Raw genomic sequence first — 72,089 nt, 5'->3', positions numbered from 1 at the left:
TGTGGTCCAGTGCCCCACTTCGCAATTTGTTAATGTGTTCAATTTTTTTTATTTCATTTTAAATTTGAGGGATATTTCCATTTTATAGCTATTTTTAACGATGTTGCATAAATGTTTATTGCACTTATTAATATGTTTGCCTCAGTTTGCAACAAAGACTGGCTTTTTATATACGGTAGAATAGGAATTACGAGCGACGATCCATAGCAAGCAATGTTAAGATAACTGCAAAGATGCTATGAAATAATATGCTATTCATCTGCAAATATTAATGTTTTATGATGATAATATGTCATACACAGTAATACTTCAACTTACGAGTGCTCCAACATACGAAAAACTTGAGATACGCGCCAGCTTTTAAGCAAGTGTTAGCACTAACATTTTGACCATGTTTGACCACTTTTGACGACTTTAACATGTTTGAGATACGAGCACGTGAGTCAGTTGTCAAGTATGCCGGAGATGTTTTATGAGAACAGCATCACTCTGTATTTTTCAGCTGCTCAGGTTATACTTTTGTACCGTTTTTTTGTGCACGCTATTCAGTGCAGAATTATGTGAATTAAAAGTACTGTGGGTTCACCGAAAGTTTGCCATTAAAATGAAACATAATGCAAAGAAACAGCGAATGATAACAGTTGATATTAAACGGAAAATTAATAAAAAATATGCGAAATGTGTATGCGTGATTGAGCTAACTCAGCAATCTGATAGAAATACATCCACAAATATCAAACAAGGATTATATTTAGGGCATTTAGTTCGAAAAAGGACGAACCATAGTTTATAAACGTCATAGCGATCTTCACGACTGCTAATGGAGAGACTGCTCAGGGAATGGATGATAAATAAACGATTGGCCGATGACAGCGTACTGAAACGATGCTATGTAAAAAGGCCGGTGCTAGGTGAAATTTACAAACAACAGACTTTGGCATAAATGATGTTTGAACCGCTTTTTGTTAAACCGATAACAGTCATATTTTGAGTTTGTTACTGGTGGCAAGTGATTTAATTACTCTTCATTCCTTTGGTGTTGTGAAATAAAAAGTGACAGAAAGAATAATATAACTGAAATAATGAAAAGTGGTGTTGATTTTTTGTATCAAGTTATACTAAAATGCAATATTGTAAATTAAATGTTTGATCATGTTTACTGATTAATCCACATATTATTATATATTATGTTATCATATGATTGATTATCAGTAGTAACAGTGATGTCAGACTTTTTGCCCTACAGCCCATGAAATCGGGTCGTTTGTTGTTAGGCTAACAAATGACATTGAAATTGACAATGCCCTGTGATTGGATGCCGAAGTCTATTGTTTATAAATTTCACCCCGGTGGAGAGAGGAAATTAGCACCCCAAATGAGAACGCGCGCGAAATGTAGGAATAATGGGTTGTTGGGTTTACCTGCCAAGCACGCTCGTTATCGCGCTCTAAACCACACGTTCTTAACTCGCACACTAAACTTCCACCTTCCCCATCTTGGAGAAGAGATTCTTTCAGCAAGCTTGAATCAGAACAAAGAAGGAAACGACCTGCAACTTCATCAGCAATAATAAAGCATAAGAGTAGCAAGTGGTACATGAGGTGGAGTAGTTCAATTTCTGTTATTGGACGTAATTTTAGAGTAGGGTAAGTTGAGTTACATGGGAGATTTCTTGCGTTGGATTTTTTGAAGGCATGCAGTCCTATTGTTTAGATAGAGATCATTTCAAGAAATTATCTTGGTTGAAGTTTTTCGTGGAGCAGAAAGCTACTGAACTTCATGAGGCTAACAATGCAGGGATAGGTTTATCTCTATGAAAACTATGTCGTGATTCTGGTGCTGTTTGGGATAACATCTGCCTTCAGTGGGGGCAGGTTCTTACGTGTGATGATGGTGTCAAGAGAGTTTTTCCAGTGAGGGTTATCCTCATAGGGCTTGTGATATTTTGTCTTAAATTTAGTCATTCTAAAAGTTCCAACATATTTTTTTTCTCCTGCTTTGGTCTAAGGCAGTGGGCAGTAGATCACAATTGAAGCCTCTCAGGATAACTTGAGTGCAATTTTCAAGTCCAGATATTCCCATTAAGCGTTCCTCAAGTATAGTAAGTTCTGCAATACTGACCTTACGGTGTTTTATGTATATATAACTTACTTGTTCTTTGCAGAAGGTGGGTGACCAGTATGAGGTTGTCATAGGAAAGACCAAAAGACTTGTCCAAGTTTACCTAGGTTTGTGTAGCTACACTTATGGCAACACAGGAAACCTCTGTAAGCACCTGTGGGCTGTGATGGTGAGTGCATTTGAACGTGGAACAAATGAACACCACTACAAGCCACTCCAGCACCAATGGAAAGATTAGTTTTGGCTTTCAACAGGTAATACCATGGTACTTATTACTGTTTAAAATGATAAGAAGTCAACTAGTTTGCTTAGCCTTGTTATATGTAAAGTTTGACTATTCACAGTGAACTCTCATAAAACATCCTAAACTATTTTACAGGTCAGAAAGCACAGAAAGGCTGGTTGGAGCCGCTCCACCACAATACTTTTATAGATAATAAAACGATTAATACAGAAGGAGAAGTAGAAGAACATCTTGAATATGAAGAGATTGTTAAAAGGTACTGGCCTAGTATTAACCATCAATGCTTCGTAAAATGGAGTGGTCATGTATGACTAACAAAAGCCAGCCATAAAGCTTACTATTACTAAAGATTGGAATTTTTTTAGACCAAGAATTCATTCGAACCACTTGCAGTACGAAAGTATAAATAATCTTTTTCAACTAGAACCTACTTGTGTTATACAATATACAGTTTGGTCATATGTGGGTATGATTACTCAAACACTAAAATTCATTATAGGTGGTTTGATATGTTACATTTTGTGAACAATTGTTTTGTTTTTATCATTCTAGCGAGAACAGTTATTCAGAAGGGGAACTGATCCCAAAGGTTTCTGAACTACAGCCCCAGAAATGGTAGGTTCCGAGACAAGGCACATGATCATCATATTTATACATGTTTTTCATTTATAAGCTATTTTGTCACACATGCTGGTTATGACATGTCAGCAATCATCATGGCATAACATGCCTGATGGCTATTATTTGCAACTGTGGTGATTGATTTGATAAAATCAAGTCAGAAGCCCCTTGTCCTATGTTCTCTGTTCAACAAACATACCACCTTCTGCTTCTTGCTTCATTACTCCAATGGTGTGTTTACTCTCCTGCTCAGTTTATTCAGTAATGATTTTTGCTTCTCAAATGATAGTACATTTTATGATTCATGCCGCAGTACATACTCTGTTTGAACAATGATGATTCAATAGTTAAAAGACAAGATTAAATAACACTGGGAGATATTACTGTTTATAATATGCACATCATGTACATATTATTGAGTTTTTTTTAAGGCAAGCAGCTATTGATGCATTCCACAAGGACATGTCGGATAAACTCAAACTACTATGAGGCGGCTATGTATGGTCCGGCCTTTGAGACCTTCATTGAACGGTGGAAGGCCCTTACAGAGAGTCAGAAAATCACTCTCCTGAACTCACCATTGTCTTTAGGAGAAGGATAGTTTTACGCAAAAGAGGTGAATTTTAGGGTGAATTGGCAGGGTGTAGTATTACCACAGTTTAGGTAACAAGTCAGTCAGTTATACATTAATGTACAAGCATGCCTCACATGGTATTCAGTATTGATAGCTGTTTGATACATGCCTAACTATTGGGCCCACACTCTAGCGGTTTTGGGACTAATAGTTTGGCTGGTGTCAGACACTCCTCATCAGATATTCTGGATAAATTTTTGTGATTAATCGAGGTATCATCAGATTTATACCATGTAAGACATAACGCAAAGCATATTTCACATAAAAAAAAACAAATATCATAATAATTACATGACTAAAATTGGAGTGCGACCTTCAGCAGTGGCAGAAAAAAAAGGCCACTCGGCACAACAACGAGCCAACATGGAGGTTTCTGTAGGAAGGCTGCTGAACATGCCTATAGGAAAAAAACCAAGAAGAACCATCCTGCCCCACATAGTTTACCGTGCTGTGTGGAAAGAACCATTTTGTTAGGCAAAACTCATTCCAAGAAATGATACCGGTATGTTTATAGGTATAGAATTATAGTCTATGGCTGTGACTTGCGCTTTTAATTAACTGTACACACCAAAATTTATAAATGATGATGTCTTATGAATGATAATGGTTTTTTGTTTACACGTCCAAAGCTCTGTGAGAATGTCAGCAGGCCATGCATTTTATTCACAGCTGTCCGATCCACATGTTTGAATGGAACATAGGTGTAAAATATTATAAATCTAAAAAACCATCTCCTTAAATCTTTTATCATTCAATCAATTTTATTGATCAGTTTTTGAAATTACTTTTCATTATTGTTGATTAGATGCATGTGAGTACATCTCAAGCCTCATTTGTTAGTTAACACTTTTAGATACTTTCTGTTAGTAACACTTTCTTTTGTTATTATTGTAGTAAGTCTTTTGACACACTGAATGGTGATCAGTTGCCAGTGGCTCAAGAAGATACCATTACTAAATCAGAAAATGTTCCAGCATCTCCCATATATGACATGGAAGCTCACCCCTTTGCATTATTTTGTTGTTTTATTTCAGGTGTGTTAGGTGTGAGACTTCATCCTCGTACAGTCTGAATAACATCTTACTGAGTATTTCCAAATAAGGTTATTATATATTAAAACTTATTGAAAGAATACAATGAACGTTCTGGATATACATTGTAAGTGTTTTCAAACTTAATCTCACATTTTATCACCTAGTCCACCACATTATAAAGCGGACATGATTCCTGGATGAAGCACAAACATGAGTCTTTTTAATGGTTAACACCAGACATTGTTAGTCAAACTCTACTAATTTATGCTGTAGCAATAGTAAGGATTACGACGCTTTTGGGATTTGTAAAAGGATGTAAAGGCACAGCCTGGCCAATTGTCCTATTTATATTTATTGATACAGCTTAATGATAAAACTGAGCCTCTTGACGAATTGATGCCTGCATTTGTGCCAAGAATTGTCTATGTAGGTCACAGGTAACTTGATTTGATCAAGAATTATTGGTTTGATATTGTTACTTACTATTACAACTGATCTGTTTCAAGTCTTATGGTGAAATGTAGATGTGTAAAAATTCTGTACCAGTTGTATACCAGCAGTGCTATTTATCACTGTAAATAAATCTTTATTAGATCAGCTAAGCCAAAGGGGTTTTTATAGCTTACCACCCAAAGTGAGAGAATAAGTTCACTCCATTCAATTGTACACACAAAAACATACAAAAACCGAGTTATTTTTTGTTCTTGGTGTTGAGAAAAAAGATGAACAGCTCCCAAAATTTACATAATCTCCAGTGAGAATGCATTTTTCTATAAACAACTGCTCAATCATGAACTGAAGCTTGGAAAACAGAGTACCAAATATCAACAAAGCTACTTCCTTGTTTTGATCAGAGCCGTATAGTTTCACAGAGTTTCGTGGCCAGCGGAAGCGTTTATGAGAGCTCTATTTTTATATAAGTTATAATGGAAAGGCTGCAACATTAACCAACAAATATTACTCTCATTGGCCGTTGCGTTAAAATTGATTGTTGTATACACCATTTAAAAGAGGACAAAATTTCCCACAAGTAACTACAACTTTTTTTGTAAAGAAATAAAATAAATGCAAGGATGAGATGTTGAGAGCGAGGTAAGAATATTCCATTAGAGATCAGTATGTCGATCGGCTTTGTTTGGAAACAGCATTGTTGTTTCCGGTTCTCGATGCAGGACTCTGAAGCTATACGACTTTGGTTGCGATGTCATATGTTGCGGCACAAATGCGCTTTTTTCACTTTTCTCACAAGAGTTTTTGGGGTGCTAATTTCCTCTCGCACTCCGGTGCTATCTATCAAAACTATAAAAATAGACGTTCGGACAAGTTGGCTAATGGTCGTGCATTAACCCTTTGTGAAGACACCTGTGTTCATCCTAACTGCAAAATGTTGAAAGGGCGACAAAAGCAAACGTCATTAGATAGGTTTATCTTAAAATGGCTGGCTGGTCGTGGAAGCGAATCAAAGGAACAATTACCTAACCAGTGAAAAACTTCAAACTATGAACGCCGAAAACTTTTTAATTATGTTAAGTTAAAAACGAAAGTTTGCTTTTAGGTTTGCTTCTAAGTTTGTCTTTTAAAACATTGATAAAATCCAGATTTATCAATTTCAACTGTCGTAATGAAAGATAACTTATATCTCCCTCCCTGGCAAATGCTAGCGTTAGCTGCTATTGTATGTATTTAATTTTACATTTTAATTAATCCCATTTCTTTGCATTATTTTTAATTTGTTGCTTTTTGAAAGCATGGGGTGTGTTAGGACAATAAACAACATGTGCTTTTTGTTACAATATCTAGTTTTGAGTGTTTTATTTGCATTTTTAGAGTATGGAAACCAATCAATATATATTTAACTGTTATATATATAAATAATGTGCACCAACATGCAAGCGAATTAACATACAAGCTCAGTCTTGGAACGCATTAAGCTCGTAAGTCGAAGTATGACTGTATTACAGATAAATATTTAAAAAACAATTTACATACACAAACCATTCCTATAATACAAACACAAACAACATTTAACAATTTTGAAACAAAAATTATTTACATCGATTGCTCTGCAAGTTGCAATCTGATTGTTGCATCCAATGGAACAAACATCTTCTGGCTATCATGGCTTCAATAGCTTCAATACCTTCTACAATGTCTTTTGACCTCCACTCTTCTTCCGCACTGCTAAAATAGTTAGTATCAGGGTCCAAACAATTGTTTGGGGAGAGAAAAACTTTCAACATTGTATTTCACACAAAGGATAAACTTCTACCTGCATGCTAACCACAGCTTTTAGTCTAGAAGTAGTTATAGTTATACTGATAGTTATAGTAGTTATACCATCGTAAACGTAAACTGTTTATCACATACATGTACATTGTATGTCGGAGTATCAAGTACCTGTCAAAAGAGAACTACTACTAGCCTAATACAGTTATTAATGATGTCTACATTGTTGATTTCAAAAGTTTAACAAATAACAAACACATTCAAAGTTGGAAAATGGACTTGGATATGAACAGATACAACAAAATAATTAATTGCTACTAATATCACTGAACCATTATTAGCACAACTATGTAGACACTTTTTGACTGATCACCTGCTATTGGTTATAAAGTTTGTTATTTGTTCATGGAGATCAATGAATAGGAAAAGAGGCGGTCAAATAGAGGGGGCGTTCAATTAAAAGGTGGCATTCAAATAGAGGTTTCAATGTTTGTTAAACAGATGGAAAATAAGTGGTTACAGCTTATACACCCTGTATAACTGTAACACAAAAAATTGTCTTTAAAGGTCGGGGTGTAGCCTATAATTATATGAAATATATTTTGTATATGCTGCCAACATGTATATATACATGTTGGCAGCATATACAAAATATTTTTCATAATAAGCATACGTACAAGCATTGAAACCAGAATCTTTAATGTTATCTGCAGCTGTTAATACCATGAGCAATTGTGTTTTTAACCTTTAAGCAGGCCAGAAAAATACAAGATGAGGCTGGATTTTAATAAAAATATTAATAATAAATATAACATGAAACTTTAGCTAATGTGTGAACTATTGCTCAGAATTATGTAAGAAATTTCATGCACTATAACAAATAAAGCTTTGCTAAAAATAATTAATTACAAAAGTAATTGATTTCATGTTTTTAACGTTGGAAGATATAGTCAGGAAGATCAGCCAATTTACTCATATCCAAAAAGGTGCAGTTCTTAGTCGTGTTCAATTTGGTCTCACCAAACTGAACCAAGGCTTGTCCATTAACAAAAAGCAAACGCAAATTTTGACCACAGTGCTCCGTATATTTTACCACAAATATAAAAATAAATTTTAACTCAATATACAACAGATGTGATCACACAACAAAAAAGATGACTCATTATACAGTTTTTATTTAACCAGATCAAAATATATGGTGGGTCCAAATGCATTTGAAGATGTACAGTCGTATGTCTTATAATGAAATGGCTCCCATAAATTATGAATTTTAAAGTGCGTTTTGAATTGATTACGGTGAGTAAAGCTACTACTGCACTTCTAACATTGAATTGGCTTCCCTCTAGTGTGAGTCCTCACATGACATGTTAGATGATGGCGAAGAGCAGACCGACTACTGCATACCTTACACTGAAATGGTTTCTCTCCAGTGTGAGTCCTCATGTGTCTTGTTGAAAGATGGTGAGGAGCAAATTGACCACTGCATATCATGCACTGGAATGGTTTTCTCCAGTATGAGTCCTCATGTGAATTGTTAAATTGCCGCTCTCCAAAAATCTTCTACTACATATTGCATTAAAACGTTTTTTCTCCGGTATGAACTTTCATATGCCCTGTTAAATTATGGCGATGAGCAAATCGACTACCACAAATCTTACATTGGAATGGCTTCTCTCCGGTATGTGTTTTCATGTGCGTTGCTAGATAACTACGGCGAGCAAAGCTAGCACTGCATAGCTCACACTGAAGAGGTTTCCTTGCAGTGAGACCTTTTATTTTTGTCTTTACAGCGGTAGTACATAACAATCTTCCAGATGTATCATTTTTATCTTTTTGAAAAGATTTCTGTGGACAATCTTTACCTATAATATAAATTGATAGTTTCTGACTCACAAGCTTAGTAAAATGTCTCACACTCCAGAATTTTTATACCATAAAAACGTCACTTGAACCCTGTAAATATTATAATATTCTTAAGAGTTTTCATAGCAAGTATGCCTAATATACTTGTATAATACAAATAATAATATGAACCATCAGATGTAAATAATGAGGATGAGAGGATTTTGTGGGTGACTACATTTGAATATGTTGCTATGCATGTATGCATTTTAGCTCATGTTGCAACAACCACATCCATGATAAGGACAAATAGCATTAACAACCTTTAGATGCATTTTGGTGTAAAATAAATTTTTGTGACACTCAAGTCTATCTATTCATTCTGAACTAGTTGATATACAGTAAAGCCTCTAATTGAATGCCATTGCGCTCTATTTTTCAATCTTTCCTTTTAAGTGGTGGTCGATTGGTGGTGGCGTTCAAATAGAAGCTGGTGTTGTATTTTCCAAACGGGTTGTCAAAATAGTGGGAAGATAAACTTAGCCCTTCTATGGGCAAAGCTAACACCGCCTATATTTTGCCCTCTCCTTCCGGTAGATGCAATAAATTTGCCAACTTACCTGCAAAGTGTCAAAAATATTTTTAAAAGTATGCAAGGAGCAACCAAGAAATATCTCTACCAATTTATATTGTATCGCTGGAAATTAACCTGCGGTGGTATTATAGCTTGTGTTCTGTTTGACAATTTATTGTTGCTTCCAATTTTCATTTCATTCTAAATTTGAAAACATGTTTATTCTATATGTTTACTCAATGATGTTTTATAAAAGCTTATTACACTCATTGATATGTATGCAACAGCCTGCAGAAAAAAAAAAAAGCTTGGTATGCGCAATAGAAAAAGAGTTAAAAGCATCGATCAATTGTACGATCAGTTTATAGCAATGATGCTATCAAACAATATGCTATAAATCTTCAAAGTTTACAGTTATAAAATTACAATCAATCAAATGCTACAAAGCTATATTCATGAACAAGTGACATAAATGAGCCACACTTATATTACATGCACAAACAAAAATTAACACTTTTTAAACTAATATATTTGCCTTGTTGCTTGCATTGCTAAATGTTCTGATTGTTGCTACTCATGGGACGAACAATTTCGGGTTGTCCAATACCTTCGACAATGTCTTCTGACCTCAAGTCTTTTTCTGTCTATTGAACTAGTCAAAATTTGTGTTTCAAACACATTTTTAGCTGAGCAAACTTTTATTTGTTGCTTTCAGCGCAAATGCAATGCGGAAATGTTTTGCTCACTAAACATAACCATTTAAAACAAGTCGTTCATCGACCATCATAAATGTTAACCGTTTTTCTAAAGGCTAAATGAACCTTGAAGTATCCAGACAACGTTTACAAGGACAACAAACTACTATTAGCCATGGATCACTAAACATATTATGGAAATGTTTACTTTTCCATATCCATTTCCATAAACATAAATATTTCCAAAACTTTATGGAAATGGACATGGAGATTTTATTTTAGAAATATGGAAATGTTATGGAAATGGAAATAATATGGAAATAAATTATTGAAGTGTAATGGAAATGGAAAGAATATGGAAATGAATTATGGAAATGTTATGGAAATGGAAATAATATAGAAATGAATTATGGAAATGTTATGGAAATGGAAGAAAATATGGAAATAAATTATGGAAACGGGAATAATATGGAAGTTATGGAAATGGAAATGAATTATGGAAAAGTTATGGAAAAGGAAAAAATATGGAAATGAATAATGGAAATATTATGGAAATGAAAATAATATGGAAATAAATTATGGAAATGTAATGGAAATGGAAATAATATGGAAATAAATTATGGAAATGTTATGGAAATGGAAAAAACTATGGAAATTTAATGGAAATGGAACTAATATAGAAAAACATTATGGAAATGTTATTGAAATGGAAATATAATGGAAATGAATTATGGAAATGTTATGGAAATGGAAATAATATGGAAATGAATTATGGAAATGGAAGTAAATTGTGGAAACTTTATGGAAATGTAAATAATATGGAAATGTTATGGAACTGTTATGGAAATGGAAATTGTGACAAACACATAATTCCTGCTAATAGCCTGATAGAGTTATTAATTATTTCTTTAGAGTTGCCTTCAAAGCTTTAAAAAAGTGAAGAGCTTCGAGTTGGACAACAACAAAACTTCTTGTTATGGACGTAAACGATACATTATCAATATTATTTTGTGGACACTTTTTTACTGGTCACTTGATATTACAGATTCACGAAGATTAATAATTGTCAAAATAGCGATGTAATGGAGGCGGCGTTAAAATAGAAGGTGTCGCTCTTTTTTGCAACCTTTTATCTCATATAGAAGCAGTTAAATAGAGATGGCATTCCTAATAGACGTGGGCCCCGTGGCGTTCAATTAAAGGTTTTAAGGTAATCAGCAGTTTCATCAGAAATGTACTTACTTGAAATCAGCTGGTAAGTTTTGTTAATAAAGCAAACCTAAAAGGTCTGTAAGCTTGTACTCAATGAATTCTAATAAAAAGACTAAGAAAGCTATTAAAGTAAGTTCAAACATGTAAAAAAAAGAAGCTCATGAAGCGTTTCATCCTAATTTAGTTTGAATGCAGTAAAAGCTAACATGAAGGACAAGTGCCATCATGAGACAATCCGACAGGGAAACAATTTTATATATTTATAAAACCAATAGTTAACTTTCATGTTGAGTCATGATCTGTTCGTTTATGCTTTGGTCATGCCTTTGTGAAGAACATGAGCTGAATGCATCCAATGCACAAACTCAGTTTATAAAAATCATTTAAAGCCTGTCATTATCTTTTTATTTTTTAAACGCTTTTCCAAAATGCTACACAAAACGCTACATTTTCTAACTGAATACAAAACAAAATCCATTTTTTTCTACCTTAACCATTATCAAATACTTGTCAAAATGAAAATACTTGTAAAATCACTCAAATCAATGATTAGCTGTGTGGTTGACCACACCGATGGACTGCTACGTCAGTTTGTGATCAGTGGCAAACAAAATCGTCGCTAGTGACGATGCGATAGACTTTCAACATGTTGACCTTTGACAACTATGATCGGAACCATTAGCGTTTTGATTGGCTGCTTGTTGACCAAATCAGGACAAATTTCAGCAATTCTGAAGATTGGTGTCAAATCAATTTTACTGAAGGACTGCATAATTGAAATGAATTACATAATTGAAGTGAAGTGCATAATCAGACAATTAAAAGAGAACAAAATGACCCACGATATCACCAAGGCAACTTTGTAGTTTCTAATTGGTTGTTGGTCACCCGCAGCTAATCACCCATAGTGCGCGTTGCGTCTTACCTGTTTGAGTTATGTAGAATGTGTATGCGGTATGTGTAACTATGAAAATCGTAATCATAAAACCTGGCCAGGCTAAATCCCTGAATAAACACTCTAATTGTCAAGTTGGCATTTTATCGAGCATGAACTTTTTACGCATGTGCAAAGCATAGTCTATATTGGCATCGATAATAGTTTGGCACAACATTCTCCCTTCTCTTAATAATGTGTTGAGTCTATCTGTTATGTAGAGAACTGTTTTCATATTGATTGTTGTGTTCCCCATTGATTGTCCATATGATCGATGCTAGTAATTAGCAAGTTGAGTAAGATATGAGTATTGATATAATAATATGTAAGGTAAGTAGTCGAGTAATATAGTATGTACAGCGCTGTCCAAAAGACAGAGCTGTACATACTATACAGCCCGCTACTCGAGGTAGCGATGAGGAGGATTGATTGTTCTTCCATAGTGTGTGATTATGATAGGCGTTGCCTCTGATACCTCCCTCTCTTTAGTGTTGGTAGATGTTGAGTTGTCTATCACTAGTTCTGATGTTGTTGTTTCAGGAGTGCTGAGTACTTTTGGTTCAGACTTTGTTGGATGAGGGACTTTTCTAATATCCACTTTGTCCCTGCGAACAGTAGCTCCTCTCTCTGGTTGTACCATATAAGATCGTTCATCCAGACGTTGTGCCACATGAGCACGTCGCCAAACTTTTTGACACAAGGTCACTGGTCTAAGTCAAACTGCATCCCCATCCTGCAGAGGTTTCAGCTCCTTTGTGCTGGTCATATACAGCCTTGTCTATCGATTGTTTTTGTTTAAATGCAGATTTTACACTATCAGTATTTAGATTTGATGGGCTTAGTAATGATGCAGTAGTTGGCAATCTTGTCCTGCAACGACGACCTAACATTCGCTGAGCTGGACTGTATTCAAGCCCTTCTTGAGATGTGTTTCTATGGGCTAGTAGCGCTAATTAGGCATCAGTCCCATCTTAATTAGCTTTAGTTATTCGTCTTTTTGCTGCCTTGACTGCTGATTCCGCCTTGCCATCCCCCTGTTGATGATGCGGACTTGAGGTTTGATGTCGAATGTCATACTTTTGAGTGAACTTTTCAAACAATTCTGATGAAAACCATTTCAAACAGTTTTGAGGACCATTGTCAGTTATAGGAGTTTCAGTAAGACCATATCGAGCCAGGTGTCCTTTTAATTTATTTACTATAGTTCTAGCGTCTTTTGACTGAACTCTATCCACTTCAATAAAGTTGTTTTAGTGGCCGACAGTGATTATATACTCTTTTTCACCACATGTAAAGAGATAACTAGACACAATCTGCCATGGACGCTCTGGTAGGTTCGTCCTCATCATGGGTTGTTTCTGTTGTCTTGCACTATATCTTTGACAAATGTCACATTGGGCTACAAAATTTTCAATTTCACCAGTCATTCCAGGCCAGTAGAGGCACTCTCTAGCCCTTCTCAGCGTGGCCTTTGGTATCTGAAGTGAACGGGTGTATAAATATACTACAAATATACTAAATACTACTGAATATACTACCACCATCCTGATGCAAACGAGTACGATGTTAATTTAAGCTAATGAAAATAAATAAAAAATCTAGTTACAGAAGATCTGAAAGACTTATACTAAGCCATGGCTCGCAGGTTTGACCCTCTTAATGCACTGTTGTTAGATGAACATCGTGAAGAAGCATTTCGGGTGTTCAAGAAACAATAGGAGAGATATGCTATAGTAAGTAAATTAAGCAAGGAAGACGAGGACTACCGTGCTGCGCTGTTACTATACACAGTTGGTGAACCCGCAGTAAAGCTAGTAGAATCTATTGAAAAATAACACACAACTGTTACACAAATACTAGATATTCTTGAGTCACATTGTGCTGGAACAAAGAATGAACTGTACCATAAATTTGTGTTTGGTACTGCTGACCAGAAGGAGGGAGAGGATTTCGACACTTTCTTAGCAAGACTGCGCAGTCTGGAAAAAGTGTGCAACTTTGAAGAGTTGAAGGATAGCATGCTGCGCAACAGACTTGTGTTAAGCATTTAAAACAATGACACATGAAGAATACTGCTGGCTTCTACTGAGCAAAGCTTGAGTCTGTAATTAAGCTATGTAAGAGTGAGGAACGTGCTACTATTACTCTTCAAAAGATACAAGCAGAGGAAGCAGGTAATATCAATGAAAGCTTAAAAAAAGTCATCGTTCCTTTAAGGACACAAAATCGGCAATTAGGTCGGTGGACTGAAAATACTGTGGCAGATGGCATGCCGCCAGGAAGGAACCTTGCAAAGCTTTTGGAAAGATTTGAAATTTTTGCAAAGCAGAAAATCATTTCAAATCTGTCTGTCTTAAAAAGAAAGCTGGTGCACATGCATCGACACATACAATAGCAGGAAAGACTAGTGATCATAAATCAATAGACCAGATCACAACGAAAAGCAGCTCTCAAAAGTTTTTGCACGCTTGGTTTTGATAGACTCACGGGCAGAGGCCAAGTTTCAGGTAGACAGTGGCTCGACTGTCAATATCTTGAGACAGGATATGTTACCACAGGGGTACCAATCACAGCAGACAAAACAATACTAACTTAATGGACCAACAATGTGCAGACAGTCTTGGGTACCGCTAGGATAATGGTTCGAAATTCTAAAAACAACTAAAAGTACAAAGTGATGTTTCATATTGTAGACAAAGAACGATCACTCATTTTAGGCTTAAGAGCTTCGGTGGCAATGGGCATGATAACCATTATCCAAGGAAATATCTATACTATAAATACGGGCAATCAGATTGACATCTTTAAAGTATTTCCAGGTGTTTTCGACGACAAGTTAAGTTCTCTACCTGGTGTTCAGCACTTGAAAGTGGCAGAAGAAGTCAGACCACACGCCTCACCAGGGCGCCGCTTGCAACATGCCATACACACAGAAGTTAAAGCTGAGCTAGATGTTATGGTGAAGAAAAAGGTAATTGAGGCTGTGGATACACCCACTTCTTGGGAAAGCAACATGGTAGTGGCAAAGAAGCCTAATTGCAAGCTGAGGATATGCATTGACCCACAGAGAAACAATGAAGCGTTGCAGAGAGAATCTTACCTGTTTGAGTTATGTAGAATGTGTATGCAGTATGTGTGTTTATGAAAATCGTAATGATAAAACCTGGCCAGGCTAAATCCCTGAATAAGTACTCTAATTGTCAAATTCGCATTTTTTCGAGCATGGACATTTAACACATGTGCAAAGCATGGTCTATATTGGCGTTGGTAATAGTTCGGCACAGCAGTGCGTACACCGTGAAAACAGCTAACCGTTGCAGTTCATTGCTCGGGTAAGTGTTGATTAGAAAGATAGTGTGTTCGTACCTTTAACTGTGGTTCAACTGCTAATGAAGCTGTCTACTTGCAATGTTGCATTTGCTTATTGCTTTTTATTACAAGACGTAACAGTGTAGCTATCCAGCAATTCTATTTCTACAGAATGAACCAGCATATGCTTCAACTGGAAAATATGTTGCAAAACTGCTAATAAGCCATCAACTGCTAAGGCAAAACCACCCAACAAGGTTCCTCTTGGTGTGGACTATCCAGCGATTCCATCACCGGAGCAAGTACCACCATATACTATGACCAGACTGTCTAAGAAAGTTGCCCGTGGGAGACAACAGATGCTACATCAGCACGGTCCACTACACAATCACTACTTCTACATTAGATGCTATAGCTAGAATGTCTAAGTTTTAAATTCAGAATAGGTGTTGTCATTAAAATACAGTGTAATCTGTTGATTGTGCCTTAAGAAAAAAAGAGAGAATGAGAGCTATTCAAAATATACATCTCTCTAATTTGAAAATCAGATTGCAAATTGGGTTCTCAAGAATACCACCATTCTAAGCGCTACATATTGTAGTAGTAAACTGAACACTTTAGAGAAACTGATGAACTACAGACATTTGCTCTACTACCATGTGTATAACTTCACCTGGTCAAGGACAATTGATCGCACCAATCTTCCAGCCTTAAAATGACTGTTAAATGTCCTAACTCATCATTCACTATAGAACTTAGCTTGGTAATAAGCTTGCATACCATTCAAAACAACTTGAGGTTACTTAACCAATACCTCAGAGGTGCTCATAGGGCTCAAGGTAACCATTATATTAGATAATGTGAGACCAAAACATTCTAAATAGCACAAGAAAAATTATTGCTTATGCATCTTAAAAGAGCATACTCATCATAAAATCTCTATTTAAGCACCACCTTGACTTGAACGCCAGCTCTATCAGAACACCAATACAAGAAGAGGGCTGAGAAAAACAGTTGCACCCTTTAGATGAATGTTACCTCTATTAGACCGAAACTTTGAAATTAATCTCGAAAATCAAATTAGTCTTTTGATCTTTACAAATCCATAATATAAAGTAATCAATAGAAAATTACCCATATAATGGTAAAATAATAATTATATTGAACAAATAAAAATTCTTTCATTGTTGCCGCAGTGGTTGCCATGGCTTCAGTGATGATGTGCCTGAGAAGATCGATCATCATAATTATAAAAGCTGCACTTCGATCTGAAGTTGCAAAGGTCCAAGTCCAACATTTTGGTTTTAGAGTTGCCCACAAGGTAGTTTATAAACTGATATGAAGACATGAACATTCTGTTGAAAAATTAAAATTATTTTCAGAGACACCATACAATGTATTCAGGGCTGTATCGTCCAAAGAAAAAGTGGTCAGGAGACTGTCAGTTAGTAGTTGCCGAAGACCAACTCGGCCATGCGGGGAGGGGCTGGAAGGGGAGCAGAAGCACCCTCCCAGAGAAGAGGGGTTCGGGGGCCCTTCCCCGAGAAATTTTTGAGAATTAAGAGCAAAATTAGAACATTTTAAAGTGTATCTTGTATTATTTAAAGGTTGACTTGCGACAAAATTCACATTACGGTTATTTGGTATCAAAAGATTCACCATGTCTTACTCACTTGTCTTGTAGGTTCCAAATATGTGGAAAAGTGATTACAAGCCCTAAAAGCTCAAAAATGAAAAACCGCCGTAGATTGGAATCTCTTTATTTCTCAGACTTAGTCATGAAATTTGGTTATTGCCTTGTCACATGATATTCTCACGTGAATTGAAAGGCCAATAAAATTCTCAATATAAAACTTATCGTAGCACTAGTTTATGACAAACACTTCGGGTTTTACCGAAGACTCAGTATCAAATATAGATGCTCGCTACTTTACAGTTTTGTTTCGGTTTAGTCTAATCGGCAAGTCGTAATCTGATCATGTGACCCAATACTTCGTGAATAATTTCTGCAGCACTTTTCGATTATCACAAGTGACCAACAGGCTCGTCATGATTATCAGACAATGATATGTACTCCTTCAAGCTAAGGCTAAAAAATTAAACGAATTTTTATGGTAAGTTATAAGATATCACTGCTGAAAGTGACAGCATTACAATGACAATAAAGCAAACTCATAAGAACAATAGACATGGTTTTATTGAATGCGTGAAGTTTATTTTTGAAAATATTTTGACGAATAAGGTTGCATGAAAGTGTAAACAGAAACCATCTCTCACAACTACGTCACATTTGAGCCATTTTGGAAAGAGAATTCAAACTCTGGCGGTCTCTTGTGGCTGCGATTAACTGTTCGTTTTTGAGCTTTTAAGAGCTTTTAATCACATTTCCACATATTTTGCACCTACAACACAACAGAGTAAGACATGGTGAATCTTTTCATATCAAATAACTGTAATGTGAATTTTGTTGCAAGTCAACCTTTCAGGTGGATATCCAGGTCCTCCCAAGTTGAGTCATTTCAAGTCTTGCAAAGAGAGCTAGCTACAGAATTTTATGGTTTTGAGTTGTAACCATATATATGTATATTTACATTTATATTCCTAAATATACATACATGTACATGTGTACATAGAAGATTAATTGTTATAGCTTGACACTTGTCTTTTAAAATTTAAATTTAAGAGCACCTGTTTCAGTTACATAAATAAGTTTAAATAATATATTACATGCACCAAAGAAAGACAACAAATAAATTACTTGGCCTGCTTAAAACTCACTATGTTTAAATTATGGCCACCTAGGAATACAATGAGCAACAAACTTGGCCTGCAAACACAAACATACATGTACATGTGTACATAGAAGATTGATTGTTGTAGATTGACACTTGTCTTTTAAAAAGCTATTCTTCTGTCAATGTGTCCATGGCAGAAATATTTTACAGCTGATTCTGTATCTATTTCATCATCTTTATATAATTATGTGTAACATTGGATGATTATTTAGACAGCCTGCCCCATGGTGTTTCTCATCAATCTTTGGATTCGCTTCAATGCAGAAAAGTATCTCTCGCCTACTGCATTTGTGGCAGGCAAAACCAGTACTAGATTAGTGAGCCTCTCCACTTCATCACCAGTTGCCAGAGCGCAACGTTGCGCTAGAGCGCTAGGTAATTAGTTGTTGGAAATTCCAAGTGAATGAGCTTAGACTAAAATTCTTACTTATTAGCTGCCGAAGATCACTAAAAGGTTGGGGCTACTCAGCTGCCCAGCCGCCTCAGGGAATACGGACCTGTGAATTTTAGTGTCACGTAATGAGTTCCACAATGCAGTGTCGCATAGGGACAGTGTCCCTATACGACACTACCACGATGTACGCTAGGCCGATTTCGCAATTTCCGAGATTTTGACAGAAGAAAAGTGCTCCGGATGGTTCCGGAGTCTCCTAATAGGACAATACAGTACTGAATGTATTAGCAGGCATTGTTACGGCATATTTAAGACAGCATTGTAACTCATAGCTTGTTGGCTTTTTTAAAACTTTGAAAGCAACGCCATCGAATTAAGTAACAAATGCATCCACACACGATGTTTCATTAGAATAGTTTTTTTATTTAACTTGATCTGATACTTTGACAATTGTGAAAATCATTTAGGAAAAGTGCTGAGCCCGAAGAGGCATTAATGCCACTCCGTCAAACAGAGGACACAAAGTAGAAGCGACATTGTAGAAGTTGTAGACGTAGAACACACAATACACATAATACATTGTAGAATGTCAGCTAACTATTGCGAACCACAGGGTCTACTGACTGAATGAGCTAATGAAACGACAACAGCGAGCCGTGTTTTCCAAAGCCTAACAAGGCAACGCGACCGCCCCGCGAAAATTGTGTTAACTCCGAAACCCAGGCTAGCACAATCGCAACAGAGCTCGATCATTAGACCCTATCTAGTTTTTCGACTGATAACTTGCTATTATGGGTTCGTAAAGACCAGTGAATATTAAATAGAGAGTCAAATAGAGGTGGCGCTCAAATAAAAGTTGCTTTCAAATAGAGGTTTTACTGTGTGTTAAAAAAAGGAAAATCAGTGGTTGCGGCTTATACACTCTGTATACCTGTAACGTAAAAAACGACCTTTAAAGCATGGAGGGTAGCCTGTACATGTTGACAGCATATACAAAATGTTTTCCATTCTTAAACAAGCATTGAAGCCAGAATCTTTAATGTTATCTGCAGCTGTTAATACCATAAAAAATGTGTTTTTAACTCTTAAGAAGGCCAGAATGCTACAAGATGAGGCTGGATTTCTACTAAAAATCGAATTATAAATCTAACAGAAAAATTAGCTGATTTGTGAACTATTGCTCAGCAGGTATGTAAGAAATTTTATGCACTATAAAGATTGAAGCTTTGCTACAAATATTTAATTACAAAAGTAACGATCCCTTGTTTTCAATGCCAGAAGGTTTGGTCAGGAGGATCAGCCAATGTTCTCATGTCCAAAAAGTTTCAGTTGGTAGTCATGTTCAATTCAGTTCAACCAAACTGAACCAAGGCTTGTCAATTATTTGAAAACATAAATGTAAATTTTGACAATAATGCTCCGTATATTTTACCACGAATAGATAATTAAATTTCAAATCAATATACAACAGATGTGATCACACAACAAAAAAGATGACTCGCTATACAATTTTTATTTAACCAGATCTAAATATACGGTGTATCCAAATGCATTTGAACATGTACAGTTGAATATATGTCTTGTAATGAAATGGCTCCCATCAAGTATGAATTTTCAAGTGAGTTTTATATTGATTACATTGAGTATAGCTACTACTGCACATCTAACATTGAATTGGTTTCCCTCTAGTGTGAGTCCTCATATGACTTGTTAGATGATGGCGAAGAGCAAACCGACTACTGCATATCTTACACTAAAATGGTTTCTTTCCAGTATGAGTCCTCATGTGTCTTGTTAGATTTGAATTATGAACAAAGCTACTGCTGCATATCTTGCACTGGAATGTTTTTTCTCCAGTATGAGTCCTCATATGACTAGTTAGGTGATGACGATGAGCAAATCGACTACTGCATATCTTACATTGGAATGTTTTTTCTCCAGTATGAGTCCTCATATGTCTTGTTAGATTTGCAGTATGAACAAAGCTACTGCTGCATATCTTGCACTGGAATGTTTTTTCTCCAGTATGAGTCCTCATATGACTAGTTAGGTGATGACGATGAGCAAATCGACTACTGCATATCTTACATTGGAATGGTTTTTCTCCAGTATGAGTCCTCATATGACTAATTAGGTGATGACGATGAGCAAATCGACTACTGCATATCTTACATTGGAATGGTTTTTTTCCGGTGTGTGTTCTCATGTGAGTTGACAGTTGACTGCGGCGAGCAAAGCTAGCACTGCATATCTCACAGTGAAGAGGTGTCCTTGCAGTGAGACCTTTTGTTTTTGTCTTTACAGCGGTAGTACATAACAATCTTCCAGATATATCATTTTTACCTCTTTGAAAAGATTTCTGTCCACAATCTTGACCTATAAAATAAATTGATAGTTTCTGGCCAACAAGCTTAGCAAAATGGTTCACATTCCAGAATTGTTTTACCATAAAAATGTCATTTGAACCCTGCAGATAATATATTTTTTAGAGTGTTCATCGCAAGTATGCCTAATATACTTGTATAATACAAATACTAATATGAACCATCAGATGTAAACAATAAGGATGAAATGATTTTGTGGATTACTACATTTAAATATGTTGCTATGTATGTGTGCATCCTACCGCATGTTACAACAACTACATCCATGATAAGGACAAATAACAATAACAACCTTTAGATGTAATTTGGTGTAAAATAAATTTTTGTGACACTCAAGTCTATCTATCCATTCTGAACTAGTTGATATACAGTAATGCCTCTAATTGAATGCCATGGCGCTCTATTTTTCAATCTTTCCTTTTTAGTGGTGGTCGATTGGTGGTGGCGTTCAAATAGAAGCTGGTGTTGTATTTTCAAACGGCTTGTCAGAATTGTGGGAAGATAAAGTTAACCCTACTACAGGCAAAGCTAGGAGCGCCTTTACCGTACAGGATGAAAATATCCGATGGATATAAAAATTCGCGATTTCGCGAGCAGTCAACTCCGCGAATTATTAAATTCCGTGAATAATTAGTTCTATTTTTTATCACAAGGGAGAATAACTACTGCATCAAATTGAAAACTAGTTGCTAGGCTAGTTTTTAATATAACTACTAAACGTAGGTGAGTTCCAAAACATTTTTAAAATCATTGCTTAGGCTTTGAGCTAACACCATTGCCAATGCATCACATTTATTTACAAAATTATTCAAGGTTGTCACAAGATAGGCAGAATGGCGTCATAGCGAAAATAGCCACTAGGCAGAAGTACTAAACGTAGCCGAGTTCCAAAACATCTTTAAAATCATTGCCGGGGTTCCGAGTTTTATTGCCATTGCAGCAAACTTTACAAAATTATTCAAGGTTTTTACAAGTAGTTCGGCATGGCTTCATCATCGCAAAAAAGCTCTACTAGTCTTTAAACATTGAAATCAACTCCATCAATCTCGAATACCGAAGTTGAGGACGATCATGATTCTGATCTGGACATTATGGTATGTATTTGATGTGCTGTGCAGATACGTTTTTCCATTATTAACTGCATTAGTTAATTCTTTTGTTTAAAAACTGATCGCTTTCATTAAATACTTCAGCTATTGTTTTGGTACTTCTTTGACACTTGTTAAGATTTTTTCTTTTTTGTGTTTACTGCAGATTGAGAATAAAACAACCTACTCCGATTACGAAAACTAGAGACAAGTAGTGATATTCATCAAGGCAGGAATATTGGCAGAGAAGCAACCAGTCAACCTAGACCCCTTCATTGACAACAACTCCTTGATATCGCTGCAGCAAACATGATTAAATTATATATTTTATTTCATGTATACCTATAGATATATTATAATTTATTACAAACTTGAGTGTACAAATAAAATTTTACAAACGATGAATGGAGTAAATATAAACAGTTTAGTCTATATTGCGGTTGTCTAGAGCAAAAAAATTAAACTGATACTCTTGATAAGTGAATACTAGCGTGTAATGGCGCTCTCTGACTAGTTATTTTGGTAATAGCAGCTCTACATCGCTGTTACTGTCTTGGGTAGATGTTAAAGGCGATTTTCTTGCTACTACATGGCTGGTAAGGAAGTTGTCATCAGAACTCTCCTCGTAGCTTACTATTGCAAAGTTCTGCCGGCTGGCCAAAGATTTGTGCTCGTAAAGGCGTTTTTGCTCTTTTTTTAAAATCAGCTATATTCTCCTCGTAAGTAGCTGCGGTCACTTCTATCTGAATTTCCAGACTTCCCTGAATGATTTGTGATCTTCTAAAAATGACATACACCCCCTTGCAATCATTGTTCTTCCATGTATGATGAAAAGTCTCTTTCTCACACTAAAACAAATAATGAATTGGTAGGGATGGAAAACATGAATATTGCGTTTTACCGAAGAACCAAAGTAAGATTCAACTAATTTAGTAAATGTGAAAAACTCATTACTTACCGCAAATTGTTGGTTCATCAAAGGCCTCCAAATCCGTGAATATTTGTGAAAACTTCTGAACGCAACAAAGAATTTATAGCTTAGTACGATCCACCCGTAGTTGTAAGCTAAATAGAAAACGGAACGCACGATGCGCGCAGCCGCACATGTGTAATGTTAACTCTATTGCTAGACGTAATAGAGTTAACTTTTCCTAGAGAGTGGCAGTTTTCAGCCGCGAATAAATTCATCCGCGAATATGCATGAAAAGACAATTTTCGCGAAATATAACTCCGCGAATAAATTCATCCTGTACGGTATTTTGCACTCTCCTTAGGGTAGAGCAACATTAACCCTTTTGGATGCATTAAATTCGCTAACTTACCCCAACTTGTCAAATATATCTTAAAAAGTAAGAATTGAGCAACAGAGAAATATCTCTACCAATGAATATTATATCACTGACAATTAACCTGTGGTGATATTATAGCTTGTGTCCCGTTTGACAATTTGTTGCAGCTTCTAATTTTCATTTCATTCTAAATTTGAAGACATGTTTATTTTATATCTTTATTTAATGATATTTCATAAAAGCTGATTGCACTCATTGATATGTTTGCTACAGCCTGCAGCAAAAACTAGCTTTGTATGCGCAATAGAAGAGGAGTTAAAAACATCGATCAATTATAAGATCAGTTTACAGCAACGATGCTATTAAATAATATGCTATAAAACTGCAAAGTTTAAAGTTGTATAATTACAATCTACCAAATGTTACAAAGTTATATTCATGAACAAGTGACATAAACGAACCATACTTATATTACATGCACAAACAAAAATTAACACCTTTTAAACTAAAACATTTGCATCGTCGCTTGCATTGCTAAATGTCCTGATTGTTGCTACTCATGGGACAAACATCTTCTGGTTGTTCAATACCTTCCACAATGTCTTCTGATCTCAGCTCTTTTTCTGCACTACTGAACTAATCAAAATTTGCGTTCAAACAATTTTTTAGCAGAGCAAACTTTGGTATTGCTTTTACCAGAAATGCAACCCGGAAAGGTTTTGCTCGCTAACATAACCACTGGCCTATAAAACTAGTCGTTCACCTACCATCATAAATGTAAACAGTTTTTGTATAGGCTAAATGAGCTTCGAAGTATCAATACCGTGTTTACAATGACAAGGAACTACTATTAGCCTGAGAGGGTTATTAATTAGTTCTATAGAGTTGCCTTCAGAGCTTTAAAAAAGTGAAAAGCTTTCGAGTTGCACAACAACAAAACTTCTTGTTATTGTCATAAACGATACATTATTAATATTATTTTGGGCACATATTTCTACTGATCACTTGATATTACGGATTCATGAAGATCAATGATTGTCAAAGTGGCGGTGAAATGGAGGCGACGTTAAAAATAGAAGGTGGCGGTCTGTTATGCATCATTTCTCTCATAGTGGCGGTTAAATAGAGGTGGCATTCCTAATAGAGGTGGATCAAGTGGCGTCCAATTAAAGGTTTTACGGTAATCAACAGTTTCATCAGAAGTGTACATACTTTGGATCAGCTGGCACATATTGGTAATAAAGGGAATCTAGAAGGTTTGTAAGTGTACTAAATAAATTATAATACAAAGACTAGCAAAAGCTACTAAAGTAAGTTCAAACATATAAAAAAATGAAGCTCATAAAGTGTTTCATCCAAATTTAGTATGAATGCAGTAAAAGCTAACTTGAAGGACAAGTGCCATCATGCGACAAGCTGACAGGGAAACAATTTTATATTTTCATGAAACCAATAGTTTACTTTCAGGTTGAGTCATGATCTGGTCATCTATCATGCTCCGGTCATGCCTTTGTGAAGACCATGAGCTAAACGCATCCAATACACGAACTCAGCTTATAAAAATCATTAAAAGCATGTCATTATCTTTTTCTTTTTTAAATGATTTTCCAAAATGCTACGCATAATGCTACATTTTCTAACTGAATACAAAACAAAATACGATATTTTCTACCATTACTATTGCAAATACTTATAAGTTGGCCCCCAAAAGAATATCCCATTTTTTGACGTTGAAGCTTTCAATGTGTTTAATCCCTCTTTTAAAGGTTAACTTGCAACAAAATGCACTTCAAAGTTATTTGGTATCAAAATATTCACCATGTCTTATCCTGTTGTGTGGTAAGTGCCAAATATGTGGAAATGTGATTACAAGCTTTTGAAAGCTCAAAAACCAAAAGTCGCCGTAGATTGGAATCTCTTTATTTCGATGACATAACCACGAAATTTGGTTATCGTCTTGTCATGTATGTTCTCACGTGAATTGAAAGGCCAATACAAAGCTCAATATAAAGCTTATCGTAAAACTACCTTAAGGCAAACACTTCGGGTTTTACCAAAGGCCCCGTATCAAATATAGATGCTCGCTACTTTAGCGTTTTGTTTCAGTCTGCTCTAATCGGCGAGTAGTAATCTGATCATGTGACCCAATACTTCGCAAATAACTTCTGCAGCACTTTTCGATAATCACGAGTGACTAACAGGCTCGTCATGATTGTCAGACAATGATATGTACTCCTTCGAGCTAAGGCTAAAAAATTAAACGACATTTTACGATAAGTTATAAGATACCAGTGCTAAAACTGACAGCATTACGGTGACGATAAAACAGACACGTAAAAACAATAGACATAGTTTTATTGAATGCGTGAAGAATATTTGTGAAAATATTTCGACAAATAAGGTTGCAAGAAAGTGTAAACATATACTATCTCACACAACTACGTCACATTTGAGCCGTTTGGAAAGGGAATCCAAACTACGGCGGTTTCGCGTGGCTGCGATTTTCCGTTTGTTTTCGAGCTTTTAAGAGCTTGCAATCACCTTTCCACATATTTTGCACCTACAACATGACAAAGTAAGACATGGTAAATTTTTTCATATCAAATAACTGTAATGTGAATTTTGTTGCAAGTCAACCTTTAAGTATCATTCTTGAGCTGTTCCCATACAAATTATAAATGAAAAGGAAGCTTAAAAGTGGTAGACTATGATGAAACTAGTTATAGTTGTAAACAGCAATATCAAGTAGCTCTTATCTAGAGTGATTCAAATTTAGCAGTTATTTCTGATACTTTTACTCAATCGGACTTCAAATAAAGAAATATTCTATTTACAAGCCATTTTGAGCCGTTGAGTTACTCGAGTCAAAGATTTCATGCAAAATAATCCTCGAGTCTTTTTGTTTTAGTGATTAAAAAACAACTTTTGAAGTGATTGTTTTGCTATAAAAGTGGGCATGTATTCTTGGCAAATCCACGTGCTACGCATTATAGCGACATGAAATAGAATAAATTTACCAATGATATGCCTCCACTTTTATAGCGAAGCAACGACTTCAAAAGAGTTTTTTGTTTTTCTATTCACTAAAACAGAAAGACTCGCTTGCTAAATCGTCTACAGTTCGTAGATACCCTCAACGTGGTAAATGTAGACGCAAACCTGAGTTCTATACAAGCTCGTAACAAATGTTTAGCAAAGAGTATGTGAAAGTTGAAACTACTGCGAAAAAAATGATACGTATAAACTATCACCAAAGTTCAGTTTTGTTATTGCCTAGACATGTGCAGCTAATGCTCTATAAATAGCTTAGGATGAGTCATCTCCTATCTTTTAATTACCCATCAGCTGGTCAGCTGACCTTGTTCAGTGTTGAGTTGGTTGGATCTTGTTTGATCTTTACGAATTCATAATATAAAGTAATCAATAGAAAATTTTGAAAACAAAAGTTTTTGCATCATTTGCTCGGCCAGTCGCATTCTGATTGTTGCTTTCAATGGAACAAACATATTCTGGCTATCATAGCTTCTATTGCTTCAATACCTTTTACAACGTTTTGGACTTCAAATCTTCTTCCGCACTGCTGAACTAGTTGATATTAGGGTCCAAACAATTTTTTTGGGCAGACAAAAACTTTTCCGCATTGAATATTTTGCACTAAGGATGAATTTTAACTGCATTGTTAAGCACAACTTTTAGCCTAAAAGTAGTAGTTTATATTCCATCGTAAATGTAAACTGTTTATCACATACATGTACGGTGTATGTCGGAGTATCAAGTTTGTGTCAAAAAATAACTACTATTAACCTAATACAGTTATTAAGGATGTCTACATTGCTGATTTTAACATTTTAACAAATAACAAACACATTCGGAGTTGGAAAATAGACATGCATATGAACAGGTACAACAAAATAATTGATTGCTATTAAGATAACTGAGTCATTATTAATTAGTACAATGTTGTAGAGATTTTTCGACTGATGACTTGGTATTATGAGTTCGTAAAGACCAGTGAATATCAAATAGACGGACAAATAGAGGTGGCGCTCAAATAAAAGTGGCCTTCAAATATAAGTTTTACTGTGTGTGAAACAAATGAAAAATCAGTGGTTGCGGCTTATACACTCTGTATAACTGTAACATAAAAAACAGCCTTTAAAGTTCGGAGGGTAGCCTGTACATGTTGACAGCATATACACAATATTTTCCATTATTAAACAAGCATTGAAGCCAGAATCTATAATGTTATCTGCGGCTGTTAATACCACAAAAATGTGTTTTTAACCCTCAAGCAGGCCAGAATGCTACAAAATAAGGCTGGATTTCCACTAAAAATCTAATTATAAATCTAACAGAAAACTTAGCCGTTTTGTGAACTATTGCTCAGCAGGTATGTAAGAAATTTCATGCACTATAAAAATTAAAGCTTTGCTACAAATCTTTAATTACAAAAGTAATTGATTCCATGTTTTCAACGTCAGAGGGTTTGGTCAGGAGGATCAGCCAATGTTCTCATGTTCAAAATGTTGCAGTTGTTAGTCATGTTCAATTCAGTTCAACCAAAATGAACCGAGGCTTGTCAATTAATAGAAAACATATGTGTAACTTTTGACCACAAAGCTAGGTATATTTTACCACGAAAAGATAATTAAATTTAAACTCATGTATAACATAGGTGATTACACAAAAAAAAACCACAACAAACCAAATCAGAATATATGGGTGTGTCCAAATGAATTTGAACATGTACACTTGTATGTGTTATAATGAAATGTCTCCCATGAAGTATGACTTTTCAGGTGAGTTTTAAATTGATCACGTTGAGTAGAGCTACTACTGCACATCTAACATTGAAATGGCTTCCCTCTAGTGTGAGTCCTCACATGACGTGTTAGACTTTGGCGATGAGCAAACCGATGACTGCATATCTTGCACTGGAATGGTTTCTCTCCGGTATGAGTAATCATGTGTGTTGTTAGATGATGGCGATGAGCAAATCGACTACTGCATATCTTACATTGGAATGGTTTTTCTCCAGTATGAGTCCTCATATGTCTTGTTAGATTTGCAGTATGAACAAAGCTACTGCTGCATATCTTGCACTGGAATGGTTTTTCTCCAGAGTGAGTCCTAATGTGCTTTGTTAAATGGCCGGTCTCAGAAAATCTTCTATTACACATATTGCATTGGAATTTTTTTTTCCAGTATGAATCCCCATATGCCCTGTTAAATTATGGCAATGAGCAAACCGAATCCCACATATCTTACATTGGAATGACTTCTCTCCGGTATGTGTCTTCATGTGAGTTGCTAGATGACTGCGGCGAACAAAGCTAGCACTGCATAGCTCACACTGAAGAGGTTTCCTTGCAGTGAGACCTTTTATTTTTCTCTTTACAGCGTTAGGGCATAACAATCTTCCAGATATAACATTCTGATCTCTTTGAAAAGATTTCTGTCCACAATCTATACCTATAATACAAGTTGATAGTTTCTGGTACACAAGGTTAGTAGTACGGTTCACACTCGAAAATTGTTATATCATAAAAATTACATTTAAACCCTGTTATATAAGATTATTTAGGAGTTGACGGAGGACTAAATTTAAAAATGTTGCTATGTCTGTCTGCATCTTACCCCATGTTGAAACAACCAAACCCATGATAATGATAAATAACAATAACAACCTTTACATGTCACACAAAATTTTTCTGTGTGACGCTCGACTCTATCTATCCTTCATGAACTAGTTTATATACCAAACCACCTCTAATTGAACGCCATGGTGCTCTATTTTGCCATCAATTTATAGTAGTGGTCGAGTTGAGATGGCGTTCAAATAGAAGCTGGCGTTGTATTTTTCAAACGGCTTGTGAGAATTGTGGAAAGCGAAACTTGGCCCTTTTACGGGCGAAGCGGATATCGCCTATATTTTACCCTGTCCTTCCGGTAAAGTGACCTTAACCCCTTCGGATGCGATAAATTCACTAACTTACCTCTAACTTGTTGAAAATATCTTAATAAATAAGCATTAATAAGCCGAAAAATATCTCTACCAATTGATATCTATCACTGGCAATTAACTTGCAGTGATATTATAGCTTGTGTCCGGTTTGGAAATTTGTTGCAGCTTCCAATTTTCATTTCATTCTAAATTTGAAGACATGTTTATGTTATATCTTTATTTACCGATGTTTCATAAAAGCTTATTGCAGTCATTGATATGTTTGCTACAGCTTGCAGCAAAAACCAGCTTGGTATGTGCAATAGAAGAGGAGTTAAAAGCATCAATCAATTGTACGATCGACGATGCTATCAAATAATGTGCTATAAATCTCCAAAGTTTAAAGTTATACAATTATAATCTATAAAATGGTACAAACCCATATTCATGAACAAGTTACATAAATGACATCTGACCTCAACTGTTTTTCTGCACTACTCAACTTGTCGAAATTTGCGTTAAAACACTTTATTAGCAGAGGAAACTTTAACGTGTTGCTTTTAGCACAAAAGCAATGCGTTAATGTTTTGCACGCTAAACATAGCCAATGGCTTATAAAACTATTTGTTCATGTACCATCATAAATGTAAACCGTTTTTGCATACATGTGCTTCCAAGTATCAAGACAGTGTTTACAACGAAAATGAACTATTATTAGCCTAAGACAGTTATTAATTATTTCTATAGTGTTGCATCCAGAGCTTTAAAAAATGAAAAGCACTCGAGTTGGACAACGGAAAAACCTCTTGTTTTGACGTAAACGATACATTTTTAATACGATTTTGTGGATACTTTTCTACTGATCACTTGATATTACGAATTCACAGATACCAAATAATATCAAAGTGGCTGTCAAATGGAGGTGGCGTTGCAATATAAGGTGGCGCTCTATTTTTCAACCTTCCTCTCATAATGGCGGTTAAATAGAGGTGACGTTCAAATAGAGGTGACGTTCAGGTGACGTACTTAATTGGAATCAGCTGGTACATATTGTTAATAAAACAAACCTAGAAGATTTGTAAGCGTTTACTCAATGAATTCTAATACAAAGAATAGAAAAGCTACTAAATTGAATTTAACCATGTGAAAAAATAAAGCTCATATAGTGTTTCATCACACTCAAGTCTGAATGGAGTAAAAAGCTAACTTGAAGGACAAGTACCATCATGTGAAAAACTGATAAAGATACAATTTTATATTTTCGTGAAACCAATAGTTAACGCTCAGTTTGAGTCCTGATTTGGTCATCTATGCTCTGGTCATGTCTTTGTGAAGACCATGAGCTAAATGCATCCAATACAAAAACTCAGCTTTTATAAATCATTAGAAGCCTGTCACTACATTTTTCTTTTTCAAACGATTTCCCAAAATGTTACACTATTTCATATGAATACAAAGCAAAACATGTTATTGTCTATCTTCCCCATTAAAATACATTTAAAATGACTATGACCATTGCAAATGTTGCATCGACAAAGTCTTGAGACGATGTACCAATATATGACTGCTGTGACCAGCGGTTCGCGTGGACCGCTGCATATGTTGATATAGCAACCAGCAAAAACAAGAAACTGAAATCCCCTGACTACTAGTACTGAAAAGAACATCTATGAAAAAATCTGTAACTTAATAGAGAATGACTCAATATATTATAATCAGATTTAGTAATTTAGTTTTACTAAAAACTAGTTGGTAAGACAATAAAGGAAGGTAATTATCATATTTACTCAGCTAAGAGACGCTGGAAATCTGAGATAATCAACAGCAGTTAATACTATTAACTAATAAATTTTCAACTAACCAGTTGGGGAGAGGTGATCAGCACCACCATCAGATCCTGGCTCTGTTCTCACTTTTGCAACTCCTACAATAAATATGAGAGGTCATCTAGAGAACATAACAATGATAATTGTCTTGTACATTTACTAAGTTGAGACGAATTCCAAGGAAATATAATTGCAACATAATTACCTTCATCACAGTCATTGTTGATTGACGAATCGCCAGGTTCTCCTGTAACTTCAGAATCTACAATATAAAATATTAATAAATTACTAACTTCAAGCAGGGTTATAGTTCAACTAAGTATGATGACCAACCTAGAAAATGTTTGCTCCAAACTAGCTGGTAAAAGCATGATGATAACATATGGTGTAGTTATGATACAGTATGGCTAATAGTGAAACTATTTATAACAGGAATGGGAATACAAGACATGTATCTACATGAAACAGCTGATATGGTTGTAAAATAACAATAGCTGGCCAATTTATAAAGACATGGACTAAAGAGGAACTAGAGTTAGAGGAAATGACAAAAGTAAACATGGCTACCAAGAACATTAATAAACAAGAGATAGGTACAGAAAAAAACATGGGTACGAAGATAGAGAAACAATACAAAATCCACAAGTGATTTCACCAAATAATCTTCCACCAAATATTTGTTCTCTTAGCAGAGAAAGGCATTTTAAACACTATTTGTCAGACTATTTATTCAATTTTAATGGCTAGCTGTTGCTTTTTTCCCCTTTTTGTTGTTGTTTTACTATTGTTGTATGGCCTAATTTGAAAAACATTTCTATTTGTGAAATGAAATTATTGTCAATAAAGTACTATATATAATATATAGGTGATCGTTAATCTTGATCATATAAATACATAGATATATAAACCTAGATTGGCCAATAATAGCTATTCCTATCGGTTGCCTTGTCAGACTTAAATAGCATGACGTAACGTCATTGTATTGTACCTCACGCTTGACTGCACTGCTGGTAACAATGAAGCTTATGAGGATAATTTGACAAAATATCATTTATTTTCATATAAAAACCTTCTTGGATACATAATCCAGTAAACTAAAGCAATTATGTGATAATATCTGAAAACCACCTTAGATTAAAACTATAAAAGGTATGAATTGTTGCACACAAATCATGAGCCATCAGGGCTTTATTTGCCACCCTCTCCTATCCCTATTCTCTCCTTTTCCCTTCTCCAAAGAAGAAGTGAGAAGAGGAAAAGAGAGAAAGGAAATGGGGGGGGGCAAATAGCCCACCTACTGAAAGAGCCAGACCCTGGCTAGGTAAATAGACTAATATCATGCTGAACTAAACATGGCTAAATATGATGAGTATGCCAGTATGTCTTAAGTCAAAAATGAGTCAGAATGATTATTTTAGAGCTGGCTATGTAGCTGGCTAGGTCACCAAAGCTGAAATGTAATGATTGTATCACTAGCATCGTAGATGTTACCAACTATGATGTGGATCAAGCAACAAATTCCCTAATCACAGTTAAGAACCGTGGTGTCTTGACTTTGTCTTCGCCTGTGGTGATTGAGGTTTGCAACCACAGTGAGAAAGTGACGAGAGTGTTGCTTAGTATTGCTGGATTGGTGAAAAACCTTCCCAGGCTGGCACTAAGTGCTACCATGGAAAAGTTGCTGAGGTTCAACATCATGCTATTGTTTAAAGGTTGACTTGCAATAAAATTCACATTACAGTTATTTGGTATCAAAAGATTCACCATGTCTTACTCTGTTGTGTTGTAGGTGCCAAATATGTGGAAATGTGATTACAAGCTCTTAAAAGTTAAAAAACGAACAGTTAATCGCAGCCACACGAGACCGCCATAGTTTGGATTCGTTTTCCCAAATGGCTCAAATAAGACGTATTTGTTACAGGATGGTTTCTGTTTACACTTTCATGCAACCTCATTCGTCAAAATATTTTTATAAATATACTTCACGCATTCAATAAAACCATTTGTATTGTTCTTACGCGTCTGTTTCATCGTCATTGTAATGCTGTCACTTTTAGCACTGATATCTTATAACTCACCGTAAACAATCGTTAAACTTTTTAACCTTAGCTCGAAGGAGTACATATCATTGTCTGATAATCATGGCGAGTCTGTTGGTCACCTGTGATAATCGAAAAGTGCTGCAAAAATCATTTGCGAAGTATTGGGTCACATGATCAGATTACGACTTGACGATTAGATAATGCCGAAACAAAACTGTAAAGTAGCGAGCATCTATATTTGATACGGGGTCTTCGGTAAAACCCGAAGTGTTCGTCATAAACTAGTGCTACGATAAGTTTTATATTTAGCTTTTTATTGGCTTTTCAATTCACGTGAGAACATCACGTGACAAGACGATAACCAAACTGTAATGACTACGTCATCGAAATGAAGAGATTCCAATCTACCGGGGCTTTTCGTTTTTGAGCTTTTGAATGCTTGTAATCATCTTTCCACGTAGTTTGGCACCTACAACACAACAGAGTAAAACATGGTAAATATTTTGATACCAAATAACTGTAATGTGAATTTTGTTGCAAGTCAACCTTTAAGCTACAAAGAACGATCCACATCAATGCTATTGAGGCATTTACAACGAGGGCATCTTGAGGAATTTAAAAGCGCGTCTAAGAACCTTCAATCCAGCAAATTTATTTTATTTTTAGTTTCTTTCACTAATACCAGAAGTTTTAGGGAAGTGATGGATTTTTGTTTTCGACTATGCTGGGTTATACATTTCTATATTTGTAAAGTATTTCTTAACTAATCTCTTGTTGAATATAATAACAGTTGAAAATAAAATTTGTAATAAAAACACTAGCCAAATCATGCCATTAATCTATCACCCATTGAATAGCATTAATCCACCAATGTCTAGCTATAAATTGAAGATTGCATCTATAAGCCAAGCCACAAAATATAATGATTGGTGTGATAAGGGTTTCTTCTATCTCAGTTTATTGATGTAACAACATTAGGCTGTAATAGAACTATCTCTTAACCTTAAATGAATAGCCGAGTCTGGTCCGAGTGGGTGGGCTATTTGCCCCCCTCTCTTTTCTCCCTTCTCTCTTTTCTCCGTCTCACTTTTTCTTTGGAGAAGGGGAAAATAGAGAATGGGGATAGGAGAGGGTGGCAAATATAGCGTGAGTGCAAATTCTAATGCGGAAATGACTGAATCGAGCATTTGCAAGTCCAAATGAGAAAAAGCTCTCTCTCTAAAAGAAAGAGAAAACAGATGTTTAAGTTTACAAACGGAACTTTTTTATCAAGTTAATATACAGCTTGAGAGCAATGAAAAATTTTTGAGTAGCTTTGACGCTGATGCTAATTATGTGCATGATGGTTTTCTTGCCAATCTAGATGATACTGTTGATAAAATCACTGACATATACAATGAGTTAAATTCTTTGTTAGACAATAAAGTTAGTAGCCATATTAAAACCTTGTTTGAACAATTCATGTCAGATGTCAGTCTCACAAAGGAGCACATTGCCCAGCACAAGACAGAGGAAGAAGAGAAAAGACTGTTACTTGAAGCTGAGCAAGCTATAGAGGAATCAAAGAGAAAGCTGGAGGCAAAGATGAAACGATATGAAGAAAGGATGGCACAGAGACGTAACCGTCTTACGGGAAGTCAGCTGTCTACAACTACGCCTGTCGTGCAAGCAACATATCCAGTAATGTCACAGACTGTCGACACATCGACTAGTCAACCTAGACACACTGAAAGACTACAGTCTTTAACCTTACCTGTTACTTTGGCAATACCCAATGATAACAACGCTACTAGCATAGAATTCAAGTCAATCATTGACAAGTCACATGCTCCTACTGAAGGTATAGATGTAGTTCAGAAGTTAGCTGATTGCTTTGCTAATTCTATCAGCAGTTCAAAATTGCCACCTCCAAAAATAACAACCTTTTCTGGAAATTCTCTTGAGTTCCATGATTGGGAGTTGTCCTTCAATTCAATGTTCGAAGGAAAGGGACTCACAGAAACGGAGAAATTTCAGTACTTGAAGCGCTATGTTTCAGGGGCTGCAAAGGAATGCATTAGTGGATACTTCTTGTTGAGGTCTGACAACGCTTATCTTGACGCCAAAGCTCAGTTGAAGGAAAGATATGGCAATGACTACGGAGTTGCTAGAGCCTTTAGAAAGAAACTTGAACAGTGGCCAAAGATTCCTTCAAAAGACAATCTTGCATTGCGTTGTTTTGCAGACTTTTTAGGTCAGTGTGCAAGTGCTGGTGAGTCTATCCCAGAGTTACTGATACTCAATGACAGCCAAGAGAATGAAAAGATGAGTCAAAAGTTACCCGATTGGATGAGGCGCAGCTTGGGAAGAACCGTAGAACACAAAAGGAAGGAAAAAGAGTACCCCAAGTTTCAGCACTTCGTTAAGTTCGTCAGAAACGAGGCTGAAATAATGTTAGAGCCAATTCTACAGTATAATGCACTACCAGTTAAATCCATGGCTAAGGAACCAAAGAAGGCAGTTCATCATAGCTATCAGGCTACCGTAAAAGAAACTAGGTTCAACTGCATTCACTGTAATATGCATAATCACAAAACGTCAGAGTGTGGTCGCCTTCTTGCTATCCGCCATGAAGAGAGGGTGCAGCTTGTGAAAGACAGACGTCTATGCTTTTCATGCCTACTTCCTGATCATCAAAGTAAAGACTGTAAGAACAAAAGTCAATGCCAGTCTTGCAAGAAACCTCATCCAACAATTCTCCATCGAGAATGGAGAAAAGACATTTCCCAAAGTACACAAACTAAGAAACAAGCTCAAGATTCTAGCTCTTCTCAAGAGGCAATTGACTAAACTGGCAACAAGGAGGTAAAATGAGTTAATAGTCATGCTGTCATCAAAGGAATAAATGGTATGCTTAGCATGGTGGTGCCGGTGTTTGTATCGGCACCACACTCACAAAAAGAGGAGCTTGTTTATGCATTGATGGACACACAGTCTGATGCATGTTTTGTATCAAATGAATTAGTTGAAGCTTTTAATCTGGTAGGAAAAAAGAGACTATAACTATGGGAACATTGCATGGTAAGACAGTCGGGCATGTGCCAAAGCACCAAGGCTTGCGCCTCCGGGCCTATAGCTCTGATTCTCAGATAAGAATTGATGCCTACCAACAAGAAGAGCTACCATATAACAAGCTTCAGATTCCTACTCAAAACCATGCTAATAAGCTTCAGCACTTATCAGAAGTAGCCAACCAGTTCTCCCCAGCTCTCAATATTCCGGTAGGCTTGCTCTTGGGCATCAATATCTAGGTGCTAGCTCTTTTGGAGTGCATAATAGGAGAGCCTGGCGAGCCTTTTGCTGTGCGTACATTGTTTAGATGGACATTGTGCGGAGGGAAAGAAAATGGTATGTTACCTGTTCAAAATGTCCACAACGTCAAGGTAAATCCAAGCCCTATGTCAGGGCATTCAGTATTTAGTGATACTCAGGATGGTCAAGTGGTGTCACAAGACGATCTAAAATTCATTGATATCATGAAGACTGGAACTGTCCAAAGGGAGGATGGGTATCTTCAAATAACTCTTCCATTTAAAGAACAGTCAGTGTTACCTAATAACAAAGGTATGGTTCTGAAACGTTTAGAACTTCTGAAGAGAAAGTTTAGAGGAGATCAAGCTTACAAAAAGAAATATTCAACAGTAATTGATGACCTAATCAGAACCGGTCAAGCAGAACCGGTTGATATGGCACATGTTACTATTCTTGGTGAAGTGTGGTATATGCCGCACTTTGGAGTAGTTCACCCACAAAAAGGCAAGCTTAGGGTAGTGTTCGATGCAAGTACCAAATATCAGAACACATCGCTCAATGATCCTCTGTTATCTGGCCCTGACCAGATAAATAGTCTACTGGGTATTCTCTGCAGATTTAGGAGAGAATCAGTGGCAGTAGTAAGTTGTGGCATAGCAAATATGTTTTACAGCTTTTATGTAGATAAAACTGACAGAGATTTTTTACGATTCTTGTGGGTTGACAATGAGATGAACATAGTCGAGTATCGTATGGCGGTACATCTATTTGGGGCTACATTTTCCCCGGGAGTGGCTTCCTTTGGGTTGAGGACTATTGCTCAGAAACACATGAATGATATGCCAGCTGCAGCCAAATTTGTGCTACAAGACTTTTATGTCGATGATGGTATTACTAGTGTGGCTTCGGAACAAGAAGCCCTTGAGCTTATACAGAACACTACCAAAATTTGTGCAAATGCAAACATACGGTTGCACAAGTTTGCCAGCAACAGCAGAGAAGTCTTAGCACAACTTCCAGAGACTGAAATAAACAAAGACCTACAAGGCATAGACTTGTTCTGTAATCTGCTGCCAACAGAACGCACACTCGGAATGGAGTGGTGCACAGAAACGGATTCATTCCAATTTATTAACAACTTGAAAGAAAGGCCAGCCACTCGAAGAGGAATCTTATCTATGATCTCTCAAATATACGACCCACTTGGACTACTTGCTCCATTTGTTTTGCAAGGAAAAATCCTAACGCAGAAAGCTTGCCAAGAGCAAGGAGCTTGGGATGACGAGGTAAGCGCAGAGCTAGAGTCGAATTGGAACCGCTGGATCAGCCAGCTACAATATCTGAGTGGCATACAGATACCAAGATGCATAAAGCCTACAGGGTTTGGAGCAATAAACAGCACTGAAATTCACCACTTCAGTGATGCTAGTTTAGAAGGATTTGGAGCTTGCTCCTACCTTCGTATTGTTAATGACAACAACCAGGTTCACGTTTCCCTGTTGCTAGGAAAAGCACGGGTAGCACCTTTGAAAGCTATGATAATTCCCCGCCTTGAGTTACAGGGTGCTGTGGAAGCAGCAATACTTGGTCACACTCTTAAAAGAGCTACAACTCACAGTCGATGCACATTTCTATTGGACAGACTCCAAGATAGTCTTAGGATATTTATCCAACTGTAAGACGAGATTTCACATGTTTGTGGCAAATAGAATACAAGAAATACTGAGCCTAACCGAAGTATCTCAATGGTATCAAATACCAGGTAAACTTAACCCAGCTGACCTGGCGTCTAGAGGGCTGCCAATCAAAGAACTGCCACATTCAGTATGGCTAACAGGTCCCCTCTTCTTGAAAGAGGTGGACATCAGCAGCTACTTAACCAGGAGTAATCCTTCTGTAGCAATCAATGACCCAGAAATGAAAAAGGAAAAGACAGTTATGAAAGTAAGCACTGATAGAGATTTCCTAACTACACTCACCAACAAGTCAAGTAGCTGGTATCGCTTAGTGCGATCTATTGCTAATGCAAAGAAGATGTTGCGTGAGAGGTCTTGGAAAAGGCCGGTTCTCACTTGTGAGGATCTAGAGACAGCAGAAAAGCTGATTATTAGAGCTGACCAAAATCAGCACTTCAATTCTGAAGTCAAACTGCTAACAGAAGATAGACCTGTTCATAAGTAAAGCAAGATTCGAAAGTTGACTCCATGTCTGGATGATCATGGAATGATGAGAATGAAAGGACGGCGCTCAGGGGTCACTACTGTTGACCTTTGATGAGAGGAATCCAATAATTCTAGATAGAAGCTCTCACTTAGCAAAGCTAATTGTAAGACACTTCCATGAAAAAACTCACAATCAGGGTAGAAGCTACACCCTAGGAGAAGAAGTCAGACAAGCAGGCTTCTGGGTGACGGGAGCTTCAAATCTTGTGGAAAGCATGTTGAATAGCTGTGTAAAAATCGGAAAGATAAGAAGACAAGTAGAAGAACAACAGATGGGTCTCTTACCTCGTCAGAGGATTGAGCCATTTTCTCCTTTTACCAATGTAGGAATGGATGCTTTTGGGCAATTCATTGTACGAGAGAGACGTTCCGACATAAAACGTTGGGGAATAGTTTTCACATGCATGTACACTAGGGACATACACAAAGAAGTATTAGCTGACCTTAGTACTGATAGCTTCTTACAGGCTCTGAGATGCTTTCAAGCAGTCAGAGGACCTGTAAAAACACTATTTAGTGATGTGGACACAAATTTTATAGGAGGAAGGAACCAGCTGGAAAATGAACTCCTCTCCATGAGAGACTCCGAACTGTAGCAGTATCTGACCGCTAATAAAATAGAGATTCACACTAACACTCCTGGTGCTAGCCACCAAGGAGGTGTATGGGAGAGGCAGATATGGTCCATAAGAGCCATACTAAATGGCATGGCTGGTAAATATGCCCAGAGACTGGACACCAACACTCTGAGAACGTCTCTATATGAGGTAATGGCGACGGTAAACAGCAGACCGTTGTCTACTGACAATCTATCAAAGCCTGATGAAGTGGTTCTTACCCCAAACCACTTGCTTACTGCTAAGTCCTTTCAACTACCTCCTCCTCCTGGAGATTTCGATCAAGAGGAAATATACGGCAGGCGGATGTACAGGGAATCACAACAAGTTGCTGAAGAAATCTGGGGACTTTGGAAAACCCAGTACTTAACCAAAATCATTCAGCGCTCAAGGTGGGAGCACAAACGAACAAGTGTCAAGGTGGGAGACGTAGTAATCGTGGTGGAGGAAAATGTCCCCAGAAATTCATGGCGAGTAGGTAGAGTTATAGAAGTCAAGCTAGGGGCTGACGACCTAGTTAGGAATGTTGGCATCAAACTAGCTAGCTCCAACCTCGACCATCTAGGTAAACCTTTGGCTTCGAGTGTTGTTTTGTATCGACCTGTGCAAAAGGTCATTGTAATAATGAAAGATTAGGTGGACAAACATTTTATACTTATGTTATAGAAATATTATTACTCTGCAGTTTTCCTTTATGCTTCTTAACCTAGTAGCATGCTGTTAGTGCATTTTTAGTAGTATATTGCATATTACATAACCAACATGTTTTTTTGTGATAAGACACAATATACATTTTGCCACGCCTTTACCTTTTATATTTTATCTCAAATAAATCATATAATCTTCTAACCACACAGATTTCTTAGTAGTAGTTCAGCATGTCTTGCCGAGCGCGATGTGCCGCCACCAGCGAGTGTAAATTAAAATTTAGATGGGAGAGTGTTGTGACTCTAGAGTCATTACTGCCAAAACTAATAAAAAACAAGTGACGTAGTAACTGGCCTATATCAGGGTCCAATCACTGGCAGCAGTTTTTACCTCCAAAAGTTATAAAATTTAGGTCAGCTTGGGCTCTTAGTTCTAGTAGCACCAGTAGTGCAGCAGTCAAGAAGCTATTGTTATGTCAATGCTTTCAGCTCTTGACAAATTTTACCTATTATACTTTTCACATTTATACTGAGATTACACGAATAATACTACTACACAATCATGGTCTTCCTTATAAAGCAAATATAGTGACAAAATAGGACAAGTGACAAAAGGTTAGTTATTATTCAATATTATCTGTATTTTCTTTTTACTTTATACTACTAGTATTTCTTACACTGCTTGGTCATCTCACTTTAGTGACAATATTAATAGCCATCATGTTTGATCTACATGTACTTGTATGTACCAATAGGCATGCATGCACTCTATGACATATTATGTTGTCATGCCTTTTTTATACAGCTTTCGCTAATATCATATCTTAGCAGTTTTATCATTTGTATACATGTTTCACGGTCGGTCAATTAGACCTTGCAGTCTCAGATAAAGTTAATAAAGTACACATGACCACTGACCAGTGCACCTTGCCTTGTGTTTGACTTGATGGTGAAAACATCATAAGCCTTACACTACAATGTATCCAAGAAGGTTTTTATGTGAAAATAAATGTGATTTTGTCAAATTCTCCTCATAAGCTTCATCGTTACTAGCAGTGCAGTCTAGCGTGAGGTACAATACAATGACGTTATGTCATGCTATTTAAGTCTGACAGGCTTTTTCCCTATTGGCCAATCTAGGTATATATATCTATGTATAAATACCATAAAACCTCTATTTGAATGTGATGGTGATGCATTTTTCAACCCATTCCCAATAATGGCATTTTATTTAAGATGGCGCTTAACTAGAGAGTCGCGCTGTATTTTTCGACTAGTTCATCGGCATTTTGAAAAAATAAATTCAACCTTTTGACGAGCGAGGCAAATGTCACTTATGCTTTGCAATCTTCTTTGGGTGGAGCGACATCAATGCCGCTGACCTCGATATTTTTGCTCGATTTCTTTTCGTTTTTTCGTTGTATCTGACAAGTTAAACAAAAAACTACTTTGGGTGAACAACATTAGCCAAATACAGTTAATAATTATTTCCATGGTATCACTTTCGAACTTTTTAAGAAAACATGACAAAGCTTTGGCGATAAAAAACATCATCAAATACGCAATAATAATTGTTGCTACTATGTTGAGCTGTGTTCCTAAGGAGTATTCCCAGTGTTGATCAAAATGCTACAGTCTTTGGAAAATATTGCAAACCACATTATGAATAAATCTGAAAACAGCGTGTAGGAGTCGGACCTTAGCGACTTCAAAACAGAGTGTAGTTCCAAAGATTGCGAGGATTGCTCTCCTCAGGTACACCCTCTCTAAAGCACCTGCAATCACTACAGCAACAACAAAATTAATTTTGATTGATATAACTGAGTCATTGTTGTAACAATGTACGAAAACTTGTTTGCGGATCACTGTCTATTTTTAATTTTTTTTACATATGAGTTCATGAAGACCAATGAAGGTCAAAGTGGTGGTCAAATGATGCTGTGTTCAATTAAAGGGTGTAACTGTATTTTTCAACAATTTTCCTGCAATCGCTTTCTATTAGAGGTTGCATTTAAATAAAACGGGGTGTTCAAATAAGGTTTTTACATAATCTAAAAATAATGGCAGGTTTAGTTTTGGCTGACACTGGTACAACATCACGCTCATAATCTCCTTCCTGTCTATTCGTGCAAACTGAGTGAATGACCAAAAATGGGTATGACGGTGTAAAATCATACAACCTATTGATGAACTGATTTTTTTTTAAATTACAGCTATTTATACTAATTTAACCATGTATTTATTTTTCTACAATATTTTGATAACAACAATTGTCTCCATACATCTAAATCAATGGTAGGACATTGAAAAAAATTGCACAGCAATGGAATTGAATTCAAAGCATGCAGCTTGCTAGATTACCGCTGTAACACTTCTACAGTCAATTATATTCAAGCATTTCAGAATATTTGTACATATAGTTATTACACCGGACAAACTCTCCTGGCACACTTGACATTCTAGACACACTAGACTGCTAGAGCATAAGTGATATTGATTTTGGAAGAACAAAAACACAGTTTGAGACAAAACCACTCCAATAGGTGTGACATGACGCAATAAATTTTGACGACCAAACACAGACTTGTAAACTACGATGCCAATGCCGACGGTTAGTCAATGTGTAAACTTGAGACAACAGCACTTCTGTTGGCTGCCGCTCCTAAAGTTTTCCACCATCTAGTTGCCACATTACAACATTATTGTTACCAACATGGTAGACAAACATAATGCAAAAATGAAACAAATTCTACAAGTCTCAAAAAAGGTTTGCGCTGTTATTATACATCCTACATCAGGTTTTGAGCGGTGGTTGTAGGAGTACACCAAATGGCTTGTGCATACATCTTGTGAAGTGCGACATCGGACTTCTCGAACGTCCTTTGTGTAAAACCTATCAGTGAATTAATGCTCGGCTTTCATGAATGATGATTTGGAACAAACAGCTGTTATATAATATGGTTCTAAACATACGATTTTACTACAGCAGACCCTCACCAGACAATTTTAAGCCATTCCACTGTTGACATCGCAAGGCAAAAATTTTGTAAAGAGGAATATAAAAATCGTTAGTAATTATCTAATGCAAACAAACATTGGTGAAATCATCAAAATGTTATACAGTAATACTTCAACTTACGAGTGCTCCAACATACGAGAAACTTGAGATACAAGCCAGCTTTCAAGCAAGTTTTAGCACTAACATACGAGCCATGTTTGAGATACGAGCACTTGAGTCAGTTACCAAGTATGCCGGAGGTGTTTTATGAGAACAGCATCACTCCGTATTTTTCAACTGCTCAGGTTATACTGTTGTACCGGGTTTTTTGTGCACAATTTTCTGTGCAGAATTATGTGAATTAAAAGTACTGTGCATAGACCGAAAGTTTGCCAGTAAAATGAAAGATAATACAAAGAAAAAGCAAATGATAACAGTCGATATTAAACGGAAAATCATTGAAAAATATGCGAAATGTGTATGCGTGATTCAGCTAGCTCGGCAATATGACAGAAATACATTCATAATTATCAAACAGAAGGATTATATTCAAGGCATTTAGTTCGCAAAAGGACTAACCATAGTTTCTAAACGGTGCAGCGATCTTCACGACCGCTGATGGCATTGGACAAACAATTGGCCGGTGACAGCGTAACTGAAACGATGCTATGTGAAAAGGCCGGGGCTATGTAGCCAAACTGTTTAATAGACATTCGGACAAGTTGGTTAGTGGTCGTGTGTTAACCATTTGTGATGACACCTGTGTTCGTCCTAATCACAACATGTTGCAAGAGCAACAAAGGCAAACGTCCTTAGATAGGTTGATCTTAAAACAGCCGGCTAGTCGAGAAAGCGAAAAAAAAGGAAAAATTTCTCACTAACCAGCGAGAAATTTCAAACTATGAACGCCGAAGAAATTTTAATTACGTTTAGTTGAAAATGAAAGTTTGCTTTTAGGTTTGCTTCTAAGTTTGTCTTTTAACACTTTGATAAAATCCAAATTCATCAATGTCAACTGTTGTAACGAAGAATAACTTATATCTCCCTCCCTGGCAAATGCGAGTGTTAACTGCTATTGTATGTATTTAACTTTACATATTAATTAATCACATTTCCTTGCATTATTTTGTATTTGTTGCTTTTTGAAAGCATGTAGTACGTAAGGACAATAACCAACATGTTCTTTCTGTTGCAATATCTTGTTTTGAGTGTTTTATTTGCTTTTTTAGAGTATGGAAACCAATCAATATATATATAATTGTTCTATATATAAATGAATTGCACCAACATGCGAGTAAATTGACATAAGAGCTCAGTCTCAGAACGCATTAAGCTCGTAAATTGAAGTATGACTGTATGCATAATGTACAGAATATATTAAAAATTAGTAACAAAGTAATATGATAAACTTAGTAATTATAGTTACTAAACTAATCGAAAACCACCTCTATTTGAGTGCACATCTATTTGAACGCCACGCCTATATGAACGCCACCCTGAGCGAAAGGTTGAGAAATGCAGCAGCACTCTCCAATTGAGCGCCACTTCCATTTGACCACTACTGATATGACTTGATTCTTAAGAGCCAAGAATATCAACTGTCCAATAAACAAGTGTCCACCAAATCGTATTAATAATGAATCGTTCATATCAATAATAATTAATTTATTCGTTCAACTTCAAAGCTTGTTGTTTTTGATAGTTTTTTTCATTGTAATTCTCTGTTTAATGCGCCCTTTCTGATTCGAAGTAGCCTACGTACATAAAAGACGGCTTAAATGTATGATGGTAAATGAACCTTCAGAGGAACACTATAAAAATTGCTGTCTCAGGCTAATTATAGTGGTTCATTGTTTAAGGCGTTCCTGATACTTCGAAGTACATGCACATATATGAAAAACGGCTAAATTTACAAAAGTAAATGGACCTCTGAAAGCAATGCCATAGAAATAACTACTAAAGGTCTCAGGCTAATAGTAGTTCACTGTTTAACATGGCCCAAACACTTTGAAGGACATGCATATCAAAACCGGTTGGCAAGTTTTGAACTTAATGTTACGTTTACGGAGCATATTTTTATTGTGCTAAATGCAGCGCATAAAGATTTTGCTCTTGATGATGTGCCTGAGAGGATCGATCATCCTAATCATCAAATCTGCCTTTCTATTTATATCCACTAAGGTCGAAATCCAATCCTTTATTTTCAGATTCGCCAATGAGGTGATTTATAAACTGATCTGAAAACTTTAAAACATTTCGATGACCAATGAAAATTTTTCACAGAAACACTGTATGATGTAATGGCAGCCATTGTTACAGCGTATTTAATATCTGGCATATTTAGTTACACATTGTCCCTAGAAAGCTTTTTGGCATTTTTTTCTTAAAACTTATAAATCAATGCCATCGATATAAGTAACCACTGTATTCATGCAATGTTTTGCTAAAAATAGTATCTTCTTTACCTCCATTTGATGCTTCGAAGTACGTGGAAACCATTTAGAAAAAGTGCTGAGCCCGACAACATTAATGTTGGTCTGCCGGACAGAGAATGCAAAGTATAGGCGACATTAGCATCACGAGAAAAACTATTAAATTTTATCTCTCCAAAATTCTGATAAACTAGTCAAAAATTGAACATCACTCTCTAATAAAACACCACTACAAAGGAAACGTTGAAAAACACAGCGCCTTCCAACCCTTTTTGAAACTAGGGTTGAAACCTTTATTTGAGCCAAGGCACTCGAATAAAGATTTCACGGCATCTAAGAATATATAAGTGATTGAACTCTGACCTAGATAATTGAGCCGATTGATGAAAATCTTACAACATTTGTCATTACGCAAACTGGAAAAAAGTAAACCTATTCCGGGACTAACCTGAGAGCTACATGATAATAACAAAGTTCCTAATATGTCTCAGGGTCAATAGTGTTATGCTAAAGAAGTGTTTGACGCTCTGTTGAAAACAAAATCTTGGACCATTATTAAATCCATTAGGCTAATATCATATTTACCTTTATTACAGCGTGTGCTGACTGAACGACTCTCTGGTTCTAAACTAAGTTCAATATCTACAATAAAAACAACATAGATATGTAGATACATTGAATGATCTGATCTGGACAAAACATATTTTGTACATTTTTTATAGAAATCATATGTGACTCAGTGTGCCTTTTGCAGTTCAAGGTCACAGTTTATTAAAAATGACTCATACTTGTTTAGCTCTCATAGATCTGTATTCAGCACATGATATCCTCGAGCTTGTTAAGCTCAGAATTCTTCATTGGGCTTATGATTAACTCTGTGACTAGGTACAATCATCACTCAACAAATCTCCAATTTTTTGGACTTCCCTTTCCCAAACTTTCAACTGTCCAGAAATAGTCTGTGTATGTCCTAAGAATAACAACCTTGAGCGATATGTGTTCTCGATGCAAACTCGGCAAAAACCGCATGCCTTGGATTGAGTGTTGTACTACAATTCTTTTTTTGTATTATTACTGCTATTATTACTTCGGAACACAAACTTATTTTGGAAGTTTCTCTTTGTCCTCTCATCCTCCCTTCAAGCAAATTTTTGCTTCGAGATATGATACATTTTTGAGCTATGAGATAACTCCTGATGCAGCAGCTACGTGGCCGAGTATAAAAGCTAGGTCACGCTCGTTTTTGTCATCAGCTCAGTGTGTACAAGTTTTAAAAAGGCCGGCTAAAAGTGAAGGTAAATGTGAGTCACAAGTCGAGGGAAAAACACGCCAAATCGGAAAAAGAAAAATAAAAAAACTGAAAATGAATGCAAAGTTAGAATTAAACTTTGTGTCATGTAAGATTTAAACTTTTTCTAAATGTGTATATAGTAAGCCAAGTTAATTTCAGTAAGACCTAAGTTCAAAGCATATGTTATTTTGTGTGGCTTCACAAAAGTGTAATGTGTAGTGTACAGAATATGTTGCCGTCACATCTCTGTCACACATCATTAGCTACCACCGCCTGTCCAAGAAGTAAGAACACTATTAGCAAAAACAAATATGAGCTATGAGCTAAAATAAAATGGCACATTATGTACAGTACACTATATTAGTGTACTGTACATAATGTACCAATTTATTTTAGCTCATAGGCGCTAGACAGACATATGTTACTTTGTGAGCCTGAATGGCAATATAGAATCACATTGCCGTCAAAAAACACAGCATTTAGTTCTAGCTCTCTGATTACTTGGACTATCTAACCCAATTCATCAATGTCTTATTAAAACCCTAACAACAACATAATATGACCAACAGTACCCTCCATGGGTGACCTTATACTAGACCACATGATGCCGAACACAATAAACTGATTTGCTGATGCAAAATACAACTTTCTTGGCTCTAGTTTGAATTGCATAAATTCTAGCCATTTTATTATGGTGTTACAGGTGTTAAGATTATATGGATGAACTTTAAAAATCTACAATAATTAGTGCAGAGTTATATTGAACAATATAAATATAAAAGATACAAGAAGTTAAGCTCTGAAAAACGTAAGATCGACTAAAAATAACTTTGTAACACTCAAATTATGATAATCAATAGCAGAAAATTCCTAAAAATAAAGACAATGAGTGCTACCCCAAAAAAAGTTTGGAGTTTAACCTAAAAGGCATTGTAGGAATGTTAGAAGTAAAACACCATACGAAAACAATAGTCTTGTTTATAGAAACAAACGGTTTCGGAACATTTACTTTGGTAAGACCTAATTTCTTCTAATGATGAGAAAAGCAATTTCAAAGCAATATAGCATTTCTTTTTATTATTTCATAGATGCATAGAGGTTTATGGTGAGCTGGAACTCAAGTTAAAGAAGTTGCCATAAAGTTTTGAAAGTGCTGATAAATATTTAAAAAGCATTTACGACATAGAAATTAAATTCATGCTACTTTGCTGTGATTCATTTTTACCACTTTTAATTAAATACTCATCCTAACTGTGTAAAACACCATCATATATTTAAACATAGATGTAAACACCACCTTAATTTCATTAAATTGAAGTTTTTGATGCAACCACACTTAACTGTGTAAAACACCTTTATAGACAATCTAAATATATTCCGACAGCAAAAATATCAGTTTGAAAATATTGTATAAGCATATTATGCTCATTCGTCTGTCATTAAGTTTCATCAATTCTGAGCCATTGAAGATTCACAGAAATTGGCACTCAGGTCACGAAAGCATTTGTGTGGAAATACAAATATGGCAGGTAAATGATTAAAATAAAGGCTGAGCCTGCGATAGCAGCTTCTATCTTGCTGCGGGAGAGTGCAAAATATAGGTGACATGGATCACACTACACCCTTCAAAAGGTCAATATCATACCCATAAACCTATTAACTATATTATATCATGCTAACTACAAGTATTGTTAATATGTCTAAGAATACAGTGTAACCTATTGTAAGTATAATCATTGTAGTAGAGCAGGAACATAAACTTATCTTTCAGCCTTTTCCTTCGGAGGGTGGGCTACTCAAACAAAAATGTTTAACAGTCAGAAATTTATGCTGAATTCATTTATCACGTTTCTACACCTATGTGTTTGCACATTTCTGAGCTAGAAAGCACTTTTGAAATGGGAGGGGACAACTCCAAGTTTGCTTGGAAAACCTTACATATCAGACAAAGAAAACTATTTTATAATCTCGAAAATTAATAAATGCTTTTATTTGAGATTAGGTAAGTCAACTGTCAGCATTTCATAACCCATGCCAAGGATGCAGCAAGACTGCTTGTTTCACTGTCTTGATCAGTCTGTGAATGAAACCCTAGTCAGAGTGACTAAACTTCAATATGAGACGGCCAAAAAGTATTCAAACAGATGGTTGATATTGGAAGAAAAGAGCATTCAATATGAAATTGCACAAAAAGTGCTAAGCATTGAGAACTTTGATGAAAGTTCAGACTTGTTATGTCATTCTGCCTGTTATAAAAAGTATTGTAACAAACTCGTTATGGAAAGAGCTGAGAAAAGACACGAGAAGAGACAGAAAGAATGTGATACAACAGAAGAGGTGAGATTAGATATTTATAACTTTACACATTCATGATGATTACTCCATGATGATGGTACTTTGGTGGGAGAAAAAGAAAACATTTTCATTTTTGTCTGCACATTTTGTGCGCAACAAACTAACTTTTTGCAGTTTACATGACGTGTTATAGCCTACAATTTGGACATAAATTTATAGATAAATTACATGTATGATCCTTCCTTGGTTTTTTGCATATGGCCACACAAACTACGCTAGATATGGCATGCTGTACTATGCAGAGATGACTAATCTGAAAGTATCGCAGAGCAAGGTGTATGAGGCTCTTATGAAGAAGGAGTATTTTATTTATCAATCACGACATCACTGCTCATTCAGCTCTATCGCTTGTGATCAATCTATTGAGCAAACAGTTAAAAGAGACTCAAAGTCTCACGGTGGAATCATAGGGTTTACCAGGAATCATCGGCCTCTCAACGCTGGACTCTATTTCACCCAGAACGAACAGCTGTACATACAGACATGAAGAAGATGCTAGTGTATGGTGATTCGGATGCAGCAAGTTATGAGATGCGTGAAAAGGCATGGAAGGCTGATGAGAAAATGAGGGAAGCCATGAAAGACTCATAACAGTAAGAATAAATCCGTTTTCGTTTCAAACCGCCAAGCTAGTACATATTACCAGTGGTGCAAAAGCCTCCATAGGAAAAAAACAGGATCTTGAAATGTCAAATGTGATAGGAGAGAAACAGCTTTCAGAGTTGGTCCAGAAGAGATTAAGCAACCAAGAGATTGATTTCAATGCATCCTTCAAGTCAAACAAGCTCAAAACCTTTACCACATTACCATCAGCTAAGAGAAAATCAAAAGAAAAAGTCCTAGAGTCTTCGCACAGACTGTTTGAGAATTTGTTATTGATCAGCCAACAGCGTAACTTAGATTTGAGAAAAGTGTTATCATTCTCTCTTGGCAACATCAGCTGGTCCCTAGCTAACTATGATGGCTCTATATTGAAGACTGTCAAGTCGGCTCTGATGGCTGTTGTTGAGGAAGATGTTGATGATCAACCATCAATCTATGTTAACCAGGATCAGCTACCAGTCATTGACGCTGTTGTGGTTGATGCTATGAAAGTCAGACCCTGAAAGCTCCTCCAACTTTTGGCATGGTTGCAAGTCAGCTTTTGCAATGAATAGTTAGTATTGCAAACGTGTATCACACATGGATTTTGTTTGTGACACATATCCTGATATCAGCATTAAAGAAGGTGAGAGAAGTCGTAGAAGTGTGAAAGGAAGGCAGAAGGTTGCTGTGTTTAGTCCGAACTAATCAGTGCCAAAAAGTTCTGAATTTTTAGCAGATGGCTCAAACAAGACTGCCCTAGGGAAATTTTAAAGGATACATGGAGGAAGTCAACTGTGAAGCAGAACTAGATCTTGTAACAGCTTTTTCTCAAGAATGCCACATGATCAGCTATGACCTTGATGGATCAATCGCTGTAAGCCAAATAGATAGTTTGACACCAGACCACAACAAAGCAGATACGCGCATGTTATCATATATCACAAAAATAATGGAAGACAAACCCAGCTCAAAAGTTCTAGTCAAGTGCCAAGACACAAATGTTTTCATAAGCTGTCTATCTCTAGTGGATGAGCTGCCATCACAAAAACTCATTTACAGCTATGGTAAGACGCAGTTGAGATATGTAAACAGGCTGTCTGTCTACCGTCCTTACACCTGAACGATTCAAAGCACTGCTCGGGCTCCATGCTCTAAGTGGATGAGAGAGTGTAAGCGCATTCAATTCCAAAGGGAAGATAACTTTCTTCAAGCTGCTAAAGAACAATCTTGAATTCTGTAACCCACAGAAATCATTGGGAACAGGTTTTGAAGTTGATGATGCAATAAGAGAATCTATTGAGACATTCATATGCAGATTATATGGTGAAGAGACAAATTCCATCAATGAAGCACGGTATAAGATCTTCTGCTCACCGTCTCGCACATCACAATCACACCCACCACCCACACTAGATGGGTTAAATCTCCATATATTTAGAGCTGCCCATCAGGCCGCAATATGGAGAAAAGCCAAGCAAATCATCATCAATGCCCTATCCCCCAGCAACATGGATGGTTTATGGAAGATGGAGAGCTTAAAGCTAGATGGATGACACAACCAGCACCTCCTGATGTGCTCGTGGACATGTTTTGTCGATGTAAAACTGGGTTCCAGTCTCGTCGCTGTCAGTGAACAATACAGATCTCAAATGTACGGACATGTGCAGATGCAGCTGCTGTAGCAATAAAAATAAAGAGGATGGAGATGAAAGTAGTGATGCAGAAGACTCAGATGACTATGAATTAGAAGGTTAGTATTTGAGTGGTATTGTAACCAAAGGTGCGCTTCATGTTTGATTAGAATACAAATGTTCCACACCGTATGAAAGACTGACTGATTGCGATTTCACTTGCATACTCAAGTAAACGGTTCAACAGAATAAGCATTAATGATTAATATATGTATACTAAAATGTTATATATACATGGTCTGAGTCTTTAAAAATACTTTTCATTTTGTTTTGCAGATCTGTAATGATATATGAGTTGCGGTATAACAAGGCAAAACTGTAAAGCTGCCCAATATCAACAATAAATATTTTAGTGTTACCAGAATTGATTCCAACTTAGGTTATTGCCAATTATTTAGTATTTATATGTCATTTTCATTATCACATTGTTGGTAGAGGCACATAAAACATTACAGACATTTATTTAATTAAAATAATATATTAATTATATTGCTCGAAAATGAACAATCTGAGAGGTGTAGAAACCAGATATTTGAAATCAGCTCAAAATTCTGATCTAGATGCCACTTTTATCACATAGCCCACCTTCAAAAGGAATAAATCACTTTTTTTGACAGCTTTTTGATGCCCTCCTGCTCTACTATTGTGTACTCTGTCATGTATACAGTATTTGCATAATGTAGGCATATTGTGCCCTAGTGGTATGTATGAGACAACCATGTCTGTTTAATGTACAGTACTCAATATTCGATGTATGGTCATGACTAATCTGTGTTAGTCCCGACAAACAAAGGTCAATGGTTGACTGTATATGACCTTTACTAAATCAAACCAGTTTCACTGTTCAATGCAAAAGCACCTGATATCAAACCTTATCAGCAGCAGTTATCACTATTATTTAATTAATCTTTAACCTACCAGTTGGGTAGAGGTTATCAGGACCATCATCAGATTTTGGCTCTGCTTTGACTTCCGCAACTACTGCAATATTCATAACAGGTCATATATAAAAAATGATAGTGAGCAGCTTTTTGTGCGTATATATTAAAATTTCATGAAAAAAATTATTTTACTATAATTACCTTCATTACTATCCACGTTGAATGATGAATCACCTGGTTCTACTTTAATCTCGATATCTACAATATAATCCATCAATTATTTACTACATACAAACATTGATTTAGTGAAGCTATACAAAAAGACAAACCTAAACAGTACATTAAAATGGCTGGTTAAAGCATATGAATACAATAATATGTAGTTACAATACACTATGGATTGAGCAGACATCGGAACATAAGATATCGCAAAACCTCTATTTGAATGCTATGGCACTTTATTTTTCAACCATAGATATATAAACCTAGATTGGCCAATAACAGCTATTACAGTTGGTTGCCTTTTCAGACTTAAATAGTATGACGTTACATCGTTGAATTGCATCTAATGCTTGAATGCACTGTTGTTACCAATGGGGCTGATGAGGAAAAGGTAACAAAATCAGACTTATTTTCACATAAAAACCTTCTTGGATGCATAATCCAGTAAACTAAAGCAATTATGTAATAATATCTGATAACCACCATAGATTAAAACTACAAAAGCTATGAAATGTTGCACACAAATCATGAGCCATCAGGGCTTTATTTGCCCCCTGTTATGTAATATAGAACATAATCATTAACAATTGAAGCGAGTTCAAACAATATTTTGAACAGAGCAAAACATTTACGTGTTGGATCTTACACAAGCAATAAACTTTTAGCAGCATCACAAAGCACAACTTTTAGCCTCAAACTAGTCATTCATATACCATCATAAATGTAACCCAGTTTTCTCATAATTCGAAGTATCAGGACCACATTAAACGAGCAACCACTATTAGCTTAATACAGATAGTAATTATTTTTATAATGTTGTTTTTAAAGTTTGAATGAAAAAAAAAACAACAAAAACCTTTGTAATTAAAAAAATGGACTCCGTTATGAACAGAAACAACAAAATAATTAATTGTTATTGGTGTACCGAGTCACTGTTAGTACGGTCTTGAGAACAGTTTTCTACTAATCACTTGCTATTATGGAATCATTAAAATCAAATAATGTCAAAGTGGTGATCAAATAGGGGTGGCGGTGAATGTAAAGGTGTTGCTTGATTCTTAAACTTCTCTTCTATAGTGGCGGCCAAATGGACTCATTGTGCTAACAAAGGCGGCATTCTAATAGAGGTTGGCATTCAATTAGAAGTGTTCAGTTATGTCTAGGGAAAACAGCTATACTAGAAATGACTATAAAAGAAATGAAAATAACAGAATATGGAATATTGGAAATGGAGAAAATGATAAATAAAGTTTAGCTACAGAAGACATGGATGAATAGAAATGGGTACAGATAAAATGGCCATAGACGACATGAGTAAAGAATAAATGAGTAGGAAAAACATGAATAGATATTGCAAATATTCTTAAGGACAATAATCTTTATATTTTAAATAGTTTAGTAGAACTCTCTGACTAACCTGTAGGGTAGAGAATGTCACTCAAGTCATTTGCTTCTAGGTCTGGCTTTACTAACACAGTTTTCATGGCAGACATTATATGGAGATATCAGATTATCTGAATAAGAAAAGGGTGTAAGACTAGATTATGTAAAATCCATGTTTCCGTGCAAGCAATTCAGAGAACTAGTTTTTTATTAATGAAGTCTTCTCGTAAATAAAACTAAAAACATTCACCCTGTAGTTGGGCAGACAATGGCAAACATTGAAGTAGAAACTTATTATTACAAAAAGATACAGTGAAACCTGAAAATTAACGCCATGATGCTTTATTTTTCTACTCTCTCCGGATAAAAGCTGTCAAATGGAGATTACATTTAAATAGAGACTGGTTTTGTAATTTTAAAAAGTTCATTGGCATTTTGAAAGGTAATATTAACTCTTTTAAGTGCATAGCACACGTTGCCTACATTTTGCACTCTTGTTCAGGAGGAACTGAATGATATAGCCTGTGTGATGCTTTGCATATTGTTAAAGATGGAATTTTTTTTATTTCATTCCAAGTTTGTTTGGCTTATTTTCCTCTTTATAACTATAATTAACAACAGTGCATAAAATATCATTGCACTCATCGAGATGTTTGCTACAGCTTGGAGCCAAAGCTGGTTTTAATGAGCAATAGAAAAAGGTGATTTCATAGCAAACCGAGTTAAGGCTAGCGAAATCATCCTATCAAATCATCTTCTATAAATCTGCAAATTAAATAAGTTACATAATAATTGTCATCAAATGCTATAAGTATAGTATTAGGAGCAAGTAAAAAACAAGCAATACTTATAATACATACACAAACAAAAATTAACAATGTTGAAACAACAATATTTGCATTATTTGCTCAGGCAGTTGTGTTCTGATTGTTCCATTTGATGAAACAAACACCTATTGGCTGTTAAATACTTTTCACAACATTTTCTGACCTCTACTCTTCTTCTGCACTGCTCAACTAGTCGATATTAGTGCCATAAAATAGCAAAGCGAAATCTTTACACGCTGCAATCCGATTGGATAACGACAAATTTTTGCCAGAATGGGTGCTGAAGACAACTTTTAGCCTAATATTAATTGTTTTTATACCATTATAAATGTAAACCGTTTTACTTGAAAGCTGAAGTATTAAGACTGCACAAAACAAGAAACTGCTATTAGTTTGAAACATTATTAAATACTTCTATGGTGCTTCTTACAAAATTCAAGGAAAAACCGAAGAGCTTTCAAGTCCAAAAACGGAGTTCGATCTGAACAGATACAACGAAAGCTTTAATTGTTATTGATCTAACTAAGTCATTATTAGTACAATATTGCCGATACTTTTTAATGATCACTTGCTACTATGAGATCACATAAATCAAAGAGAGTCAAAGTGATGGTCAAATCGAGGTGGTGTTCAATTCAAGGGCGGCACTCTATTTTTCAACCTTCTCCTATTGTGGTGGTCAAATAGGGGTGACCTTCAAATAAAGGTGGGGTTGAGTTAAAGGTTTGTCGGTAGTCTTGACAATTACTGTAAAACCTCAAATTGCATGCCACATCTATTTGACTGCCACTACTAAAAAAGGGTTGAAAATTAGTGCGCCATTCTCTATTTGAATGCCACTTCCATTTGAGTGCCACTTTGCTTATCTCGGATCTTTATGAACCCACAATATAAAATGATCAGAGAAAAAAAGCTAAAACAATCGTATTAATAATGGATTATTTACATTTTTAGCAATCCATTTTCTTGACGTCTAACTCCAATGCTTTTCGTTTCTTTCTCATTAAAACTTTGAAAGCAACACCATAGCAATAACTACCATCGGTCTAAGGCTAATAGTAGTTCTTCATTTAACATGGTCTTGATACTTTCAAAGAGCCTACATATATAAAAAAACGGTTTAAATTTATGATGATAGATTAACATTCAAAGCAAACCCGTAGAAATAATTACTGTCTCACGCTAATAATAGTTTTTTGTTTAACACAATTTTAATACTTTGAATAACATGCACAAAAAACAGTTGGCAAGTTTTGGGGCGAAGCTAAATGCAATGCGTAAAGGTTTATTGAGCAAAACTTTTCGCAACGCATTTGTGCTAAGTGCGGGGAGTAAAAGTTTCTCAGCCAAAAAATTGTTTGGGCGCTAATATCGACTAGCTAACTCTTTCGCTACAGACTTTATTTTTAGCTTTGCCAAATTCTTTTTCTATTCACACTAATGTTGACATAATTTCACCAATTTTGTGGTAACTTGAGAAAAGATGAAGATATCCACTTAATTTAAAAAAACAGGTCGTTGAAAAGAATTAGAATTGCTGAAATATTCTCTGATAGATGGATTTATGAAACGTAATAAAAGCTGTATTGACAGGTACGTTTGAATAGCTCGACTCAATTCTAACAAACCAAATATTATGTTTAAAAGATTTTATGCTCCATCCTACAAAGTGAAAACAGCAGGCTGTGGGTTAATTGATTTTGACAAACTTGACGTTGTTTTGCATTCACAAATTGGGTCAACTCATCAAACAATTTGTTTTGTACTGGAATTAACTAATCGAACGAACCAGTACAATTTTCTACAAATTGATACTAAATGACTAGATAACGTAGACTATACATGACTTTTTGGGATGCAGTTAGTTCCGCCATATAGCCGAACATATTTTTGCCAAAGACGGCGGCATGCCTATTTTTTTAGTAGCTAGTTTCCAGTGCGTGTGTAGCAACTGAGAACTTAGCCGATACAAAGGCCGTGATGAAATAAGCTAACTCAACGACCTAATTACCGCAAACCGGCAGAATCGGTAGTCGGTATTCAAATTATCACACAGCATTCAAAAGAAGTAGATATTACAACTCTTAAATTTCCCCTATTCAAGGCGTTTGAACCATTCATAATAATGTATCAGTAGCTGGATTTAAAAGTTTATTCTAGCCAGCATCAGAAAATACAAGATAAAATATATGCCAATAGAGCCACGTAGGACTATACTTTTATCATATTAGCCGATGTTGAATACTAGATATAGAGACAGGTTATATCACGTGTTCCATTATTTTGGGCAAGTCTATGCATGTTTTTTGCCCAAGCGTTTTAACCGCAATCCAACTTTTTTCGGTTTCTTCAATCTTCAAATATCTTGACAATGAGATCCCCTAACACAACAAAAAACAATATAAAATAATAGACAAAATAAAATTCTTTGTTTTAAAATCAACTCAATCATCTGACGCAACAACATCTTTAAAGTAATTTTAAATGAAGTACATGAAACAAAAGAGTCAGAATCACTTGATATATTGTTACTGGAGACCAAATAGCTAAGAATGATACAAGCTTCTACAGTTGTAAACCACCACCAGAGGTAGTTTTTGTCTGTCATTTTTCTGCGGGGAACTTTTTGTTAGATACTCAGTGAGCCGCTAGTGAGAGGAATGCTGATCAGTCTATATTATTAGCAACAAGCTTGTTTCTATTGAGACCAAAATTTATTGGTCTACAAGAAGTAAGATCTGAGTAATTGTAAGTAAACTAACACATTGTCTAAAAGCTGACGCAACGGCTTCCAGCCGCAAAGAAAAGAAAACCTGAGTCGAGACATTGGCTTGCGGTAGCGAAGGAGTTAAGCAGTGCAGGAGAAAATTTGAGGCAAAAATATATTGTGGAAGGCATTGGACAACTAGAAGATGTTCGTTCCATTAAAAGCAACAATCAGAATGCAGCTATCCGCGCCAACGATGGAATCATTTTTGCTTTAATAACGTTGGTTTTGTTTTTGCGTGTAATATAAGTGTGGTTCGTCTATGTCACTTGTTTATAAATATATATTTGTATCATTTGATAAATTATCATCATAAAACTTACAAATATGCAGATTTATAGCATGTTATTTAATAGCATCCTTGCAGCTATTTTAACACGGCTTACAATGGATCGATGCTAGTAATTCCATTTATATTGTGGATAAAAAGCTAGTTATGGCTGTAAACTGTAGCAAACATAGTTATGAGTGCAATGAACTTTTATTCAAACAAAAGTAAAATGAAAACATTTCTTCAAATTTAAAATGAAATAAAAATTCAAAATGCCAACAAATTTCCAAAGAAGAACGCAGACTATAATATCATCGCAGGTCGATTGTGAGCAATATAAATCAACTGGTAGTAATATTATTGGTTTCTTGATGCAATTTTTTTAAGAGATCTTTGACAAGTTAGAGGTAAGTTAGTAATTTGATTGCATCCAAGTGGTTTAATTTTCACTCCACCAGAAAAGGTCAGCAAATATGGGCGATATTCGCTTCGCTCGTAATTGGGCAAAATTTATCTTCCGAAAGTTCTGATGAGCCATTTGGAAAATAAAGCGCCAGCCTCTACTTGAATGCCGCCGCTAATTGGCAGCCACTAAAGAGGAAGGGTTGAAAAATAGTGCGCCATGGCTTTCAGTTCGAGGTTTTACAATATAATGATTTGAGGATCGGTGAGGGTGATTGGTTGAAGTCAACCAATTAAATACCCTATCAAACATTGTGATGAAGTAAATTGTCCATGTTTGATATACCTTGGTGGCCTCAGTGTTTTATACTTTTAGCATCACAGTTACCAGAAATTATTACAGCTACCGGTCGTTCATTGTAAGCTATAAAGCGGCTCAACAACCAATCGGATTGATCCAGAACTGTAGGTTTTGAAATATGAACACAACCGGAAAGAACCACTTTTAGACCTAATAGTAAGCAGGCTTAGCACAGTCACTGCAAAAAGGTCGGCCTGACTCGAGATCAACGCAAACTTGGTGTAAATGTTAAATGCTGTGAACAAGCATGCTTTAAACGTAGTACAAGAAATCACAATGATGACCTTAGATGCTAATCTATATTGTACATTAGTTTATATAACCAGTTTACATCAGAACAGTTGTTTCCATGCCTGTCACTTGCATGTATGAATCCAGTAATGTTAGTAATACCTTATAGAGTACTTTCAAGTTAAGTAGGCAAATAGGTAATCAGAATAGAAACACAGTGTAAACATTCTTAGTTTAGGTTTAATAATATTACATTTTTGTGTTGTTATTATTATACAGGCACTAATAATTCTGTTCTTATCAAACTGTTGGCTATCCAAGCAAGAAATCTAATTTTGTTGGATAATCCAATAAATAATGAACCTAGTTGCATTTCCGGCATTGTACAGTAATAAAACATGGTTTTACAAAAAAAGTGTATTTCCAATCTTCATATACAACATACATATCTTTATTATTCTAATTTTAAATGAAGGTCTTTTATAATTTATGTTTTATAAGTTTAATTGGGTTTAGTTATAGACATATACTTAAACCTATAACATTTTTGCTAAGTATAGCCACATCTCGTTCTTGTAGAAGTTTAATCAAGTGTTAGCTGAAGCATGAGTATTTTAACTACCTGCTACTACCAATTGGTAAGTGTAACAATTACATGAACAATTATTCTATAGTATGGTAAGTAAGCTGTGCATAGTGGATAGAATGACTGACAGTAGAACTGGAGTTTCTTGTTTGTACTTGTTTGTTATTTTATAAATCATACTTGGTGGTCTAGCATTTAGAAGCAGCCTTCTTTCTTAATTAAGTTTGATATACCTTGGCGGCCTCAGTGTTTTATACTTTTTGCATCATAGTTACCAGAAATAATTACAGTTACCGGTCGTTCATTGTTCGCTATAAAGCGGCTCAACAACCAATTGGATTGATTCAGAACTGTAGGTTTTGAAATATGAACACAACCGGAAAGAACAACTTTTAGCCCTATTAGTAAGCAGGCTTAGCACAGTCACTGCAAAAATATCAGCTTGACTTGAGATCAATGCAAACGTGGTGTATATGTTAAATGCTGTGAACATGCATGCTTTAAACGTAGTACAATAAATCACCATGATCACCTTAAATGCTAATGTCTATTGTACATTAGTTCATATAACCAGTTTACACCAGAACAGTTTTTTCCATGCCTGTCAGGTGTATGTATGAATCCAGTAATGTTAGCAATACCTTATAGAGTACTTTCAAGTTGAGAAGGCAAATAGGTAATCACAATAGAATCAAAGTCTTAACATTTCTAGATTAGGTTTAATAATATTCCACTTTTGTCTTGTTAGACAGGTATTGATAATGCTGTTACTACCAAACTGTTGGCTATCCAAATATGGGATCTCAAGTTGTTGTATCTTGAGATCTTGAGTTGTCGAATATTCAAGTATATAATGAAACTAGCTGCATGTATGGCATTGTACAGTAATAACAATGTTGTTACAACAAATATATTCAATCAACATATCCAAAGATTATTATTCAAATTTTAAATGAAGTTTTCAAGTTTTAAATAAGTTAAATTATGTTCTTATCAAACAGTTGGCTATCCAAGTAAGAAATCTATTTTTGTTGGATAATGAAATATATAATAAACCTAGTTGCATTTCCGGCATTGTACAGTAATAAAACATGTTTTTACAAAAAAAGTGTATTTCAAATCTTCATATACAACATACATATCTTTGTTATTCTAATTTTAAATGAAGGTCTTTTATAATTTATGTGTTTTATAAGTTTAATTAGGTTTAGTTATAGACATGAACTTAAACCTATAACATTTTTGCTAAGTCTGGCCACATATCGCTCTTGTAGAAGTTTAATCAAGTGTTAGCTGAAGCATGAGTATTTTAACTACCTGCTACTACCAATTGGTAAGTGTAACAATTACATGAACAATTATTCTATAGTATGGTAAGTAAGCTCTGCATAGTGGATAGAATGTCTGACAGTAGAACTGGAGTTTCTTGTTTGTACTCGTTTGTTATTTTATAAATCATACTTGGTGGTCTAGCATTTAGAAGCAGCCTTCTTTCTTAATTACTGATGCTCAGTTTTTGACCTTTTTTCATGCAGCTGTTTGTTAGTGTTGCTTGTCATCTTGTTAGCCAATCATATGTTAGTGACTCTTGACATGTTATAGTAATAAAAATTCACTTTGCCTCTCTCTTCTTTACCTATGTGGTGACCATAAAGCTTGCTTAGCTACAAAATAATTCTCAATTTATATCATTAGTTAAGTACTTGGTCAATATGTCAATGCTTTCAATTCTCAATAATCACACATCTCATGTTAACATTCAGTCGATCTCAGAGGATAAAGAGAATGGGATAGTAATCTTCACAATACCATCTCATACAAGCCTTCGAATCTAACCCGTAGACGTTTTGATATATGGGTCATTCAAAGCATACTATAACCAAGCAGCTGATGATTGATGCGCAATAACCATGGCCAAACCATACGGATTTTTACTGTGAGTTCAACAAGTATGCCGTCACAAACGCCTTGACCCCTCAAAATATTCTGTCAAAGTTTTAAGCCACATGAATTCTGGCATCTTTGAGGAGTTTTCCTTCAATGTAGTTCACTCATTTTTGTCATACTCATGAAAGAACACTAGTGCTGCTCAATCACAAATGTATATATGTAGCGTAATAAATATTTAATTAACTATAAGATGAGCTATCTATGAAAAATGATAATCTGTTCGTAGCTTTGGTAAATCGTCATAATTTTTATATTTAGTGATTTTGTCGAATTTCGATAAAAATAGCCCAACTTATGTCATCGATATTAATTTGCAACCAACACATGGTGAATATTGTCCATTTACCTACAGTCTTAATGCTCATTGCCAAAACAAAGTCAATGATGAGCCGCTGCTAATCATTGACTTTGAGTTATTGTGGCATTTAGAAACTAAAACAATAGATACTATGCGATTATGTAACTGTTGTATGGAGATACTGCGAAAACAAGATACCAACAGGGAATGTAGCCAGACCACAGGATAAGCGTATAATACCTACAAACTGTAAAATGCCTAAAAGACATCAAATGATCTAATAATTGGAAACATCAAATAAAAAAATCAGAAACTTCAGAATTGGAAGAAATCAGTCATGGAAACTGTGTCTACACCGCCTTTGGAAACTGTCAAGATCAGTCAAAATACCACCATAAAACATTAGAGACGAGTCAAATGAGTCACATACAGATGTGCAACCCCTGGCAAATATGACCTAGATACCAGGAGTAAGTCATGAGCTCCACTCTACATGCCCACATCACATACACCAGCTGAAGACTTTTGCAAACAAGACATCTTCACACGCCTGACAGAAAGTATTGAGCCTTAACATTCAACCTACACCCACAGGCTAGCCTTCGCACATGCCAGACGTCTATAAAAGAGAACAGCTTCGATGACTCAGCATCTATATCCGCATCTCTATCTTCAACCCTCTCCCTTCCTGAGGGCCTCATTGGAAGCTCTCCCATCTGCCTGCTGAAGAACCTCTCTCTGCGCTGCCTATGGAGCCTCATTCTACTTCATCGGCTGAGCCTCTTCTACACTATTATCTCAACTACTGAGCCTCTACATAAAAGGACTGCCATGACTCTTATCCGACTATCGAAACTCGCAGGCGCATGGACCGTGTTAAGAAAACACCGACGACCGTTTGAGTAAGGATGTAACTTTTAATAGCTCTTTTAACATTTTGTCATTAATTTTATTCTTTTAGAATTTTGTTAGTTGAATATTTTAATTGTTCGACTCACGGAATAAAGAAGTAACTTTTACTGGCAAATATCAGTATTTCTTAAAACAGTTCAATACCTCCACTTGTACCCGAACTAGTGATTGTCATAATATGATGTCAGCTAACATTGTTTAGCTATGGTCATTTGGTGGGTTAACTATGGTCATTTGGTGGGTTAACTATGGTCATTAGTTGTGGTGTATCACATCTTATTTCATCATGTTGTTTTTATCCTCCTGTGTGAAATGTGTCCTCACTTAAAATCCCAGTGTTGTCAAGAAGAGTCTACTTGTATTCATTCAATATATACCGTACTCAAGCATAATACATTGAGTTTCTATATACGCATCAATTTGACATGGCATCGTAGGCAGGATACGGGTACCACAGACAACATTGTTCAGAGAATAGTAAAATATCACCAAGGATATATTCAAGTCAAATATCAAGTATGACGACTGGAGTGAGACATCCTGACCCGCTGGATTTCACCAATGCTCAGGAAAGCTGGAGCGATTGGATCAAACAATTCCAAAGATTCAGACAAGCCAGTGGACTAAATGAAAAAAGTGCCAGTATACAAGTAGACACTTTAATCTATGTAATGGGAGACGAAGCAGAAAAGGTTCTCGCGCAACTGACATTATTAACACCATCTACAGAATAAGCAACAGCCAACCCAAGTAGGTTGTATGACAATACAGTTGAAGCGTTCAACGAGTACTTCAATCCAACCAGCAATACGCTTCATTATCAGATTATTTTTGGCAGCTGTGTGCAAGTTATGGGACAAACGAATGAACAATTCATCCGTGAATTTTATGAGTTAATCAGTAAGTGCGGACTCAGTCCAGAACAACAAAATATTATGCTAAAAATTAGATTACTGGCTGGAATGGAGGATAAAGCTCTTTCGAGAGAGTTACAACTTGATGCAGATGTAACTGTGGACACAATTAAAGCAAAAATGAGAGCAAAAGAGACTATTTTACGAAATCAGCAATTGGAGTTAGATGGAGAGAAAACAGTGGCTTCTCTCCAATGGCGAAGCCACCCGACTACCCAAAAGTCCCTGGGTAGGGGTCTCAGCAAGGGTGAATCTGACAAGAGCAGAAGCAGTGCTGCGCCTGAATGCACAAGGATGCTGACGCAAAGTGACTTTATCAAAAACTGTAAATACTGTGGAGGGTCTCATGCAATAAGACGATGTCCTGCATACGGTAAGAGTTGTAAAAACTGTAAGAGATTCAATCATTTCTATTCTGTTTGTCAGTCAAATCCAAGAAAAATGCATGCTGTAGATGTTTCTAATGAGCACGAAGAGCTTGAGTCAAATGCTCAATATTTGAATCTAGATACATTATGTCTTTTTGTACATGAAACAAAAGCTGTTGAATGTAATTCTAAGTGGTTGATTAAACTCAGAGCAAATAACCAGACATTTGAGGCTAAGGTTGACACCGGGGCAAAGGTTTTGGTGATGTCTCGTACCACTGCTAAGAGTTTGGGCGTAACACGTGTTAAAAAATCAACTGCAGTTGTCACAAGCTATGCTGGAAAATCAATTCCACTTCTGGGCACTGCAGAGATTGCCATTTCGGTTGTGCATGCTGGCAGACTCAGAAAATGCAAGGAAGTGTTTTATGTGGTTGAGCAGAATTCCCAAACACTGTTAGGAATGCCTGCAATAAATGCTATGCAGCTGATAGCCAACATAGGCCAGGTAGGTACTCAAGCTCAGTCAGGTGCGAGTGTGATTGATAAATATGAGCATGCGTTCAATGGTCTAGGTAGATACCCTAACCTATTACGCTTCAACTCAAAGAGGGCGCAGTTCCTAAAGCATCACCACCGAGAATGGTGCCAGACAAGGTACGTAGCAAATTAGAAGCTGAACTCAAACGGATGGAAACAGAACAAATTATAGTTCGAGACAACAATGCATCAGAATGGCTTAGTCCATCAGTAATAATGAACAAGCCTGATGGCTCCATCCGGCTGTGCTTAGACCCTCAGTACTTGAACTCACAACTGGTAAGAATGCAGTGCTGCTTATCCACTCAATCAGAAATATTTTCCCGCATACATGGGTCTAAGTACTTTTCATGTCTAGATGGAAAACGAGGTTTTCACCAGCTCGTTCCTGATAAAAAGTCATCTAAGCTGACATGTTTTTTGACACCATTTAGAAAATTTAAATACCTGAGATTGCCAATTGGCATCACTAATGCACCTGAAATATTTCACCAACTGATGGTGGACTTGCTGAAAGGTATTGCCGGTGTAGAAGTGTACATTGATGATGTGCTGATTCATGTTAAAACTTTAGATGAACACGATGCAAGGTAGGAAGCTGTTCTGGAGCGCCTTGCAAAAGCTGGCATTACTTTGAACAAAGCAAAAAGTGTTTTTTGTCAAAAAGGATTGTTTTTCTGGGCTATGAACTATCTGGGGAAGGTATCTGTGCACACAAGGACAAAATAGACACTATACAAAATATGATGGTCCCACAAAACAAACAGGTTGTTCAATCTTTTCTTGGATTTGTGGGATATTTGGCTAAGTTCATAAATAATCTTTCGGAAATGACCATGCCTCTGAGACAGTTGTGCAAAAAGGGTGTCCAATTCATGTGACAAAAGCCACAGCAGGGTGCATTTGACCAAATAAAAAATGCTGTTTCTCATGCACCTATGCTATCCTACTATGACACAAACAAGCCAATTGTGGTTTCAGCCGACAGTAGCGCACATAGCTTAGGGGCTGTTCTGATGCAAGAGGGTAGGCCTATTGAGTATGCTGCCAAGTCTCTCACTGAGACACAACAGAGATATTCTCAAATTGAGAAAGAACTTTTAGCAATTGTGTTTGCATGCAAGCGATTCAAGTACTATTTATGGGGTAGGGACACTGTTACTGTTCAGACTGATCATCAACCTCTATTAGGATTGCTAGCTAAGCCTATCAGTGAGCTGTCTCCTAGGTTAGCTCAAATGCGGTTGGAAATACTGACCTATCCAGTTACACTAGAGCTCAAGTACACACCAGGCAAAGACATGACAGTAGCTGATTTGCTATCTTGCACGTGCCCACAAGGCATTGATGCATATGATGATTTAGGTGCGGACCCATTGTTACAAGTGTGCCAGGTGATAATTAGCAGCGATGATGCAATGAGGAAATACACTGGGGCTACTCAGTGCGACATTGAGCTTTCTGTAGTGCTCAAATACATTAAACAAGGGTGGCCAAATGCTCTTAAATCTTGTTCCAGTCTGGCGCTTCCGTATTACAATTATAGATATGAGCTGTCAGAGGTGAATGGCTTGGTAATGTATGGTTCAAGAGTTGTCATTCCTGCATCCCTTAGAACTGAAGTGTTGCAAAAATTGCATGTGTCTCATCAGGGGATAACCAAGATGTTGCAGAGGGCACAGGGTAGTGTTTTTTGGCGGGGTTTGAGAAAACATGTGGAGGATAAGTGTATGTCGTGTGATGCATGTTTGAGCACTGCTAGAGAAAGTAAGAAAGAACCACTGATCCCAATGGAAATACCACAATACCCATTCCAAGCGCTGGGTGTTGATTTGTTCCATGTAAATGGAAACAGTTACCTTATGGCAGTAGACTACTTGACTAAATGGCCTATTGTTAAGGCCCTGAGACAGGCAACATCTAGTAGGTGTGTGATACAGGCTTTGAGAGAGATTTTCGCTGATTGGGGTACTCCAGAGAAATTAATAAGTGATAACGCCAGTCAGTTTATGTGCTTAGATTTCCAACAGTTTTGCTCACAATATTGTGTAATGCACAGGACCAGCTCTCCATTACATGCATCTGGTAATGGCCAAGTTGAGCACACTATAGGTACAATCAAGGCAATGATGAAAAAGTGCATGAGTGCAGGTGACAATTGGGTCGATGGGTTGCTGGCTATTAGGAACACTCCCATAGCAAATGGCTTGCGATCACCCGTTCAGTATTTGCAAGGTAGGGTGCTACGGGATAAAATACCAGTTGCTGCTAAACAATATGCAGTGCAGCCATATGACTTACTGAAGCTACGAGAGCAGTTGGGTGAGCAAAAAGAGCGAGAAAAGTTTTACTTTGACAGTCGGGCTGGAAACGAAAAGATGCAGTTAAACAAGGGGCAAGATTGCTATTTTAAAATGGCCAACGGACCGTGGGTTAGAGGAAAAGTAGGTAGTCAGGTAAGCGAGCATTCATATCTGGTCAGAAAGGCATGTGGGACAGAGTATAGGAAGAATCGAAAAGATATTCGTAAAGCTGGAAAGGTAAGTGAGAGTGATGTGTTTAGTGATGCAGGTGAGGTAAATATGGATGGTGATGAGGTAAGTGCTAAAGAGATGCCAGCAGTTGTACCACCAGAAAATATAGCTGCCCGAGATCCCCTTTGTTTTCCGCGACCGCAGCGTGAACATAGGCTGCCATCCAAATATGAGGATACAATTGTTCACTTTAAATAGCTGGTACTTGCTCTGAAAAATGCAGTAAATCCTGAAAAATCCTGCACAATTTCATGTGACATTTTCAAAATATGATATTACTTGTCTAGCTACATATGCATGAAGTTTTCTGTTATATATATTATACTTGTGGTGGTAGTATGCATGCAGCATGAATCATTTCATGTTTTAGCTTAGCATATTTTATGGCTAATATGGCTTATTGCTACTATGCATGGAGTTTGCTATCATATATTATATATGTAGTAAATCGCAAGCAGCATGAATAAGTTCATGTCTTATTTTAGCTTCATTTTATCTTTAGCTTACAGACACCGTTGCTTAGATATTGTTTGGATTGGATGAATATTGCTTTGAATTTTCTCACAACGCAACCAACCACAAGTCTTATTTTGGAAAAAAGGAGATGTCATAATATGATGTCAGCTAACATTGTTTAGCTATGGTCATTTGGTGGGTTAACTATGGTCATTAGTTGTGGTGTATCACATCCTATTTCATCATGTTGTTTTTATCATCCTGTGTGAAACGTGTTTTCAGTTAATATCCCAGTGTTGTCAAGAACAGTCTACTTGTATTCATTCATTATATACTGTACTCAAGTATAATATATTGAGTTTCTATATTTGCGTCAATTTGACAGTGATAATTAAATTAGTTCCGACAAGATAAGCAAAAGCCAATTTGTTAACTAAACACAATCAAAATAAAATAATATCACAAGAAATTTCAACACTAATGATGTGTGTGTGAATTCGGATTAGCCATGCATAAAATAATTTCTCCACAATCACACAAAACAAATGTCTTGAAAAATTTGCCTAAAATTCAAAAACAGTGCATGCGGGAGATATTACTGCTGCAATACAACGCGATATTAGACCACATTTTCAGATTTATGGTACATAGACTGTCATGTATTGGATGAAACGCTAACAGGCCCTACGCATAATCTGCATATAAATTAGAAAAAGCGTTATACTGCCAACAAACAATTGTTTTCCAAAATGCAAAGATAAACCTTTTTGGAGGTTCCGACGAAAAGGTTCTACTACCTTTTAATATATATACAAAGCGCCACTAGGTGCAAAAAACTATTGCAAAAACAATTCCGTGTACTTTATGCTAATAAAACATAGTTAGGCTCTCTGACATAGTCAAACAAGAAATGATGAGTTAATATTCCAATTTATGCGAAATAGCTTACTTTAAGTTACCGAGAAAAATTGTTCTAAACTCAATTACGCGTTTCAAAGCGCGGGTTACAAGTTTCAACATTATCGCATGTGTGATTGTTTGGATCGTTACGACCGTAAGGCGGAGCTTATTTTTCTTTATTATCTTTAGCAGAGAGGATAACTCGAAGATTAACAAAGCAGACAACTCCGTGTATATGAGATTTTTTATTCAGCTAATTCTCACCACTTGTGCATGAGGGATTAGATTATCTCATGTTTGCCAAGTCTTTCTAGTAGACAAACTCAGGTTTATGTACCATGGTATAAAATTTTAAAAGCTGAAGTATTTTAATTAGGTGCATAAAAGTTCAAGTCTTTTTTGTGAAATAATTAAAGTAATTTTATAAAAGTAAAGCCACGCTAAAAACAGGCTGCTCTTTTTTTGCAATAAATGTACTGCATAACAATGAAAAAGCTAAAATGAATAGCCTGATAGCCATATTTTGCTTGTAAACGTCTGAGCCTTTAAATGTTAACATTTAAAACTTAGAAAAGTGATACCATGGCTCAGCTTCTTGCACTTGCAGAGATGTATATGAAAAGGACAACTCCCATCAAAAGTATTATGTCTTTATCATGTTGCTGATATCAATGATATACAGCCCCCATGGGATGTATATCATTGCTGATATTCACTCTGTCTATAAATTATTCTTTTGTAATTTTAAATGATTATAGAAAATCAAGCCTGCCAAGGTCAATATATTTTAAGTTGTTTTTGGTAAATAATAAAAATTATTTTTTTGATAACTGTTTATTTAAGAATAATAGCTGTTTGTTTTGTACATATTTTGTAGCATGTTTGCAATAATTATCATTTAAGAAACCAATCAGTGCTGACTTGGAGTTCTAAAACAAACTGTTTTGGTTTCTTGGCAATTCCTTTGTTCCGTTAAGAGGAAAATTACTCAGCATTATTATCTCTAACTCAGTTTCTGACGTCAAAACCTTTGCTAATATAAAACTTTTATTTAGTCACTCCGTATTTCAAACTGACTTGTATGTTGTTTGCAACTATTTGGAATGATTCTGCACCATATATTACAAGGACGTTTATGTTATGGAGATTTCATGCTATACAAACGATAAACTGCAGGTGAATTGTCATGGAGAAACGAACTTTATGTCGCTTTCGGTAGACGTTTATAAAGCTGTCGTCTAGTAGCGGTAAACAAAAGATGTGAATGCTAGTAAGTTTTAAATATCATCAACAAGATATTAGTCGATGAATTACAATATGAAACGATTATCTGAGAGACGTTGCTTTGTGCTAAAAGCTAAAAAAATCGTGCCTTCTTGGAAAAGAATAAAAATTGAAAAACCTAGTCAACATAGGCTCGAATTTTAAAATGGTAAAATAAAAGTTATTTGATTCTGCGATCGTTAGTGATTTTTTGTCAGATCAGAATAAAAAATAATCCAGATGATAGAAATGATGTAAACTTTTTGAACTTTTATTATACTTGCAATATACAGAGAAAAACAATTGTTATGGTAGCTCACACGGCAACTTTATAGCGTTGGACTCTAGCAAATTGAATGCTTCTAAGCATTTCATACAGAGACAATTGAACATGGTTGTATTTTTTTGCAGTAGTATATAGATAAATTAATGCTATGTACAAAATATTGGCTGTAGCTTTCTGTAGCTTGGCTGGGTCTTGGCTACCAGACTATTTGGCATTCAAATCAAAAGATTCAGAAACATAGCTGTGGTGGGGGATCTCTGTGACATGGCCAGGATCTGGCTCACTCACCCAAAGACCCTGACTAACTCTGACACATAACAAAATTAGTACTGACGAGAGGTGGACCAGAGAATGATTAATTCATTTATTATTGGGGTATAGAATTTCAGTGTGTACTAGTAGTGGCAGCACCATTGTAGTACTTGTAGTAGTACTAGTAGTAATAGAAGTAGTGGTAGGGATATGTGTAACCAGATTAAAGTGGGAACAATTCTTGGTCTAAACTGCTGTGGATTGTGGAATCAATATTAAATGGCAACTGTCTCAAATTTGATTCATTTCAACAATGATTTAAAACAGATTCATGAGGAAGTATGTGATTGAATTTTGATAGTCCCAGCTGTCAACAATTAATTAGTGATCATTAATAAATCAATCATCAGTGTCATATGATTGATTCTTTCATTTTGCATCACTGATTTAAGAATGATCAGTTGTGATTGAAGTTTGAGTTGTCAGTTGAATGTAGGATAGACTTACTATTTACTCCAGCTCTTGATTAATTTGCCATTAATTATCATTATCAAATCAATTTTCAATCAGGATGGGTATGTGTTATGGGTAACAGTGATTTTTAGATCATTATTAACATAATATTAAATCTTAAGCCTGGCTAAATCAAATTACAATCATTTTTTCTCTCTGTGTATGTTTTTTGTCTAATCACTGAAGGTTTCATTAAATCATTTAAAACGTTAGCCGAAATTCTATACAACCTATGTACAAGCTAGGGCCGAAATACAATGCCCCTTTATGACAAGAACATTCTTTTATTTTAAAGATTTAAGATTTGAGTTTTAAAATTTTCTAAAGTTATAATAAACATATTTCCTGATTGTTGTTAAATTGCATATATTACAGTAGGTTAGGCTTACAGCTTTAATTAATTAACAACTTTGGTAAAGAGCGCTTCACTCGATTAGCTATTAATGACCAAATCCTACAACGTAAAAGTGAGGAGACTAGATTGCATGACTTTTAACAGATTGTTGAACTTATCTAACTTTTCTATATTTGTTGAAATTGTTATTTGCACCTTTTTGAAGTCGTGCTCCCTCAATTTTATTTATGTCATTTCGAACAACTTTCTTTTACACTATCCTTTGCCAATTCTTGCTGACAACTACTTTTTCAACAACCAGCACTGCCATTTCTTTTTCCGTTACCACTTATTCCAATATCAGGTCGTGGGCTGTATGACAGGGGAATTTCTAGTGTAGTATTATTAGTTTGTATTACCAACTTTTCAACATTTCTTACCACTTTCACCTGATCTAGGGTAGTTATGGGTGGATAAGGAGAAATTATGATATGTATAGCTAATCCAAACCCACACAAAACATCAGTGTTGAATTTGCTTTGTCATTGCATTCTATTTTGACTAACTTCAGTTTGCGTACTTTTGCTCTGTCATGTGGGAACTGATTTGGTGATTGCTAGTTCAGCTACTAGTGAAGGTGTTAGGCTTTTGTAAGCAATACTGATATTTATCAGTTCAATTTAATTTTTTTTCTGTAAGTTCAAGAATTAAAATCAACAATTTAACAAAATTCTATACAATAATGTTAATGACTAAAGGTAAAAGAGCTAATAAAAGTTACACCGTTGCTTGAAAAGTCATCCATGTTTGCTTGCTCAGTTCATGTGGCTGTGAGTTTCGATAGTCAGTTGAGAGTCAAGGCAGTCCTTCTATATAGAAGCTCAGTAGTTATGATAGAAAAGAATGAATAGAGGATGGAGAAGGATGGAGAGTGATGGAGAAGGAAGCTCCATAGGTAGGGAAAGAGATACAGGCTCTAGAGGAAAGAAAAAAAGTTTCAGATGAAAAGAAACGTCCCTCAGCAGGCGGAAGGAGCCTCAGCAGAGCCTTCAGGAAAAAGAGATAGGTAGATCAACTGAAGATGATCGAGAGAGTCATTGGAGCTGTTTTCTTTTATACAGTATATGTCTCCGTTAGCTTGTGAGAAAGTGTTTAGGAGCTCAGGTTTGGTTCTTTATGTTGTAAAGAGCAAGGAATCGAGTGAACTCGTTTCACGTATGTCATGGGATTGTGATGATTGGAAATGATGATTAACTCCATTTTTTATTGGTTTTCTGGCATATCAAATAATGTTCTTTTCT

The 72,089-nt window shown here is 36.0% G+C and overlaps 2 protein-coding genes and 3 pseudogenes across 2 annotated transcripts; 2 read left to right on the top strand and 3 right to left on the bottom strand.

Moving 5' to 3' along the window:
- Positions 1-4,045, bottom strand: part of LOC137388035 (uncharacterized) — a 10,829-nt pseudogene extending 6,784 nt beyond the window's left edge.
- Positions 4,046-20,298: 16,253 nt separating this feature from the next.
- LOC137388034 (zinc finger protein 37-like) lies at positions 20,299-21,286 on the bottom strand (annotated as a pseudogene).
- Positions 21,287-28,240: 6,954 nt separating this feature from the next.
- On the bottom strand, positions 28,241-68,211 carry LOC137388033 (zinc finger protein 699-like). Its single transcript, XM_068074551.1, has 9 exons — positions 68,190-68,211; positions 53,858-53,954; positions 52,420-52,476; positions 52,256-52,318; positions 46,001-46,057; positions 31,372-31,428; positions 31,202-31,264; positions 28,646-28,868; positions 28,241-28,562 (listed from the first exon to the last, which is right to left on the bottom strand). The coding sequence occupies exons 2-9, from the start codon at positions 53,931-53,933 to the stop codon at positions 28,241-28,243; spliced, it is 918 nt and encodes a 305-aa protein (XP_067930652.1). The 5' UTR covers positions 53,934-53,954; positions 68,190-68,211.
- On the top strand, positions 36,646-38,680 carry LOC137387033 (uncharacterized; annotated as a pseudogene).
- On the top strand, positions 63,391-64,383 carry LOC137388031 (uncharacterized). Its single transcript, XM_068074550.1, has one exon. It carries the CDS (start codon positions 63,391-63,393, stop codon positions 64,381-64,383), a length of 993 nt encoding a protein of 330 aa, XP_067930651.1.
- Positions 68,212-72,089: the final 3,878 nt, after the last annotated feature.

The sequence above is a fragment of the Watersipora subatra genome, chromosome 2 (assembly GCF_963576615.1).
Source record: "Watersipora subatra chromosome 2, tzWatSuba1.1, whole genome shotgun sequence".
NCBI classification, from domain to species: domain Eukaryota; kingdom Metazoa; phylum Bryozoa; class Gymnolaemata; order Cheilostomatida; family Watersiporidae; genus Watersipora; species Watersipora subatra.
Note: the sequence above shows the minus strand (reverse complement) of the source record. Positions and strands in the feature narration are given on the sequence as shown.

Coding starts and splice junctions, on each gene's coding strand:
- LOC137388033 (XM_068074551.1), bottom strand. CDS start 53,933: ATGTCTGCCATGAAAACTGTGTTAGTAAAGCCAGACCTAGAAGCAAAT. Junction 28,869..31,201: donor TGATCACCTCTCCCCAACTG/GTTAGTTGAAAA, acceptor CTTGTATTATAG/GTATAGATTGTGGACAGAAA. Junction 28,563..28,645: donor TGTAAGATATGTGGGATTCG/GTTTGCTCATTG, acceptor GTGTAATAGAAG/ATTTTCTGAGACCGGCCATT.
- LOC137388031 (XM_068074550.1), top strand. CDS start 63,391: ATGGAGGATAAAGCTCTTTCGAGAGAGTTACAACTTGATGCAGATGTA.